This window comes from Cavia porcellus, unplaced genomic scaffold (assembly GCF_034190915.1).
Source record: "Cavia porcellus strain 051 isolate PalLab524CR breed Dunkin Hartley unplaced genomic scaffold, mCavPor4.1 scaffold_9, whole genome shotgun sequence".
Classification (NCBI taxonomy): Eukaryota; Metazoa; Chordata; class Mammalia; order Rodentia; family Caviidae; genus Cavia; species Cavia porcellus.
Genome location: NW_026947492.1, coordinates 76120376 through 76192464, shown reverse-complemented (window position 1 = coordinate 76192464; position 72089 = coordinate 76120376). Strand labels below are relative to the sequence as shown.

Genomic DNA, 72089 nt, shown 5'->3' with positions numbered 1-72089 from the left:
GTCTCCCACACTACGGAAGATCTCAGGTAGTATTCGGGTTCCAGAGGTGCACAGGGTCTCTTCCCAACCCCACACTTCCCATATCCCTGTTATTTGGGGTGGGGGTGGAATTTTGCAGAACACATTTCCCACACATCTGGGAAGCAGGGGGTGGCTCATCCATAAGAATCTGCCAACTACACACACGGTTTCCTTTTACTCATGAAAGGATACATCGAGCCAGGAGACATAGCTGAGGCATTTTACCACATGAAACAGAAGAAATTTCTTAATTAACGTTGTCTAAAGTTTAAAAATGTTTACACATAATCAATTTGTAAATCTTTTGGAGTTTTTAAAGGTATTCCTGGACTTCACAAAATAAAGGCAGGTTAGGTTTGGGGATATACCTCAGTGGCACAGCACCTGCCTGACAAGTGCAAGGTCATGAGTTTGATTCCCCAGTACCAAAAAAGTAAATAAATAAAAGTGGTTTAACATGAACATAAATATGTAGGAAAAAATTTGAAAATATCTAAATCTAAAAAAAAGTAATAAGAGAAATTTTTATTTTGCATATTTGTTGCTTTTAGTTCTTGGTACAATTATACTTCTAAACTGTGCTTATAAATAAAAAGTAATTTTGATGACCTTAACGTTAGGTATTATTAAACAATTATTAAACAATTTTTTTAGATCTCGGATAAAGCAAGCAAAACAGCAAGGCGCATATTGAATCAAAGGAGTCTCAGCACTTACTTAACCAAAAGAGTGCGTTCACGTAACAGCTGACCTTTCCCAAGTGGGGTTCAGAACATAAAAGTTTAGAGACTCCAACCATTTGGTGCATAAAATTGTAACGACAATGAATGAGAAATTAAAATCTAATGTTAACTGACGAGGGTGCTGCACCCTGGAAGCTCCCCCAATCGGATTAGCTGCTTTCCATATTTCAACTCCAGTGAACTAACAACGCTTCCACATGTTAGTGGCTGCATCGGCTAATCCCAGCTGGCATAAGCTTCTAGAAGTATGCAAAAACACGAGGCCAGGCACGCATTAAAATGTGATAATAGCTTTCTTCGGCGAAATGTGAAGCAGGAGGCTTAAATCTGAACGCCTCCGGCACCCACGAAGCATCACTTTCCTGTTTTGATGAGTAATTCTGTTATACCACATTTAGAAGAGGGGAAATCAACTTAATAAATACAAATCTTTCACCTTAACCAAGGTTTCTTAAATGTGAGCAATTTATTTAAATACGATTTTAAATTCCAAGTGGAATGGAAATAATTTAAGGTTCTTAAAATGTGTTGTTTACTTTTGTTAATGCAAGCATAGAAGTCATTACAAATATGATCATGAGGAAAACATTAGGCAGCACGTTGGGAGAAGACATAAGGGTAAAACTGAATTCAGAGAGGAAGAAACCAATGCTAACAATATTCTCACCAACACCCTAAGAAGACCCTGGGGAGGGATTCCTGTGTTACACGTTTTTCAAATAATGGGAAGGTATATCAAAGCATTCTGAAGTCTTCATATGAAAATTCTTAACAAAATGAAAAATGACACGATATTTAGTATAAACATTAAAATAAGTAAGAAAAATATATTGACTTTCTAATCCTTAGCCCAAACAGTGAGTTATAAACAGCAGTGCAGACAGACACAATTACCCTTCCATAACCGTTAGTGAAAGGTGTCAAATCAAGGGAATTGCCTGCTTTTCTACGGTACAAATGAGGAAACTGGAAACAAATGGATGTTTCCAGTGCAGCCATTCCCAGAATCACTACGTGCTTTCCCCAGTATAAGACCTAGCCAGAAAATAATCAGCCTTAAAAACAAGAGATCAGAATGCCAGCCCTGATGGGCCTCTTCTCCCGTACCTGCCACTGGAATTGTTCTGCTCAGTGGCTGCTCTGTAAGGCAGGTTTTTAAAATCTCAATCTGAGCATACAATAGCACAGTTGTAAAATGATGATTATGCATTAATTAATTTTGTTTAGTTATGTTATACAGTTGGGGACAGTACAAGAGTTAAGTCTCTGGCCACAGTGCTCTCTGATCATGTTGGAAACGCTCATACAGCTTCTGAAGGCAAGATAAAGCCACTGTGAGGACATTTGGTTCTCACCCCAATTCCAGGGCAGTAACCACCAACCTAAGAGATAAGATCATTCTCTTAATTAGCAAGATTTACTGCCTAGACTGTCTTTGTTCTAACTTCTCAAGGCCTTGCTCAGTTTTGAGGGTTTTATCTCAAATGTGCCTTCCACTTCCTACACCCCACTGAATATTTAAGGGCCTAATAAATACAGACAGTCCAGATAAGTCACCGTCTTTGCTCCAAGAGAATTCTAACTTTCTGAACCCCCAGAAATCACATTGCATTTTATCTTTTTAAATAATTTTCTATACACACATCTCCAAGATCAGGAACCTGATCAGAACCCAATAATTTACTAAGATTAAAACACCCACCACTTCTTTTTTAAAAATTTAAATTTGTGCCAGGCATGGTGGTGCATGCCTATAATCCCAGCACTCAGAAAGCTGAGGCAGGATGATTATTGAAACTCTGAGGCCAGTATGTGCTGCACAGGGAATTCAAGGCCAGCCTGGACTACATAGTAAGACCCTATCTCTAAAAACCAAAACCATAAAATTAAATAATCAAAACTGTGTTAAAGGAGTCCTAAAACATTAATGCCCTTTGTGTAAGAACACCTTATTCATCCATGTTATATTTAAAGTGTTTCATTATATCTATTTTCCTTTCAAATACTTTCAGTAAAACAAAATTATATAGATGTATTTTAAAAGAGTATCATATAGTCTACAAAATCTTTGCCACTTATCTTTTGAAACATCTTCAATTTTTCTGCTATACAAATCATAAAGATATCTGACTGGTGAATCTTGATTCATTTTTATTGTGCAAGTATCTAAAACCTGCACAGGAAAAAAATCTGTAAATAATTATTATAAGATCTGACTAATTTGAATATGCATTTAAAGACCCTCCTATAGTATGTAGCTAATAAATTATAAAATAAAATTTGATGACGTATAAATGCTTCTAATGTATAAAATCAAAAGAAGTTAAATTTGTTGGCTCCCAGCTGCACTTTACAAAAATACACAAGTATTTATAAGAGAGAGACAGACATACAGTAAGGGAGGATGTATAAAATGGTCCCTGCTATAATCCTGGCCCCTTGGGAGGCCAAAGCAGGAGGGTTGCAACTTCAAAACCAACCTAGGCAACTGGTTTCTGTCCTTCATGAGCTTAAGCCCTCCATTCACTCTATATGCTTTTTAGTAAACCCTAAACCTCTTTCTTCTTCACACTGTGTTTTCTCATAGATAATCTAAAAAGATCCCTCCCTAAAGGCTCATTTCTCATCTGTATCCTGAAAACTCTTAAATAACCATGTCTACCCTGAGGTCCCCCTGTAATATGGCTGTTGTGTAACATCTATGTAATAATTCCATTTACAACAGATTAAAGATCCCTCAAGGTCAATGTGTCAGTGTTGAATCCTGGTCTGCCCCTAGCTTAGTGTGCTTCTAGCAGTCTGTTTTAGGGAAAGGTACCCATCCCTCCAGATGGGCAAACCAGAAACCTCCAGGTTATCATTGACTACTCGAACAAATTGTGACAGCTAATCCTAATGGTCAGTTTGGTCAGCCTGAGAGATGCCTAGGAGAAAGCACACTTTAGGGTGTGCCTGGGGAGGGTAGGAGGGTGTGACTTAAGGGCAGTGTCTGATCCCTAGTCCCTTCTTCTGGGGCTCTTTACTGCTCTATCTCCCAGATACCACAAAGTGAGCAGCTCTGCTCCAGCACAGCCCTTTGCAATGATGTTTCTGCCTTGGAGCCAGCTAGTCATGGACTGAAACCTCTGAAACTACGAGCCAAAATAAACCCATCCTCCCAAAGTGGACTATGTTGAGCATTTTGTCTAAGCAATAGAAAGCCTGATACAGAAAACTGGTACTGACAAACAAGCCCATTACCAGGACTCTACCTAACCATGTGGTTCAAAAGTTCTTAGAACTGATTTTCAGGAGAAACATGGAAAAGTTCAAAGACATAGGATAGAGAATCCTTAAATGCTGTACCCATAGCTTGATGGGTAGAATTTCAGAAGATCACAATGCTGATAGGAATGTGGACAACAAAGACTACATCATGAGGTTTCAGATGGAACAAGGACTCTATTTGGAATTTAACCAAATAGACCACATGGTTTACATTCAGAAAAAGAACCTATGTACATTTTATCCATGTCCTCAGATCTGGCTGAGCTTAAAGGTGATAAGACTAATTGATATAGTGGAGGAAATTTCAAGGCAGCCCAATGTTTAGGCTGTGGCATGGATACTGCTGGCTGCTTTTGGCCAGATTTATAATGAGAATGTGAGCAAAAAGAAGAGCTGAAGGAACTCTCAGTTTGATGAGAAAAAAAAAGCACACATGAAGTTGAGGCTAAAGAAGTTTGAGTAGCTGAAAAGATTAGCACCATAAAGAACAAGCCAAGTACTTTGCACTGACACAAGAAGAGAAAGAACTTCAGGGCATCTCAGAAATCAGTGTGAGACCCCACCCACTGAGGGGGCAACAATGTCAAACTTTTGGGGGGGGTACCAGGGATGGAACACACAAACACGCGCTTGCAAGGCAGGTGCTTATGCCGCTGAGCTAAATCCCCAGCCCCTAACAATGTCAACCTTGAAGAAGAGTCTGTGGACCCCTGCTTAAAAAGGAACACCTAAGAATTTGGCTTCCTGGGATTCATTTCACTCTGCTAGCCATTCGGGCACTCAAAGACTATCACAGCTATGGTCCAAAGGGACCTGGCTACTGCTCAAACTGGCAACATACTATGATACTGTTCATGTGATGCTGGTTTTACAGGCATGCATAGTGCAAGAGTAGTGAGGTCATGAAGGCTTCCTTCCAGATTTCAATGGAAGGCCAGGCAATGTGTGATAGGGTCAGAGTTCTAGCCAGGAGCTCTGACAGGGTGATTCATGGAGCTATGAAAGTGAGCACAAGGCTGTAATTGATGCCAAAGGAATTTGAAGATGCTAGGAACATGGAACATCTGCTAAAGAAAGTCACAGACACTAAGTAAAGCCAGTCTGAGAGAGACTATGTTGACTGCCACCACAGCAAGGCTACACAAGATCTTTAGCACTAATATCAAGCCATCATGTGTCCCAGATGCCAAACATGGAGCTGTAGGATTTCAGGTTTGCCCTGCTGGGTTTCAGCCTTGCTTTGGTCCACATATTTTCTATTCCTTATTCCTTCCCTTTAAGAGAATGCTTACCCTGGGCCATTGTATCTTGGGAGCATGGAACTTGTTTATTGAATTACACAGGGGCTCACAGCTAAGAGTCGGCCTTGGGTCTCAGAAGGGACTCTGGAGTTGGATTTGTGAGCAGTGCTACAATGGCTGAAGCTTTGGGGATAATATACATGCATTTATAGTTGTATTCAGGGAGGTTATATTGTTTTTAGGCAGGATTATGTATGGTATAAGGAGGTTTATTGGATATCAGGTTGGCAAAGGATGGTCTTAGGATGGTCAATCTAGATTGTCAACCTCATTGGCTGGAGAGATAGCACAGGATCAGTAAAGCACACTTTTGGGTGCGTCTGCATGGGCTGTGGAGATGTGACCCTGGGGACAATATCTGGTCCCTGATCCACGTCTCTGGAGCTCTTCCCTTGTTCCCATGTCCACTAAGACAAGGTGAGTGCCTTTCTTGCACCATGGCCATCTGCCATGATGTTTCTGCCTTGCAACCCATCGTTGATTAGGGACTGAACCCATGAGCCAAAATTAATCCTTCCTCAGGTTATTTATGTGACGAATTTTTGTCTCACCAGGGGAAAGGTGACTAATAATACACTGTCCCTTGTTCCATTATCAGGCCCTGTTAGCATCACCTTTGAGAAATCTTACTGTTCTTTCATTCCCCTTACCAGGGAATGGTTTGGAATTCACATAATCCAGTTTAGACCAGTGACACAAGAATGAGCTGTTGGGAGAAGGAAAAGAGAGCTGGTGACTTTTTGTCTCTGGAAATAACCATACATGGCGTGCAGCAGCCAGCTCTTTACCAACATAGGAAAAACTCAAAATCCAGACAACAGCTGGACCCTATGCACTCTGCTTATAGATGCCCTAGCTCTGGGTTTCTTGATTCCTTTGTGCCTAAGTCTGAAACACAATTCTCTGCTGTTTGCAGCTAAAGTCACCCTTTTGTTGGCCCATACTCCTCAAATGATGAAAACTAATTTGGCTAACTCGGTATTTGTACAGCACGTAAATGACAACAGTATCCCCTGTAGCAACCTGGGGAGCAAGCCATTCCATTAGGAACCCAGGGACGCATTTTAAAATAAACTTAGCAAACTGAAAGCTGTGCAAATGAATGCATAATTATGAAATTAATCCTGTGAATTACTAAAAATATTTCACCATTTGAAATTAATTGTACTTATTCTGTAGAAGAAAATTACAATTTATCATGAACCTTTTAAGGAAGGAAATCTGTTTTTACAGAATTTTTTTGCTGACTGAAAGACTGTCAAATAGATTATGAACTTTCAAAGGTTTAAAATGTCATGGCACAAATCTCCGAGGCCAATATTTTAATACAATGTTGAGCCAGGATTGTGATCACTATTGTAATCTAAAAACACCAGGAAATTGAACTGAACTTGTCCCCACCTTATTAGGTAGCTTAGGGGTATTTGCCTGAATAAATCTCTGAAATAAATGTGCTGGCATGTTCTTTATCTTGTTATCATAAAGGAAGGAGATAGAATAAAAATCTAGATCTAGTTTTGCTGTTACTCACTAGTAATGAACATGACTACGACTTGTAAAAGCAATTATTTCCTGTGAATTTGTATCTTAGTATTATATATCAAATGTAAATGAGAGAGAACAAGGCAAGACTGGTCATATACTAACATGCATTCTTTAGATGTTCTGTCCTTAATTGAGCTCTCCTTGAGGATAATCAAATGCTCCAGATTACAATTCTAATAATCCTGCCTTGTTTGTTTGTTTGGAAATCTACTATATTGATGTCTCAGGGACATGAAAGAAACTGCCTATTTTAATTGTGCAGTTTGGTGCTGATAGAAATAGAAAAATGTATACCTGTGCAACTCCAATCATAACCAAGATAGAGTATCAGCATTGCATTACAAAATTCCCCATGCTCCCTTCTGATCATAACTCAGTTCTGCCACTACAGAATGATTTTGCATTTTCCAGTTTCATAGTATCTAATAGTTTCTAACTGGCTTTTACAGTACTGTGTCTAGCTGCTGAAGAGCACCCCTAACATGGGTAAACTCTAATTTATTTGCCAGCTGACGGGCTTTGGGGTTGTTTCCACCTTGGGTTTATTATCACAAAGCCTCCTCAATCAGGGCTGGGAGGTCTTGGTGTTGACACACATCCTGTCTCTTGGTATACACCTGGAAACAGGAATTTCCAGACCGTACAGTCAACCATGTCTCTGACTGTATGTGAAACTGTCAAACTCTTTCACAAAGTGACTGGATCAGCTTAGATTCTCACCAACTAAAATGTGAGATTTCCCACTGTTTCACATTTTGACTGGCACTTGGTAAAGTCAGTCTTTTTAATTTCAGGCATTCTAATAACTCACCATGGATTTAATTTGCATTTCAATAAATAATGATATTGACCACTTTTGCATGTGCTTTAGGCTGCCTTTTGCATCTTCTTTAATAAAGTGTGCTGCTCAAAATCTTTAGATTTTGTTTGTTTTTTAATTGAGGTTTGAAACCAAGACCTTGTACTAACATAGATTCTTAGGCCTTTTAAATTTTTGTTTCTGCTTTGAGACAGGATCTAGCTAATTTCTAAATTGCCCCAGGGTAAGCTCAAACTTTCAATCCTCCTGCCTCACCTCCCAGACTGTTGGGGTTACAGGTGCACATCACCACACCCAGCTTTCTGACCTTTTTGATTGGGTTATTTTACCCTTATTGTCAGAGGTCTTTAAATGCTCTAAAACTAAGGGAGTTTCTTGGTCAGATATGTGTCTTATGGCTTATCTTTTCATTTTATTAACATTACTTGTAGAAAAACAAGTTTTCATTTGGACTAAGTATTTGTAATCATTTTTATTCACTTTCCAAGAAATCTTTGCCATGATTTTCGCTCATGTTTTCTTTGACCCCATTTATGATCAGTTTTAGATTAATTTGTGTGAATTATTTGGAGTAATTTCTTATACAGACATATCTGTTTCTGGAACATGTCTGACAAGTCTGTCCTTTCTACTTTGAATCATTGTATCAAGAGTTTTTCCCTGTAGGCATCTAATTCTTAACTCCATTTTTGTTGTTGTTGTTGTTTGGGGTTTGTTTATTTGAATGGGTTTTTCTTCCTCTTTATGTGTAATCTTAATTACTCCAAAACCATAATCAGTATTGAAAAGAGGATGTAAACAGACACCATTCAGCCTTAAAAGATAAGCCCATGGGCCAGGTGTGGTGGCACACATCTATAATCCCAGCCCTCCGGAGGCTGAGGCAGGAGGATTACTGCCAGTTCAAGGCCAGTATGGGCTACATAGTGAGTTTAAATTCAGCCAGAACTGTGTAGCGCGCGAGATCCTGTCTCAGAAAACAAAAACAAAAAAAAAAAAAGAGAAAGAAGCACATGTGTTGAACTGCCATAGAGGCTGAGGCCCATAATCCCAGGTACTCCAGAGATGAGGCAGAGCCAGCCAAGTCGGAGCTAGCCTTGGCAACATAGCGAGACTGTGTCTCAAAGAAAATTAAAGTAAAGGCTTGGCATATAGCTTAGTGGTACAATTCTTGTTCTGGGCTCAATCCTCTGTACTGCAGAAGAAAGACAGAAAGACAGAGACAGAAAGACAGAAAGAAAAAAAAGAAAGAAAGAAACAGAGAGAGAAAAGGGAAGTAAGGAGGTATGGCGTCATTTGCAAAGGCAGATGAATACCCAGTAACCCAGATGGTATGTGAAATCTACAACGTCAGACTTCTGGAAGCACAGACAGGAGGGTGGTCACCAGGGTTGGGAGCAGGTGGTGCCAGTGATCTGGGGAGACTTTGGTCAAAGGATGTAAAATTTTAGTTAAAAGGAATAGGTCCAGAGAATGTTTAGTGTTATGGTGACTACGGTCAGCACCAAGGCACATGTACTCAGAACTGCTGAGAGTGGATTTCATGTGCTTTTACCACAAAACACGCTAAGTAGAGGAAGTAGCACAGACATATCACCCCACGACGTGTGTATGCTTTGAAACATGGTCACCTACCATAAGTATACACAACCATACTCGTCAGTGTAAAAATCATAATTAATAAAACCTTAAAACAACAATGTCAGAGAATAGAAGGTGGTGACCAGGGCTTGGGGGACTGGGGAAGAGGAGAGGTTGGCAAAGGCTGCTGGACAGCACTGTGACCATTCCCAGCACTGGCCTGTCACATAGTGGGGTGACCACAGATAACAAGTATGGGCCATATATTACAAAAACTAGAAAAAAGGAACCAGAATGCCTTCTGTATACTGAAATTACAAATGTTTGAGACCATATGTTTAACCTCATTTAAACACTGCACAACATATACAACGTGCCAGACATAGCATCACATGAACACGCAGACTTGTTTTAGGTATGAATTAGATGAAGACATTTTTAAAAATATAATTATAGTTAATGAATACCCAAATAAAATTTTAACAAAAGAAATCAGGTGTGCATAATTTGCTCTCCTTTTCTAGATTTTTAGGGGAAGCCTGAGGTCCCTGATGTCTAGCATTTCACCTTTCTAATGTCAGTGCTTTATGAACTGCTGAATGTGGCTTCCTCCTACAAATCTGAGTTTGAAGTCACGACCCTAACTCCCTCCTGTCCTTACGTCTGTGTTCGGCACCTGAGCAGTGACCACTAGCTTGCTGTTTGTGGCTAACTGAATTCTGCTGCCATCAGGAAACACTTGGTGTGGCAGGGGTGGCTCATCAGGCCTCAGCGCCCATTTATTGAAGAGTTACTTATAATATTCCAAAATAACCCAATTTAATATAACCATTAAAATTAACATTAAATAAAGAGATTTTCCTTCTCTCAAGAAATTATATTGTCAAATTCAAGAAATTATATTATCTGATATTTTGAAAAATAATATTTGTATTTTAAATTAGATATTAACCTGTGATCTGAAAAGTCAGACTAAGTTCCAAATAACAATGTCAGTAGAATTTTCTGTATCTTTCTTAAAAAGCTCTACAAGAACTTCCAGCACGCTAACTATGCATGACCTCCCCTGTCGGATTCCATGTCGAACATTCTTCATCAAATTCTGTTACCAACTGCTTCATGTTGAAGCTCCTAAAATGGTCTCTAAATTAATTACCCACAATATTGGGGAACTCTCTGCAGCTACAGTTCCTGATTTACACGTGAACGTTCTACAATGATATTATCATGCTGTGTTTTCTCAACTGAATCAAGCCTTTCTTCAACATGAAAATGTTAAAGAGTTTTTGTTTAGGCTTATTACATTATTGTTTCCAATGAACACAAGATAAAAATGACAAAAGCTGTGCTTTCATCTGGTTCAAAAACCCCTAACAGCCTTTTATTTGCACCTTGACAGTCAAATACACACACACATAGAACTTCTCCAGTACTTGCCTGTCCTTCAGCAGTAACGGGGGATGGTGCCTACTCACAGTATGAAGGTGTCTGCTCTTTTGCAAGCCAGACTTGCACACAGACCAACTACTCCTTTCCTGCAAACTCACAGATATTTCCCATTTCCTGATTTTTAAACTCCATGTATTTAGGGTTTATCCGAATCTAGCAACTAACTGTCTCATTTTGCAAATAAGAAACAGCTCTATGAAAATAGTTTTCATCACAAAGAAATGACAAACGTTTGAGGAAACACATTCATCTAGATTTGAATATTAGACAGCGTATGCAGGTATCAAAACATCACTTGGCACTCCATACATCACATGATTTTATGTATTAATTTTGCAAAACAAAGAAGAAAATTGCCACCAGTCAAAAGCATGTGGTTTTTGAACACAGAAACAAAAGTTCTTCAAGTTTGGTGGGGCAAGGGATCACCAGGAGACACAGAATGAAATTCAGATTCCTAGGCCCGTGCCAAGAAGGTTTAAACTCACCAAGCGGGGGCTGGGGTCTGGAGCATGGGCTCTAAACTCCAAGCCCAGGGAATCTGCACTGCAGACTGCACCGGCCCTGCCTGCAGTAATACCGAACCCCTCAGAGGAATGCAAGGAAGAATTTTCTGCTCATCAAGGAACCAACCTGATGATTTTCACACTAGGGTGCAGGATCCCCAACACACTGGGAAAGACAATCAGCTGTGACAGGAAGAGAGTGTTTTTAATGTTAAAAATCAAAATTTTCAATACTGAAGATGTGCTAAAAAGGAGAGTGAGGTGGGGGAGGAGAGGGAGAAAGAGGAGGAGGAAGATGAAGGAGAAGGAAGAGGAGAAGCAGAAGGGAGGGAAGATAATTAAGTGACAGCTGATTTAGCAGAACAATCAAAACTTAAGCTGCCAGACATCAGGGTGCAGTGCAGTGCTGAACCCCAGAAAGGCTCAGAAATCGAGATAGTGGGTATTTTTGACAGCGGCCTCCAGACAGGGTGACTACTGCCATGAGATGAGGTTAGATGTTCAGAACACATCTTTTTTTTTTTTTTAATCTGTCAATTTTTTTTATTAAAAGAGAAAAACAAAACAAAACAAAACAGTAAAAGGGTATAAGTAATACAGAATTTCAAGAAAAAAATATACTGTAAGAAATCACTAGTTAATAGATTACATATTGTCATCTTAGAAACAGTTGTCCAAATTACAAAATTAAAGCATACAAAGTGGACATTCATACAGTGAGACTGCAGACAGTTCTGTTCAATGATCCAACAAAAACTCAGTAATGTGGTTTTCTATCCTACACACTTAAATATACATGCAGTTATATCCTTTAGATCACTTTCTTTTCCTCTCTTTTTTACAGTAACAATCACACTTTTTGGGTTTTATTACTCCCACAGTTCTTATAACTTTTTTTTTTGAAGAGAAAAAAAAATGTGACAAAGCAAAACAAAGTCAGAACAGAAGGATGGACATAGTACATGATGCAAAGAGATAATATAGAAACCGTTGTTCGTTTTCTGTTACCTGGTTCTAAATACCCTGTAATACTTTCATTCTCTTGAATGGCTTCACACTGTCTTGATATGTTTGATGCTATAATATACGAAGTTATACTCAAATAATTCAAGGAAAGAGACACTATGGTGACTACTATTATGTCAGGTTATCTGGTGGTGAAACACATTGATGCTTAAATTGTTCGGTTCTAACCTGTGTTGTTCTGTTACTATGTCCTCTTTTATCTCAATCTCCCCCTTTTTTCTCCTTTTTTTAAAAAAAAACAATTAATTTATTTTTTCTTATTTTTTTAATTAAGGGAAAACTAAATTTAAAAATAGTGGGATATATTATAGTAACTTTTTTGTTTTCTTATTAACCTGTTTTGAACCCCTGTATTGCTCTCCCCATCTTGTTCTGACTGATTTTACTATATTCTGTTTTGTTTGATAGTATCAAGTTTGAGGGTATAGGCAACCTCTTTGAAGGCAATAAGATTTACTATGATGCCCATTATGATTTGACTATTATCTTCTTTTGAAGTCCTGTAAGGTCTCCAATGTAGGCTATATTGGTCTTGTTCTGTACTGTTTTGTTCAATTCTATTATACCTGATGATATAGGCAACTTTTTAAGATAGCAAGAGGCATAATGGTAACCATTGTTGATCACCTGGTATTCTGTTTTTGCATCAGAACCTGTCTTTCATACCAGCCCGGCTTTTGCCATCAGGAAAGAAGCAAGGAGCTCTGTTCTCTAGAGATTAAGCCAGGGGCCTGGGAAGAGGGACCAGGCAGGCAGAGCCTGAAGAGCTGCTTCTTGAAAAGACGGGAGTGAAAGAACTGGTAGGGTGGCACCATGGGAGGCTGAGGCAGGAGGATCACAAGCTGAAGGCCAGCCTGGGCGACTTCAGGAGACCATGTCTCACTTAACAAGGAAAGTTCCCCAGTACTGCCTGGGTCAACTCTCAGTACACACTGCAAAATAAAAGGGCCCGGGCAAGGGATGTTCACTATTGCAAGAGAAACTCTCACCCTCTTTCTTCACCGCTGACTGGGCTGCAGGATGGGCAGATTCCATCTAGTGAAACCGGTTAACTGGGCACTGATCAGGGTGGCCACTGATCAGGCCCAGGTCCTGCCACCGAGACAAGGCCTGGGCAAAGCGCACTTCAGCAAAAGCCCTCCTGCAAGGGGACAGGCTCACACTCATTGGCCTTTTACATGAGCTTCTTAGTTCCCTTTTTAACTCGGATGGAGGATTAAATTCGTATTTCAAGAAAACCTGCAGCCAAATAAAACCACCAGAACATTCCCAAAGCCTCAAAGGAAAACCAGGTATTTAGAGAAGGCAGACAGTGCACGGAGAATCAGAACAATCCACTGGGCTAAAGGCAGAGGCCAGCAAATTTGCAGTTCCGTTCACAAGAACGGGTCCAGAGAATCAGAGCTGTCAGGACAAAGAGGGAGGACACTGTTACAGAAATAACTCAACCTGCCTCTAAAGAGACAGGTGAGGTGCTCGGGCTGGAAAGGCTCTCTGAGGACCCAGCAATTCAGGAGACAGGAGATTGGAAGAGCTCGCTCTGGGCGACACCTTGAAAGGCTGCCCCCAAAACAGGGTCTGCATCAGACTGGGTCACAGCAACACTGGAGGCCAGATGGATGGGGGAGTCGCTTGCACATATGGAGGGGTAAACATACTTCCGCAGATCTGAAAACATTCACCTCCTGTGTTCCCGCACTAGAGTACATGACAGAGTAAACGACAGCGGAGGAAAATAAGAATCAGGGAGAGAGAGAGAGAGACCAGCACAGCACAAAGCCAAGAGCTCCTAGGATTATGAGACGTAGCAGGGATGGACAGAGTCACCCAGAAGGCGCAGCTCAAGTCAGTAAGGCCACCAAGGCCGTTTCCACCAGCAGCATTTGGTGACAGTATAGAAAAAAAAAGCCACAGGGACAGGATTCTAAACAGCTGCAGGCAGATAGGACTCTCCCAGAAAGAGCTGCTACCCTGGATACTAATGTTTCTTGGACAGTCTATAATTATTTGTAATAACTGGAGGAAAGTAGCACTTATCCCCATGATGCCAACTCTAAAAGGGGCAGGGTCTCAGCCAGGCATGCTGGTGCACGCTGGTAATCCCAGCACTTGGGAGGCTGAGGCAGGAGGATCACAGGGAGCTCCTGGTCAGTCTTGGCTAGGTAGGGGGTTCGAGTCCAGCTTGAACTACTTGGTGAGCTCCTGTCTCAAAAAGCCAAAATCAGAAAAAAAAAAAAAAAAAAAAAAAAAAAAGGTACCTGTAGCTTTTCATTCTCCATTACTGTGGCAACTTATGCCCCAAGGATTTTCCTAAGGCCTTTACACACTCACAGAACATACACACTTAGAGGACAGCCTGGAGCAGCAGATACCATGTGATAATTAAGCCATACTAAGTATTTCTAAAACCAGCAGATTCGAGTTTCAAATGGATTTGCATTAGCGCTGGCATTCTAAAGTTTAGTGACAATAGATATAATTTTGGCCCTCACCTCATACTTCTTAATTAATTAACCTCCTAAAATAAGTGAATGCTTTTCTTTTGATTCCTCATCTATGATTAAAACATGGCCCTCTCCCCTGTCTCCCTGCCAGGCTGCTGGGGACTCGGCTGCTCTGCTTTCTCTATGTCCCTGACTCCAGAGCTCGCCTCTATCCCACTGCAGGGAACACCTCCACCACATCAGGCTCCTCCACAACCCACTCTGCCTTTATAACCAGAAACAGCCAGCATGCTCATATTTTACCGTAAAAGAAAAATAATTTCTGTTTTCTTATCACTGTGCCATCTTTATCACTTATTTGTTATTTAACCTATAAGCAAGGCATTATCTTTTTCATTTTTATCGGTACCAGGGATCGAACTCACAACCGCCTGCTTGCAAGGCAGGCGCTTATGCCGCTGAGCTAAATCCTCAGCCCTGCAGGAGCTTTTCTAACAGTCTTACGTGTCTCTCCACGAATGACTACACTTCAACAAGCCAAGAGCTAGTCCTTCCTCTCTATTTTTCAAAATCTCCAGGGAAGATGCTACAAGATGCCTTGGCAATTTCTCTTGTATATAATGTCCCTTGGCTTAATATGCAAGTGTGTAACATATAAAACCCTGATCTCCCTTGATAAGTGCTCTTAACTGAGTGTGGTTATAGCCACTATAAAGACAACTGGAGGATCAAACAGTTATTTTGGTAAAAATCTCCAATGCGTACTCAATTGTTCACCTGTTTCAACAATTCAGTTTGAAAGTTTGGTCTAACAAAATCATGCCCACCTACATGAGCTCCTCATAACTGCCTCCATTTATAAAAAAGTAACTTTGATTAGATACACATTGGTTCACCCTAAAGATAATTTAAAAAGCACTGGCAATTCTCAGTAGCTAGGCAAGCTTCTTCATGCTTTAGATGCAGCTGAGGTTAGAAAAGTTTCATTTTCCAAGTTTCATAACTAGTGAATCGCAGAACCAGGACTCAAACCTACAGAGCTGGGTTGTTTAACTATCTGTGTAATGCATTCTGCACAAATTTAAGTTACTGTGATTATTACTAGACTGCTTTAAGATTGGTTGAAAGATTCTTATCTATAAAAAATTGAATGTGACTTTTTCCAAATTTTCATTGGTTCCTTTTGTTTGTTTCTTGAGAGGGGCTTTTGATATTTAGTTCAGGCTGGCCTTGAATTCCCTTTGTAGCCCTGGTTGACCTAGATCTTACAGGAATCCTCCAGCCTCAGCCTCCCACGTGCTGGATGACAGGTGTGTCCCACCACACTGAACCCATTAGTTACTTTTAAATATCAAGGATGGTGTGTAAATGACACTCAAAACCTTTGAAGGAACACAGCATATATTAGAGAGGATTCAAACCCTATTTCTTCAGAATGTCATGCAGTTTTCCTCATGCCCACCCCAATATATTTTTAAATGTAAAGGATCGCTTTTAAGTAAAACTATAGTTGTTTCAGACTCTGCTTAGCCTGCGATTATTCTGCCAAGAATTGAGGGTGCTTTCAGGTCTTTTTATTCCCCACGAAAAGAGGCAGATCTAAGATGGGAAGCCAGTCGGCTGGCCTCCATCTAAGCACCTCATTAATACTTAGCCCAGCAGTAAAGCCCTGCCAGCACAGGCGCAGCTTTTTACTAAGTAAACGGTCAGTTACGTTAACCAAAGAAACATCATTGCTTTGCTAAAATAATTGGGTAAGCTTGCAGTAAGCACACTTCCAGACAGGTGGCCTTTTACTCAGGTGTAATGTCTTCCTGCAGATTGGAGCTTATTAGCTGATCCTGCCGTTTGGAGGGGGAGGGGCGTGGCCATTTCTAAAGCCATAAAACCTCTGAGATCTGACTCCTATTCCAGGTTCAACAGGAATTGCCTCCCCTTCCTGCCGCAGCCACTGTGAGCAGCTCAACTCAGACCCGCGTCTTCGGCCCCTGCCCAGCACACACCGCAAGCCTGGCCATCCGGAGGAAGCGGCAGCCGCTCACTATCCGAGGCGCCGTCTTCATCAACGCCAGATGGTCAAACAGTTTTTCCTTGAAGTCCAGTCACTGTCTGGCTTCCGAATGAACACGGACACGCCGGGCCGCCTCCCCGCTCCCCGCCTCGCCCTGGCCAGCCTCCATCCAACGCTGGCTCCTCGGACAGCTCCCGTGACATAAGCTGAAGCAGGCTGTCTGCTCTGATAGCCTGCATAAATCATCATTTCTGAAGGGAACAGATGTTCAGGGTAGGAAAGAGTAATACCACAATTTAGTCCTAATTAAAATTCACCTTAGCACGCCTCTCTCGCTGGTCAGGTGCTCCCAGCTGAAAAGCCCAGGAAAGAATCCAGCGCCCTTCATCACTGTGCAGCCAGGCGGGCTGCGCTTCTGGCTGCTGCGAGCTGGGGACCCTGGGCAGGGTTTCCTCCTCCCCAGGGCCACGTCTTACCCGTGCCCTCCTAGGAGTCACTGCTGTAACTCTTCTGTCGAAATGCGAGGAAGGGCCTGCTAGAGCATCTCTGGCAAGAGCCTCAAACTGCTTCACTGAAAATAAAAAACAGTTTTTCACAGATGTTTTACTTTGACCCACACACTTTCAAAGATGTGTGGAGGGACTGAGGTTTCAGAACTCCCACTAACGACTAAGAGCATGATGACATTACTAGGCAGGCCGCTGCCAATACACAGGCAGAGGCAGGAGGAACCATCCTGTGCGAAGTGGCCATCAGCGTTCCTCTTCAAGAAGTTTCTCTGCATCAGTGAGTGGTCTGCACCTGAGCTGCTCCAGTTATTCACGTCGCGTCACAGTAACTACACGTTAGCAACAAAAGACAAAGACTCCTCCTCATTTGCTCTCACTTGTCCTGAAGAGAGAAACACTGGTATTGACATGTAACTGAGAATAGCTACACTTCTGTGTTTGCAGATTTCCAAATAACCCTTCTGAGTTAGCACTTACAGGAAGAAGCAGGATCTCTTTGACCTAGAAATGGTATTTTATATAAAATCTGCTAATACTGATATGAATAAGCCAGGGGACATTAATACACATGACACTCAGACACTGACACACAAATACATACATGGTGAGCAAAACTATGAGATAAACTTGTAGATTAAGTTAAAGGTAGATTGTAAGGCTATAAATGTGATCCTCCAAAAATCTTTTGCACAAGTAGTTGCTACATTTTTTCACTTTATATATGAAATTGACAAAAATTAGAATTAGGAAGCTGGAGCTACAAGTTGATGAGTTCTTGTGTATCCAAAAGAATCGACAGTGGTCATCGTGTTACACAGATACACAGGTGTGCTCACAGCATCACTGTTCACCACCACCAAAGGTGAAAAAAGAGTGCCCATCAGTGGATAAATGGTAAACAAATTGCAGTATATGCCTAGGGGGAACATTATTCAGCTAAGCAAAGCAATGAAACACCGAAGCCTGCTCAGTGTACATGAACACAAAGATGTTACGCAAAAAAGTAACACTCTGTGATTCTAAGTACATGAACTGTCAACTGTGATGTTGGCCAGTGCCCATCCAGGAAGAGCTAGCCGCTCAGAGGGACAGCAGGGAGAGGAGGCCGGGCCCCCAACAGCAGACCTGAGCCTCGCCAGAGGCTAGCACCACCAGAGCCCACCCTCACCAGGGTCAGCACAGAGGACCAGACTGGACATGAGGAACCCAAACAACAGAGAGCTCTGGTCACTCAAACTGGGGCCCTGGGTGAGAGTTATGCCTCCTGTCCTCCTGCCTCCTCCAAAGCCGCATGCTCACACAGGTGGGGCTTTTGGAGCTGGCTGGACCCAGGACATGCAATACTGGGATGAAGGGTATATGGCACTAGATTACTTCACTGACTGGAATTACACAGTTCTGGGTGTGGGTAAAGGAAGCCCCACTGTGGGCGGGGTGGCACCTACCCGTAGGTTTGTAGCCTGAATATAAAAGGAGAGGGAAGGCAGGATCACTGCTGGTTGTTTCTTGCCATGTCTTGCCTGCCCCACCATGGACTGTTTTTCCTCCATGATGTCCCTCTGTAAAGCCACCCTGTCTTGGAACCAGCGACTATAGACTGAAACCTACAAACTGTGAGCTAAATAAACCTTTCCTCCTTTAACTTGTGCGTATTGGGTATTTTGCTCAGCAATGAGAAAAGACGGAGTCAGGCCAAGGAAGGGAAATTCAAGAAGGTGCACTAGGTCCCTCACACAACCATCAGAGTTAGTACCTCCATACAACTGTCACCTGTGCTGCGCAGCCCTGACCCTGGGCATTGCTGCTCTGCGCAGCACTTCTTAGATTCCACGAACAGTAACACTCATTGCTACCCAGACCCTGTTTCATGTGCCTGACACAGATTACCTCAGTCTTCCCGACTGCTTCATGATGCAGGTGAAGCTATTCGCACTGACTGAAGAGTTTGCTGAGCTCCAGGGTCTACAGAACTGGCCCAAGACCTTATTTTATGGCCAATCCATGGTTGAGCATGGGTAGGAATTCAGCACAAGAAACTGAATGCTTCTGTAGCAGAAACCCCTTCCCACAACCCAGCCAGTATACTTCATTTTTTGTTAGTTGCAAGGTAACAGTTCCAGTTACAGTTCCTGTTCCTTCTGTTTCTTAGAAACAACTGGTCACTGTCCTGCATAGTATAAGAACTAATCAAAGACAATCAAGTACTCTGCTCCTGTATACTTCCCACTTGGAAACTCCATATAGGCCCTAGATCACCTGAGATGAGGGCCTGACATTTTCATAAGGGTTAATTCCTTGTCAGTGCCTGTTGATGTAAATAAATCTGTCTCCAAATTCTGGGTGATGTTTCAGAGTTTCTGTTTGCTGTAACGCTTCCAGGCACATGCCTTACCTCACAGGCACTGCATTGGAGGCAAACCTTCCCTCTTTTTCTGCATATACCCATTTCTCAGTTACCCAAGGAGATCTTGAGTCCTCCATGCCTATTTACTTCTCTCCAGCAACTCCACTATATTCATCAGTGTCCCCTTGTCAAGGCCCCAGTGTGACCACTGTGGAGAAGACACCACAGCTTGTGCAGCTCTTGCCTCTCAGGGACCACCTGACAGTGGAGTCCTCGTTGAGGAGCAGACACCTGGGTAGGGCCTAGGGGAGGAGACATTCCTTGTGAAGAGCTCGGGGAAGAATGTTTCAGGCAGTGAAAACCAAATGTTTTCGTGGGGGCTGCATGGAAGGAATGTACAGCAGAGCAGAATTCACACTGTCCATGCCCACCAGTGCCCCAAAAACCAGCCACTGTGTGTCCCACTGCCACACTACACAGCTGCCAGTGTGCCCAAACAGGAAACCTGCAAGGCCACGTGTCCTCCTCTTGGCTGGGACAGAGCCATGGCAAGGGCAAGGGATGCCTGGGGAAAGCCCATGTTCCAGCTACGGTGTGGGCAGCTCTGCAGGTCCTCCATCCTCAGCCTGGTTGGGACCCTGGCTGAACACAGGGCCCGGCCACTTTGGTCTGTGCTCCTCACCCTCTCGATGTCTCCTCGGCAAGTCCCAGAGATGAAACCCTCACCGCAGTCCCCTCAACATAGGACGACAGGTGGGAAATACAAGCGTGCTCTTGCGGCAAAGGTAAAATGAGTTTTTTAGGACAAGTCGGCTGTGATCGGAGTGGGGAGTGGAGGTGTGAGGGAGCACAGTAGGGCACAGTCTGGAAGCTGGCCAAGAGGCAGAAGCGGCGCTCTGAAGAGTCGCTGTGCCCTTGGGGACCTCTGGACTCCAACCCCCCAGAGCTCTAGTTGAGTCCAGCAGTGAGTCCCTCAGGTCCCACCCCTATCTTGGTAGGAAGATTATGACTGCCTCAATTTCACTGTTAGTAATCAGATTTTCCAGAGCTTTGCTGTCTTCTGGGTTCATCATTTGTCATTGACATGTGCATCAGAATCTGTCCATTTCTTCAAGATTCTCTGAGCTGTTGGAGTGAAAATATAAACAAATTAAAGAGCAAAATAAAAGACAGATGATGGGGATCAGGGAGGTAGAACTTTTGCAGATGGAAAGGGGAGTAAAAAGAATTCAACATGCTGTGCACACGCACCACCCCCCACACACAAGAAGTGTGATCATTATGCACAGCAAATGTGGACTCATAAAAAGCAAAGGCCAGGAAAGAAAACATTTACGAGGTACACACAGCCCAGTCAGGGGTCATCCCCTCACATCTCCGGTTAGGTCCCCTCCAAGTGGTGGGATAAAGCAAACTTGAAAATGTTGCTTGTTATACTGTATTTGTAACACACTGTACTTTTAGGGTTTATTCTACTTTGCATATTTTGGTCAATATTGATAAACATGGAAAAACTACTGGAATTTGGTAGCATTTCTATTTAACGAAAGTTTTTAGACTAGCCCACAAAGGATTCTAACAAAAGCATACTACTGGCCTTCAGCTGACCTTGACTTTGCCTCTTTCCAGCTCTGAAACTTAGGAAAAACCTGTCAAATGTATTTGCTTTAGTTTTGGGAATGGGGGAACAGTAGCAGCACCCTCATCTGTGGCACAAATGGAAGGGGTCTCTCCAGAGGAAACAATGACAGGTGTACACGCAGCTGTAACCTCATCTGTGCATTACACCCTCTTGATTCATTTTTCCCATTGGGGTACCCAGAGATGCCTCCAGACACTGCCAATGTCACCTGGGCCAGCAAGGCTCTACCTGAGCACAGTGAGAAGATAATGTCCTCTGCAGGGGTAGGGAGCCTCCACTTGTGCAGAGCCCTTCTCTACTCCCTTCCTGGGATCTCTCCCTTCTTGCCCCAAACACCAGCGACTGTGTGTCCCAATGCCACACCACACAGCTGCCAGTGTGCCCAAACAGGAAACCTGCAAGGCCACGTGTCCTCCTCTTGGCTGGGACAGAGCCATGACAAGGGCAAGGGATGCCTGGAGGGCCACCTCCTGCAGGATGCTGTCTGACCCATCCATCCTCTGGCCTCCCACACCATGCATCCCTCTTGTCTCTAAACCTCTCCACTTTGTATGTGCGCCTGTTAGACCTTGGGCATCTGAAGGACGTCAAATGTGTCCACCTCTGTGCCTCCAGTATGTAGCACACTGTAACAGGCATATTTCGCCCAGTGCGTACTGAGTTGACCATCCATTTCCAATGTAAGCATTTGTTCCCTGCTGCACAGCTAGTACCAGGCCTCATGCTTGGACACAGCCGCGCTCAACAAATATTTGCAGAATACTCATCAAATGAATCCAATCACAGCAGGACTGTTAATTCATTGGGAACTTATTAGGTTAGACATTGGGTAATATTTTCATTAGACAGATACTAATTTGACTTCTGTTTTCTCTGTATTTGGGGGGACAAATTCATTGTTATACTCATGATTAATTAGCTATTTCATTATGCCCCTTACTAAATTTACTATGAAAAGAAGATATGTTTCACAGAGGATATTGTAGTCAGGGACTGCAAGGAAGACAGTTTAATACAGGGCACAAAAGTACAGAATTATTTCAAAGCAATCACCCAAAGAGTCAAACACAAAAATCGGTCCACACGCTAAAGACCCCAAAAAATCCAGCTGAGGGCCCAAATCCCACAGCAACATCCTTCATGAGCCCAGCTGAAGACCTAGAGCCAACGACAATGTTTCATGCAAGTTTGTTTTATGGATCTGTGCTGGAAGGCCCAAAGGTCAGCAACAGAAGCTAGAAAATCTATGCCAGCGGGGGGAAGGATCTGTGCCAGCAGGCCAAAGTATCTGCACTGAAGCCAAGAAGCAGAGTTCAAAGTAAGGACCAGAGGTCTCCCAAAAAATCACACAGCTACCCTCAGTGACAATGAGGTCCCAAGCTCCTCTAATGATGAGAACAGCCAAATACATACCAGGAAGCTGGTGTGACAGGCTTCTCCTGGAGACTGAGCAGCACACATCTATCCCCTCCAGAGCCAGGAAGCGATGCTCAAAGTAAGGACCAGAGCTCCCCCAAAGTGACCCACAGCCACTCTCAGTGACATCAAGGCCCTGAGCTCCTCTGACAATGAGGACAGCCAAGTTAATAGCAGGAAAAAAGCTCGACAAGCTCCTCCAGGAGAACCCATGGCAAGAGGAGAACCAACGATACTCAGGAAAACCAACAACACCCATTTCCCTCTCCAGTTCTCTTTTTCACACTGTTGGCAATGGTCCTCAAGTGGGCCATCCATACTCAGCACCATGCTAATTCAGTTCAGCTGGCTGTTACAAGTTGACCACCAGTTGCTAACCCACCAGAGGATAACCCAGAAGAAGGGGCAGCAAAACACGGCAGGTTTAGTGCACACGACACACTGGTTTCAGAATCATAAAGCTTTGGGGTTGAAACAAAAGTTAAAATTATTGGCTTAACACACTTGGTCCAATCCATCATCCATTCAATAAACACACACTGAGACCCCTGCCCCATCTTGTAGACACGGCCTGGGGAAGTTGCGAGAGAGGCCTGGCAGGGTCTATCTGGGAAGACACAGCAGAGACCCAGCCCAGCAGGCACTGGCTCAGGGGTGAGAGCTGGACTTGAGGAGCAGAACCGGGAATACTTAGTGCAGCTTGGGGAGGTAAAGAAAGTGTCCTGGGAAGGTCACACAAAGGATCTGAAGAGCACACGGGACAGGCTGTGAATGCAAAGCACAATCAGGAGGGGGACATGGTACAATGCCGAGAAACAACCACACAATAGGCCACAGAGGGGCCTGGTGTGGCCAGAGGCAGGACAAGGAGGGCAGGAAGCAGCAGATCCGCACACTGTACAAAACCCTGAGACCACCTGTACCCTGAAGCAGGCCTTCTAGTTGTCAGGTAGATTGGGACTGCTGGAAAACTTCCTTACGTGATAGCAAAATCCATTTCCCTATACCATAAAGCTCCTGGGACGACTGAGGTAGACGAAGACTCTGGGGAAGCACACAGGCCATGGATGTCCAGAATGGCCCAGTTGGAGAACCGGGGGCTCCCTTCATAGCAACATGGTGACTCCTCTGCACACAGTGGCTCTGGGACCTCCGACTTCCTGTCAAAGGATTTGCATGGGAAGCGGAGGGCCACACAGGCACCCCTGACCCCAGGCAAGGAAGAAGCCTTCCATACTGCCCTGAAGCTACAAGGGGTGCAGAAAGCCCCACCCAGGCTGGCCTCCTGGTGGGAAGAGCAGCATCCAGAGGCTGGCGCTGGGTGGGTAAGCAGTGACCAAAGAGCAAAGGGGCTGCAGAGCACAGGATGGGAGCCAGGCTGAGTAGCTAAACAAGAAGCCTTGTGGCCCCCCAAATCCACCATGAACTTCTAGGAAGCTGTACTTGCGACTGCTAGCCAATGCAGTCTGCATTTCTGTCTTTCCTTAGCTTTCTCAATTCCCAAAGTCCAAAACTTTCAGTTCCCAGGCCCGAGGCAACCTAGTACCTTTGCAGGAACTAGAAAACAGCACCCCCACCCCAGCTGAGAATTGGAAAAGCTCAGCAGGAAGCAGTGACCTTCCTAAAACTCACATGCCTTCCTTTTGCTCACTTTCTCACCTTCAATAACAGCTACAGGCACCTGTTGAATATAAGATCCTACGACAACACAGAGCAAGGTTTAAATGCCTCTGAGACCTCCTATCTTTTACTCCTCTCCCTAGAAAAGGCTGAGGGTAGAAAATAATGACAAACAGCCATTCCTGTGAGGGTGCTGGAAGCTGGACACCTTAGACCCCACACTCTTAGATGTCCCTTGGAGAATCACTGGTGCAATGTCTTACTCTTTACAGCATGTGGGTGACCTCCCTGCAGTGCCACTGTCTTGGGGCTAGCACCAGTGGGGACATTCCAAATGCACTGAGGGCCTGGGGCGAGGGCCTCTGCACCCAGTTCCCAGGACAGTCTGCTCACTGTGTGCTGCGGGGCAGGCCATCCTAGGGGACCTCTCCTCACCCTGGCTCACCACCCTCTGGGATGCACATGGGTTCCCCAACCTACTTGGTTGTATCTTTCATAGATTCATGTCGCAGTGCCTTGCGGCCAGCAAGGAGACGGTGGTTGGGAGCACAGAGGCAGAACACGGGGAATTATATCTCTGATAATTCCAAGCATAACGACCACGAAAGATGATGGCTCTGCCCGCAGGAAACTCAGCGCGGCACCTGGCCAGCATGGTGAGGGGCCCTAGAGCAACAGCGAATCCCTCCAATACCCACTTCCGCGTTCTCCTGCCAAGCTGGAAATTGAACTTCCCGCTCTTCGCGCATGCGCCAACATTCCCCAATCAGCTGTCAATACGTTATTCTGCCCGCCCCTTCAAGTCCCACCCCCTTCAAACCGACTAAAAGCCTGCAGGTTCTTTGCCGGTCTCTGAGGGACTTTGCATGCTTTTGCAGCCCTCCCGTGCCAGCAGAGAAGCCTTTTGTCCTTTTTTTCTTTTTCTGCCCTTGCTTCTGTGCCAAACTAGGAAAAGCCTAACACAAGGAAGGGACACTGCGTATGAGAACGGACAGGTGCAATGCCTGCTGGAGTACTGCTCTCAGCACAGCAGCATCACCTTTGTGCACAGCCCGAATACCAGGAAGGGCTCTCTTCTCATCCCGACTCCCCGACTCCCCCAACAGCTCCTCGTGTTTCTTATCCACGGCTGGTGGCTCCCAGACCAGCTCCCAGACACAGAGCTGACCACTCTGTGTCTTTTGGGGCTTGGAAAATTAAGATTACACGGGGCAAGTGGAGGAGCGGCTGGACCCTGCAGAGATTTTAGGGCTTTGTAAAACCTTGGAAAACGCTTCCCCAAGAGCCATATCCCAGGTTCTAGGGACTGCCTGTCGGAGCACTGTTTCTTTATTTATTTTCCTAAAGCATTCCAAGAGTGCTATGCCCCAACCATGGATTATACTTTATTTTGAAGAATCGACATCCTATGTTAATTTCATTACCATATCAGGAAGAAGATAAAGCACTTTCTAGTCTGCTCCTGTGTTGAAAGGTCCATCTCTAATAATATTTCCTCAGTTTACGTTTTTTAAAAAACCAATGCCAGTCATAAATTAAATAAAATTAAATTATTCTGGGCACTCCCAACAGCATGCATCAGGCTATTATGATTGATACATAATGTCAAGGGTAGATGTTGGTCATTGTGTCAACTTGAGCAGTTTAGTTTAAGTGACTCAGCAGGGGGCCAGGGTCCTCACTTTGTAAACATCCTCAGCCTGTGTAAGAGGGGGGCTCAAAGATGGTGTGGGTGTAAAAGACCCACCATAGGGTGGAAAGCCTACACACAAGAGGAAAAGAGACTTGGTCCCCACCCCCTTTTGCTCTTGCTGCTTTTGTTGGCTTCTGCCCCTTGAACTATTGCCCCTGTGCTATGTGCCACCCTGCCTTGGAGCCAGCTGATTACATTCTGAAACCTCCACAAACTGTGAGCTAAATAAATCTCTCCTTCCTTAATTTTGGGTGTCAGGTATTTTGTCTCAACAATGAGAGAAAAGTAAGACACAGGCCAAAAAAATAAATAAATAAATAAAAATCGCCTCTTATTCTACCATTAGAATAAAAGCAGCAAACTCAACTTCAGATCCAGGGGCTTATTAGAAATCTTATTTTTAAAACTTCATTCTCCCATAGTTGGGCAATAAACCTGAAAACACATTAATGCCTTGCCTGTCAGATAGGCACAGATAATGACATTAAACATGAACAAGCACATCTTTTCGTGAGTGCAAGATGAGTTTATAAAATATAAAGGCTCTGACAGTAAGAAGACATACTGCTATATTCAATTATATCATCCGCCCCAAATACAATCGCTTCTGTGTTTGGTAAACAGATTAAATCCAGGTCACATTCTTGCATTCAGCTGAGTTTCTGGTCGCTCCCACTTCTCTAAATACTTGTGTTCTTTGTTTCCGCGTGTTCTTTTACATGTCATCCTTTATTGCTATAGGCATGATGGCTATATTTAACTAATAATGACAGATTTTAACTCGGTAACACTAGTCTGACATATCATTTGAAGTATGTCTTCAATTTAGATTTGATTAAAATTACAACCATCCCATCTATTGTGCCAATCAAAATGTTGTCACCCTTTCCCTGAACTTTTCTATGAACTTTCTCTAAATAAGTTGTGGCAGCTCAAAGTTAAGGCTAGCCCTGGGTCATGAACATACTTTAAAATCCAGCTCTTGGAACAGAGCAGAGAAAGAGGCCATCTGAGGCTGCTTTATAAAACGCCTTGATTTTTACCTGCACTTCAGACGGAGGTCAGAGCGTCAAACTCAGACTCCCGTAACATGCTGTACCCATCACTACTCCACAGGGATTTTCATTTGTTCCACGTGTCTCAAGATCTCAGAGTCAGCAAACACCATTGGCAGTAATTCAGGTACCTGCGACAACCCGTATGAAAAGTTTGCATAAGCGTACCTGGACATGATAGAACATAGGAAAGGAAATCAGTAAAGAGTGGGTGGACAGACAATGTTTTTTAAGTATGTTGGGTGCCAGAGTTGTACACCCATTATCTTCTCTCTACCTGACAGAAGCTCTGGGAGTTGACACTGCCATGCTCCATTTCTGGATAAGGAAACTCAGGCTTAGAGAGATAAAGTGACTCACGTGGGTTCACACTGGAGTTTGCTTTCCTGGCAGGGATAAAGCAAGCAGGAACTAAATTTCATTGTTGGTGTCTTTTTCCTGCACCCACCCCAGCTATTCTGGAAAGGTAAAGGCAGACAGAGGGTTCTGACTAATAGCTTTGGAGTCTTTGCTATGTTATCGAACTTCTATTCAAACTAGGGATTTATAGGTGTTCTTTTATTTTAAAATAATTTATCTTCATTAGAAAGATAAGACTAAATTTAATAATCATTTATTACGACTTCTGTTTTTGTTTTTGGGGGGGATTTTTGGGTTTTTGTTTTGTTTTTTGGCAGTACCAGGGATCAATCTCACGACCTCACACTTGCCAGGCAGTATGACCTCTGTTTTGCAGATGAGATACTCAAGTTGGGACTGGAATCCCACGAGATGGCTTGACTTTCAAGCCTCGCCTTCTTTCCACTAAATGATGATGCTTGTCTCGCATTTTTCCTAGCAGATGAGTGAGTTTCAAAAATGAGCAGTCTGCAAGATAAAACATTTAGAAGAACTGTGGAATTGAGTTCGATGTTCTAAAGAGACGAATTCTCTGGTAGAGTGACAATTCACAGGAGGCAATTGTCTATTTGATTTAAAAAGTATAGCAAACACCTGTTTGTCCTTTAAATTCCCTCCTCCTCCTGTTTCCCTGATATTATTTGTTCTTGTTAGACCATTTTTACAGTGGCATCTTGGTTCACAAACAATTCTTTCCACAATTCTGGTCGCAAATATAAGTGAGAGAGGTAAACTAGACCGTGAAGGTGAACCTACAGCACGCGTGCCACAGCGGGCACTGAGAGCTGGGAACTCTCAAAGGCTCGCCATCACTGAACTACACCCAAGTCCTGCTAGTGCGTGTACTCGGGGAAACCTCTGCTGCCACCTTGTAGGTGGGTGTTAGGAAGCTTGGTGCTCGCTCTAGGGGGAGAAAGGGGCCTCTGGTGTGGGCAGCACTGTGGCACTGTGTCTTAAGTAACAGCAAAGGTGCGAAGTGATGTGAGGAGCAGGTCACTCCTTGAAACCTGTGCTTTTACATTGAGGAACCAGCAATGCAGGAGATGTGCAGTGGAACAAGATAGAACGCATGAATCCAGGTTCATTAAACTAATGCATTTTTTGAAAAACAAATTATGACAGAACGTTTCATTATTGACGCAGATAAGAGAAAACGTGTTATGCTGCTATTTAGAACATGTCTTGTGTGTCATGGAATTGAAATATTTCCAAATCATCAATAATTAAAATGATGAGAATCCATCATTTCACTGACATTCACTTCTACATGAAGAGATGCCCTGTTTTAAATGTGCTCACACATATTCTTGTCAATCACAGCTGTCATAGCAAATTATTTCATTTTGTGGATCACATAGGAAGCAGAAAATCTCTGGGTTTAAATTTAGATCTTAGATGTAATATCAAGGACTCCTTTCATGGACTTTTCCCTGTGACTGCCTCTTCACAATACAGTATGTAAGTGATGTAAAATCTTATTCATAATACTCAATTTCACTTCTGGATAACAAAACTTAGGACTGAAATGATCACTGTAATGATACCCGAAAGTCAAACCTGTAAATCTTTAGAAAAAGATGCACAGGACAGAGCGGAACTGTAACTTTACAGTTTTAAAGATGATCAGAGTTCCATGTTTTAAAGATGATCAGAGCTCCATGCACAGAACTGAGACCTAGTGAGTTCTGTCTGGACAGTTTTCCTTCCTCGTCTTTTTCAAGGTACCTAAGCAACCATGCTCATAGGCCCTTGCTTCTGCCACATCTGTACAGAGCCGAAACCCTATAAACCACACGAGACTAGGCCAGGAATTTTCACTGTGCCACTGTGAACCAAAGTTTCACAAATTGTGAGTAAAACTATCTAGCTGTAAATCCCTGTGCTTTTAAAATGCCTTTCCTAATCATTCCTTGACTACATCTTCACAACTCCAGAATAATCAATAAATGTCAGAACCTTTAAATGCCAGGATTACAGCACCTACTAAGACATTTTCATCAACAAACTTCACACAAAATAGTTCTACTTTTCTAGTGTTTCCCACCCATCACTAAGCTTTCTGGTTGATAACTGAACTTCAGGATGTAAGGGCTGTTTTATTACATTTCAGCAGAAAATGCCGCCCGCCCTGACCTTGGCCTGACCTCTACACAGAAGCTTTGTGTCTGAGGTGTGTGATGAATAGCTCTCTGGCTTTCTGTTGAATGTGGTACCACCGGTTGTCAACACCGATGCTCAAAAGGAATAGTAACATAGTTTTAAAAATCAGTTTTAAAAATCAAAAATGGTAGTAGGCTTTTTCTATCTTAGCGGATCTAGAGTTACTTTCCAATAACGGACCATTTCACTGTCTACTCTGATTTCCTAAAGCATGAAGAAGCTGATGAGAAATGAAAATATAATTGCCAAAATTCACACTGACATAGTTGACCTTTCTGGAGCAGAAAGTTTTCCTCTAGAGGATCCATTTAATTTACGCTGTAAATAGTACCCTCGATTCAAGGATTTATAACTCATTTACTCAGTTTATGCCCTTGAAGGTCAGGACTTTGGTTCTTTTTCCAGGGCTACACACACAATATATCTGCAATAAAAGTATCTCTCGGTTGAATTTTCACTAAGATGAAATGAAAGACCAGTGGTTAAAAGCTCAGACTGTGAGCCCAGACTCCCACCTGTCTCTGGTCTGACCTGTGAGAGGGCAAACAGCAGGCACCAAGAAATTGCTGCACAAATGAAAACTGGCAAATGAAAGAGAGGACCAAGTATGGATTCAAGGCCTCTCAGCTAATTACATATTAAAATCTTTCCGCTCATTTAGGAAGATGTTTTTGCAAGGCCAAACCTTGTCAACTATTCTTCTATTCTTCTAATTTCTGATAATGCTGCCTTGCTCTGAATTTGTCTACCCTCTTCGAAATCGTTCACATGTCTTTTATTTTTAAAACTCCCTTGTGAAGACAAGTTGGCAAGTGACTGATAAATCTATAAGATGCTCGCTGGAAAGATAATTGTAAATCTTATTTAGATGACTTGAAAAAATATAAATGAATATGTGGGTAATATATAGACATCACCCCCCAATGCATTGTGTGTATTTACATTTATATCCTTAACATTCTGAAAGAAATCATGAAGCTTATCTCTGAGCTTAAGTTGGCTAAGTAGCTTTGCCCCGTTACTTCTCCTGAGTCCTTCTAAGGACATGTGATCCGCCAGTCTGTGTCCAAGCTCACCTACAATTTCTTTCCTCAAAAGACAACACACATCTGCCACCTGCTCCACTCTGTGTCCCGGCAACAACTGTCGAGCAGCATAAAGATTGATTATCAGTCAAAAACCATTGCACAACACCAGATTTTGGTGGGTTAAGCTTGCTGATCCAGCAAGAGATGGTGTGAAATTTTCAGGAGTGTGTGCCAACACTTTGGTGCTGAAAGAACAGCAGTGCATGTCACGGTGAAACACAGCCAAAGACGTGCGGACAAAGCAGACAAGTTCCTTTTTGTTCTGGACGTGGCTCTTAAAGAAGGATAAAAGAGAAAACAAGACGTGGGAGGAAATTAGTTTGTATATTTAAAAATCAGCCACGAAGCTTAGTCATTCTGAGTGATATTATTACTTCGGGTTTACAGGTCCAGATTTTTCTTCCCATCTGAGCTATAAATAATCTTTACATATCTTTTCTGTAATACCATTACTCACATAAAGGGCAAATATTTCTTATTAATAAAAATAACCACAATGATTATGAAACAATCATTACATAAATATCTAAATTTTTTTTAAATGATAGAAAAGTTTCTGCCCACTAAGATTTGTGATTTTATATATTCTAATGATTCAATGAATATAAAATAAAGGCAACTATCTTTTAAAGTTACAGCAGCAAAATCTGGAAAATAGATGAACCACACTGTCACGCAGGGGATTTTCAATGAGTATTATAGCAACAAGTCTCTCTACAAGGAGCAAATTATCTTGAACTTTGTACTGAACTTCAGAAATTACTTATTTTCTGATGATCAAGTATCATCAAAGAGATAGGAATCCTACATCATTTTATACAATAACATTATCACACAAGAGGCTCTGCACCACCCTGTCGGTAATGAGCTCCAGAATTACTCGCCTCTACTTACTGCCTAGACTTGTCTTTGAGCCCCCAGCCTCACAGAAGCTGCAGAAAAACTATTTCTATTTCTCATAAGGTATAAAAAGCACACAGAGGATCGCACTGAGACACATGGCTTCTCATGGCAAGTTCTTATTTCTTATGTTCTTAAATCTGATTATCATATACGGCCCTTGATAACAACCTCTGGGTACAATATGTTGGGAAGAATATTTTTAGATACTGGCATTTTTATTTCTCTTTTAAAATGGATTCTTTTCCACTGAAGAGAGCAAAGTATTTGTTTCATCTTAGAAACTCCTTACATTTCTAAAGTATTAAAATCCATGGACTTTAAAAAAAAACCCTAACCTGAAAAATCTGAGATTATTCATATATTTATATATGTATATTTATTTAAGAGAAAAATTAAGCTGACATGTTTATGTAATGAAAATGCTATTAGGAGAATTACACGTACACAAGAATTATATGTTCATTACTGACCACATTTTCATGATTACATTAATGTCATCTGAAAAAAAAGCTGAAAACCATAAACAAAAAAATGATACTTGAAACTTTGATCTATTTTCTGAGAGAGAAAGTCTAATGAATTATGTCTGTTGAGTGTCACAGAAACTAAACAGCAAATTCAATAACCTCTGATATAGTTTATTATATTTTCACCATTTAACCTCCTGCAGGCTCCCTAATGTCTATTCAGATCTATATTAAATTAAGCACCAATGCTAATGAAGGGCAATAAACGTGGCTGTCAGTGGATTTTTCTTTCATTAAGCACATTATCCTCTTACTGAGCTGTAAATGCGTAAACATTAGTTTTGTTAAACCATGCAAAAAAGACAGGATGAAAATCAAGTTTTAATTGCATCCCTTAAGCAATTGACTGTGTGTAGGGATAGGGTCTTTCTTCCTCCTTTTCCCTTACATTTTTGGAAAGGACCTACAGAGGACTCTCCAGTGGAGATACAAGGGTCGGCTTGATGTCTTGCGTCCTGCTTTCGAGGGCTCCTTGCTGTCTGCCAGGGACCGCACAGTGCAGCAGCGTTCAGATGCAGGCTGGGCATGCACCGCTCAGCTGTGGCAGGAAGCAGAGGTGAGATGGAGCAGTTGGAGCAGACAGGGATGAGTCTCTGCCAGCGGGAGTCCCTGGCCACCCAAAGTCCTGGGCCGAGGTTAGTGACTTAACCACTGAGCTGTGGCTGTTTCCTAGCAATTGGGAGTGTGGAAAGGAAAGGTAAATCACAGCACCCAGAGTATGGAATTCTAGTGAATTTCAATTGCTAAGTGATCTAACAACTCAAAAAACAGAATGAGACTGTATTGGTTGACTCTATGTAGTTAACAATTATACTTGCGTATGACACTGTATTTGAATCTATATAATTAATAATTACACATGTATATTGATTTTTAAAAAAGGAAAAAAGCAAAATGCCTGAGAGATCTATGTATAGTAAGCAATTTTTAGAATCAGATTACCAAAAGGAAATGTTTACACAATTAATATCATCTTTCTCAGCTTTTATGTTATGAAGACAGCAAAGGAGAAGATAAAGCAGGGAAAATTTTGCAACATGAGTTGCAAGGCAGTGGTTGGTGTGGTAACTTTGACAAAGACTGTTCTAGGTCCATTTTCATAGTCTATTATATTAGTCACTCCTGGTTGAAGTTTGCGTCTTTGGAATAATTTTTGCTACTTTTGGGCCAACTGAAATTTTATAGAGAATGCTAACACTCTAAAGCAAAAAAAAAGGGGGAAGAAAATTTGTGTGTGTTAGTTACTAAAAATTTAAAAAATAAAATTTAGCATAGTTTCTCTTAAACAAATGCAAACCCTGAATTTTGACCCATTTCCTCCAAAAAAGCTTTTTAAAGACTGAGTTTATCACTATTTAAATATCCAAAGACATTCTAAACAGTCTGCTTGCCAAAACTGCTCATATAAAACATCTGTTTGGGGATAAATCGTTTTATCAGTTTATCTATAAAAATGTCATAACACTTATTTTAACATCAGATATCTGAAAAATTAGAGAAGTAAATAGAGAACTGTTTTATTTTGAGAGCAAAAAATACTAATGTGGTCTTAATATGAAATAGTGAATGATTTCCCACAAGTTTTCATGTTGATGAATTTCTTTGATTTTTAAAAAATGTTTGAAATTCAAATAGATTATATGTAATTATAATTAAAACTCTGATTCTAAAGTTAACTCTATCATCTGCCTTTCAACTGGGGAAGAAGTAAGAGTTAGGATTTCTAAATTTTCTATTTCAGTCAAAATCAGTTTTACTCTTTTTTTCCCCCAGTCAAACATCAAGGTGACTTGAGTGACAAATTTTTGGATTTCAGAACTCTGAAATCAGGTTAATTCATAGACAGAAAGTCAACATTTTAAAGTAAAAATTTTAGGCCAATTAAAGATCGTAATATATGCACCTATTCAAACACCTAAAAAGTAATAGGAACATCCATGTATTATTTTTATTTCTGTTTTTACTAACATAGTTTTCAATGGTCCATAACCTTTTAGGTTAACCCTTTATGACAGCAATCTCAATACGAAAACACATATAAGAAGGTTTTATAGTCAGTTCATTTCAGTTTGATTGTTTGAACATATTGGTTAAATATCAAAAATACTGTGAGCGAAGATGTCTCCCAGACCAGCCCGCTCCTGCCTCATCTGTCTCTGCAGAGTTCTGCTCCCCCCGTGACCTTCCCTTCTGCTTACCACCTCGTAATTTAGCAACATTCTACTCTGATGCTTTCAGAGGGAAAAACAAAACCAAAAGCAAGAACAGAAACAAAGCCCAGGAGCTGTGTTATCATTTAATGTCTGAAACAGTCGACTGAATCATGGTAGGCCGCCCTCAGAGGACAGCGCTTCTGCAGCTGATTGAAAGGAACAGAGCATGGCTTTGATTCCCCCAGCTGACCGCCAGAGCACTGACAGGTCTGTCTCCTAGATGCTCCTGGAAAACAAGAATTATATCTCCTGTGTGTTTGCGGCGATCTGGGTTTGATATTTCCCGTGCCTGTGATCTGATGCTGTTTGATGTGCAGAACAATCTTCAAGTCCTGACCCTCTGATCCTGCTGCTGGATGAGGGAGTCTGCTGGGGCCAACCTGAGGCTGCGGATCAGCATCAGAGGGTGTAATGACTGCTTTTGCCTGGAATGACACACACAGCCGGAGAGAACCAGAGCACAGCGAACGGGAAGTGATCGCTTCCAACAAGCACTTCAGAAAGAGAGCTGTGGGAAGGGCGTGTGCTGGACCGGAGGCTTCACACTCAGCCTCAGTTTGTGTAGACCTGACACCATCCCGAAAGGGCGCTTAACATCTGATTCCTCATTTTACAGACTTCAGAAATTGAGGCTCAGATAAGTTCGCAAATTTACCTGACAATAGTTATCCAGTGGCAGAGTGGCAGGGGGGGCCTATTCTAAGATGAAACCTGAATCTCTAACCACTAAGCATTACCACCGAATCAAACCAAACAAAGGGAGTTCATGCAGTTTGAAACTACAGAACTAAACATGTCAAATTTTCAGGCTCACTGTGTGAAGTGCTGGCCTGCTATAAAGAGATGCAAATGTTAAGAGAAGTGGGACCCTGGTGTCAAGAAACCTGCAGAGGACCAAGAGATGGAAGGGAGGAGGAAAGAGAGAAAGGAAAAAGAGAATTCAGATGTGTTTTGGGCTCCAACCTGATGCCCCCGAGGAATAGAATCATTATATACAGCAAACATGGACAATAGACATTAAAATTATAAAAAATAAATTATATAATGGGGAAAACAAAAAACCCTGAAACTTGTAAAGTACTTCCAATCCAAAAGATGTGGAAGAAAAACTGCTTGCAGCCACGGTTCTGTGTCAACCTTAAATGCTTGTGCAAAATGCAGTGACCTCAGCTCCATAGACGTCACACATCACGGGAGCACAGGGTCTCGGGCATGAAGAGCAGCATCTGGTGGATCATGGTATGGGAAGAGGGAAAAACCAAACCTAAAGCCGCGTGCACAGCCAGCCAGGAGCATAGGGTATGCAGCCCTGGCCAGACAGGAAGCTGAAGGCGATGTCCATGGTTGGCCTAAGTGTCCAATTGGCACAATGCCCGTACAAACCAAACCTGAGGCCTCTCCACAGCCTAGCTCCTTCATCTGTGCAGACATAGTACAGCTCCTGCACACACAGGCACACAAGATGACAGCTCAACATGTTCAGCACTGGAGCTTAGCGAGGACAGCCCTCAATCAGGCTGGCCACCGTCACGTGTCACGGCCACTTCTGCTGCCTGCCTTCTTTGGGTCTCAGCTATGCAGTGTTCAGTGGTTTCCTCTGAAAAAGCGACAGGAGGGGGTGTGTGAGTGCGTGGGAGACCCCGCAGGTCCATGGGAGCTGGGCTCCCGGGGTCCAGGCAGCTGAGCATTCACAGTGATGTCACCACTAGTCTCTGTCCCAGTGTGCACAGCACAGAGGCAGCAGTTCACGCGTGTTCATGACTGCAGCAGACGATGTCACAAAGAGGCGCCTAGGCCTCCCTTTAACTCCCGTGCCTGTGACCTGGACAGCAGTGGTGAGTGGGGACATGGCCACCATCGTGTGGCCAGGAGCGGCAGTAGTTACCCATCTCCTCCAACTGGACCTGGGCAGGAGCTGGACATCACCAAGGTGAAGGACACTCTTCACTTCAGAGAAGTTTGCATGTAAAAACAATGAAATCCCGAACTTCAGCAGAGCAGGGTCTTTCCTAATGAATGCATTTGGTTCCTGATCAAATATCATAATAAACACATGAACAATTTTAATGCAATAATCTATCACACAGGTTATTTTCTCATACCCCAAGCCTCTAACCATGTTACACCTTCAGTGCCACACGTTGCCTTTTATTTCAGGTCATCATCTAATGGTCATTCACCCTGTCCCGTTAGAGTTCACCGCCGGGGTCCTGCCTCCACCACTCAGCCAGCTCCGCACGCCTGGTGAACCTCTTCCCTCCTTCCACTCACAGACTGCACTGGGGGAAACTCCCCAGCAACGCTGTTTCCCAGTGCCACAGGACGCTGGTGACTCTAGGACGAGGACTTCTGTGCAGTTTCCCTGGTGAGTGGCAGAAACAGTTAAAATATGTGCTTTAGCCCTACATTGTTTTATGATCTGACTTTCTCCAGTGGTTTTTGTCTGAAAAGGGGGAGGAGGGTAGTTTTCCATGGTGGAAAAGCAGGGTGGTCCGCTATCTGTAGTTTAAGATCTAGACTTCGCTACAGCCCTGGTTTACTCAGTTCAAAGAGTTGTGCTGTAGTTTTGTTGACCATTGTCCTTCTTGACTAATTCTGAATTTAGTTTAGGGTTATGGTCACTTTCATACATTGCTTCAACTGTAGACTCCACAGACAGGTAGAGTTCCTTTCCTTATGGTTTCTTAAGCCAGTTGTTTCAGGAAATGTGTCCCTAAAATAAATTTCAGTCATGTGTGGTGGCACACAGCTGTAATCCCAGCATTCGGAGGCTGAGGCAGGATTGCCACAAGCTCAAGGCCAGGCTGGACTATATAGTAAGATCCTATCTCCAAAAAAAAAAAAAAAAAAAAAAAAAAAAAAAAAAAACAAAACTAAACAACACCCCTCAAAAAAATCATCTTTTTCTGAGGCTTTCTATAACATTTAAGACCTGGACTCTTTTATTATTGACACAGACTTTTATTTTACTGATGTTTCTGAGCCAGTCTTAGCAAACTTTTCACTGTATCTGTGAACCATGGGTAAACAGACTCCAAAAGGTTCTTTCTGCAGTAACACTTCTGTGCTCCCTGGCCTAGAAACATACCCCACACACATGTGCATGCAGACACACGCACTCACACACACACACACACACAACCCGCACATCTGCCCTGGTGATCCAACAGCTGGAATCGCATCTCGGTGATGATTTCCTATTAACGAAACTGCCAGCTCCTAATCCTGGCCAAATGTCACAGCTCATCGCCATGGTGTGTACTCTTCTATGTGCCAAGGAACATGGGTTTTGTTTCTTTGTGTTTCTGAAACCTAAATTCTACTGAGATGGACTAACATCACCCACCTCCCTTCATCAAGCTGCCTCCTTTCTAAAACTACGGCCCTGTCTACCTGCTCTTTCTCTGACTCTGTCTCTCTCTGTCTCTCTGTCTCTGTCTCTGTTTTCTATTGCTGTGAAACAGCCACCCCTCCAGCCCCCCCACGTAACCCCTAAGCTCTGCTCTCTCTGTGGTGAGGAGTCCACACAGCAGTGTGACCCCGGCTGCTAAAACCCGGGTGTGAGCAGCCTGCACTCTCAGAGGCCCAGGGGCGTCTTCCAGCTCCACAGTAGCAGCCAAGCTCAACCCCACCCATTGGGGACTCAGGGACCTTGCGCTCCTGGGGGGCAGCAGGGCTGCTCCTCGCTCTGACCCCCTGTTGCTGTGCTCACCAGCTGAGCGCAGAGTGGGCCAGGACCATGTCAATCAGACGGTGGTCTTGCACTGTCTGTGAAATGCAGCGGACTCTTTGTGTCATCACAGCTGGCCTGACCCTCCCCTGCTCTGCCTGCACCACTCCTAAGGCGGGAACCCCGGGGCACACAGGCCAGCACACAGGAACCTTGGGTACCATGGTAAAATTCTGCTTCCTGTAGCAGCTGTGCAATCACCTGTGTTTTATTGCATACTTCTTATTTTTTACTTTTTATGACAAATTGAGATCCAAATAGTTCATTTTCTGGAATATTCAGATACAATTACTCAGGGTCAACCTTTGTCATCATTCAGTACCAAGAGCATTTTGTGGAATGTTCCCAGTTTCTGCCCACAAATACCAAGAGACACTGAGAGAAGGCCACGTCACTGGAATAAGTTTCTCTGAAAGTAAGAACCAGGGGAGGGCATTCACCTGGGCACCCATTCTGTTACTTCTGCATTACAGTGTATGTTATTTTTTAGAAAAATGCTACTTCTACCAACTTGAATCATTCTCTAAAAATCAAGTGATAAGACAGCATAGATATAAATGTCCATATGCACATAAAATGTCAAGACTCAGTCTTACAGCTGTATTATTAGAACTGTCTTGTTTAGAAGTACGAGACTTTAGTAAATCAGTCTTTTAAACAGGAACATGAAATGTTAAAGAATTAAAAGCTGAAAGGTATTTGAGTTTCCGCATTTTCTTAGGTGTCTTTTCGTCTCGTCAATGTTCAATTTTTATGATGTTCAACACCCCAAGCAGAGCCAAGTCTTTGTGCCCGGTTGGCCTCACAGCTCCCTGATGTGCCAGGTTGGTTTTAATTATGCTTCCTCTCTATCAAACTCAATAGTTTTGTTTACAACTAAATCAAGATGAGAAATCTAAAAGGAGAAGGAAATTGCTTTAAAAGGGAGTGTTTAAAAGCAGTTTGAAGACCATGATAAGATCACCTCTGTTTCACATGCACAAAATCCTGATTCAAGCCCAGGGAAAACCTGGTGTGGGTGGTCAGCAATTAGTCAGGTGCAGCCGTACATACCGGTAATCCAGCTGCTTGGAAGGCTGAGGCAGGAGGATCACAAGTTTGAGGCCAGTCTGGGCAGCTTACTGAACTTCAGCCTCAAAACACAAAAAATGCAGGGTGCTGGCTCAGTGTAGAGCACTCACCTGGTGTGCAGAGGCTTTGGGTTCCAAATCCAGTGACACCTAAAGAATAAAGAACTGAGGAGGCAACTCGAGTTCTGACAAAAGCAAGTTTTCTTCTCAGCTGTATTTTTTTAAAAAAGAAATCAATAGCTTACTGTAGCAATTTGAGGGCAATTCCTAATACAGGTGTATTCTTGGTCTCACACTGAAGGGTTTTAACAACCAGCACTGCTCAGTACCCTCTTGGAATATCTCTGCTATCACTGCAATACAGTACTGCCTTATTTTTCTCATTGCTGAAACAAAATACCCAATACCCAAAGTTAAAGGAGGAAAAGCTTATTTAGCTCATTATTTACAGAGCTGCAGCTGGATCCAAGGCGGAGTGGCGTGGCTGAGGGGCACCAACGAGGAGAAATAGTTCGTGGCAGGCAGAAGGTAGCGAAGCAGACTCACATTTTCTAGAACCCTTCGCATAGAAACAATCTCCTGGTGCAAGAGAGAAATAGGAAGCAGACAGACACACGCATGAATTCATAACTGCTGGCGGTGACTGCCTGTGAACAAAAAATCCTGCTTACTGTGGGGAGAAATTCATAGATCAGGAGCTCAAGGGGGCCTCCCCACAGCCACACAAGCTGACAACCCGCTGGTTATCGCTCACCCCAAGCATCCCCAGCCCCTGTGGGATGGATGCACTATTTTGCATACTGCTATTTCTGCCTTACTTATGTTTTCAAATGATGTCAGACCCCAGGCCATAAAAGCAAATTCCTTATTTCACATCTTTTACACTTCCAAAGGAACTCAACCAGGGCTTGATATGCAGAAATTATTCTTTGATAGCTATGACATTGTGCAAAAACATATTACAGGAATGCCATTTGAAAACAAATACAACCTCAGAAATAAAATATAATAGAGCTGAAGCCAAAAGTCATATCACACAACGTCGATTACTTTTCTAGCAGTCATTCCCCCTCTGATTTTGTTTTTTTATGTGAGAGGGAGCCTCAGGGAGATTCTCTCCCTCTGTCTGCCCATAGATGTTTTCCTGTAGTTCACTGTAGTGGCTGAGGCCTCGGTGACCCCAACCCACTGGTGGGAATTCCACCTGCTGGCCCCAGGTAGAGCCAGGGAGGAAAGGTTTTTCCCTAGTGAAAAAGAAATGGAGATGGTCCAAGAGCCATCTTCTTCCCAGCACAGAGTGAATACATGACCCTCATCTGCAAACGGGGTCATAGAAAGGGGCCAAGCCCCTACTGCAGGTGGCCCTGTGGGGGTGGAACTTAGCCGTGTCCCCACAGTCCCCCTCCGGTGACAGATGGAGAGAGGCCGGTACTAGGACTGAACCCAGGGCCTTCATGCTGAGGTCCATTATCTATAGGGCCATTCACTATGTGCTTCCTGTTACTTTTTACTTTTAGTGACCCGCAGGAGACACCTGTGTGGAATGAATGATTAATGCCATGGAATGAACAATCTGGTTTGCGCGTGCTTTGTTTTGAGCGTTATTAAAAATCTTTTCTGATGGTGAATTAATTTCATGATAGGGAAATGTAAACCAGCCTATTGTTGTTTTGTAAGAATTCAACTCTTCATCCAGAACATTTCACCAGGAATTTCAGCATGAGCGGTGTGGAGGTTTTCCCCTGCCCTGCCTCTGACACACAGAGCACCCTTGCAGATTTCTGTGGCATAAATCTGCCTGTGGCTGGCGGTCTCCCCGTCAGGAAGCGGGGCGACCACGCGATAGACTGCGGCTCTGTAGCAGCACACAGAGCTCGGGTATTACAGAGTCTGGGTGTGAATCCAGCAGCAGGATAATGGCAGTTGCCAGGGGTTTGTGCTGGCTGTCACTTCTTCCCAGTGCTGCCTGTCAAAATGTCTCTCTTCCTCATACGAAAGCTGCAGAATTTTTACGGATAGCAATTACTTACAACATGCAGTGAGCTGCATCAAACCTAACAGCCACTCTTCAGCCCGTCATTACTGGTAGACTCTTTGTGGAACGTAGTCAACCATTTTCACCTAAATTATTTATTTATACTTGTATCTGACAAGCATGTTCTCTCTTTATATTCTAATGGCGTTTTAACCTTCCTAAAGAGTTATGCAGGTTTTTTAAATATTATCACTTGGAAAACTTATCTTTATCCTGTTACCATTGTAAAGGCAATTAAATTCTCTAATTGGAATCCTGTATATACAAATAAGAAATTGTAAACACAAAGGCAAATGACCATAAGTATGTTCAATAATAAATCATAAATCATAAATTTAAATTGCTACAATGCAGCCAATAAAAGAAACAATGTCAAATGTGTCTGTAGGTGCAATCTTTTATGGAATCTTGAGTACACAAAGCAGAGGTTACTAAACCTCACCCTGCCAATTCCTCAACTCACTTAAACAAATAACATTCGACAATAACGTGTATCTCTGATAAAATGGGACATAACCTTGTAGAAAGTGATAGTAATAAAGTGAACAATTCCCCATGAGTTTTATTTCCAGTCTAAAAGGAAGTATCATTCTAGTTTTGCTTAACAATATTGGTAAAGGTTTTCCAATCGCAAGGTAATTTCAGGCTACGTTATAGCACATAATATGTGAAATTTTTGCATGCAATTCAATGATTGCATAGAACTGATGCACAGTATTACTGTATATTCAAATTATATGCCACAGAGAAAAAAGTCAATAAATGTTTCTTAAATCAAACTGACTTTCTTTGGAGAAGAAGAAAATTCTAAAAAAGATACTAAAGGATCAGCTGGCATGGTGGTGCTCACCCATGATCCCAGCACTCAGAAGGCTGAGGCAGGAGGATCCCCTCAAGTTCAAGGTCTCCTGGACCATGCAGTGAGTTCAAAGCCAGACCAAACTACAGAGCAAGCATAGAATCAGGGAAATAAACCACTCCACCCAAGAGAAAAAAATGCTTTTGCACATGCGAAACTGCAAAGAAATAAATACAAGGTCCATTTTAAATCTAAAACCGGGAGAAGTTATAGGTATTACACCTGACTTTACAGAACCTATGCCAAGTTCAGATGGGGACAGTGATCTGGCCTCCTGTGACTCTTTGAAGGACAGTATATTAACACTTAGTTCTGCAGAGACAGTTTAAAACATTTGAAAGAAAAATGTGGGGAAAAAACACCACAATTTAAGGAAAGTGTGCTTTCACAGGCCACAGGGATGGTGTGGTTTCCTTAGAGCATTTCCGCTGGCCATCCCACTTCTAGTACCTGTGCCTCTGTCCTGGATGGAAGCATGGATGGCATTGGAACAACAAAGTTACTGGGTGCCATGGCCCTGTGACAGGTGGGAAAAGGCCTGAGATGCCTTCCAATTACAGTACCCAGGAGGAGGAAAAGAGGGTCACAGTGATCAGGAACACATGGGGCACAGCCGGGGGGGGGGTCCCCAGGCTCCACCTTTCAGGAAGCCCTCAGTGGACAGGCTGGACTGAGGTCATCCGCCTGCCCTCCCTGTGACAAGTCAAGGAATGGGAAGATGAAACCGGCTCATCCTCGTTAATTTTGGTTTTCTTATGGGTGGATCCTGTCCCAGTGATTCTCACGCTGTTTCAAACAAATGTAGACAGAGTGATAGCAAAAGGAAAAGACAGAACAGAAGAGAGGAAAAAGTATCAGAAGACAATGTGAGAAAGGAGGCTATGAGTGGGTTTGATGTGCGTGCAGGCACAGTTTGAAAAAGCATAAAGCTTTAGGTAGCGAGAAAACGTAACCTCTGGGAGACGTGCAAAGGCAAGACAACAATTTATTCACAACAATTTGTTCACAAGTGCGTCTCGTGTTTCTCATAAAAAGACCACAGAGACTGGGGCTGGGGACTTAGCTCAGCGGCATAAGCGCCTTCCTTGCAAGTGTGCAGTCGTGAGTTCGGTTCCTGGTACCGATAAAAACGAAAAAGACCAAAAAAAAAAACCACAGAGACGTTGGAGAAGGTGGCAAGGCAGATGTCTGAGAAGGAGACAGGAGAGGCAGGAACCTCACTGGGGAAAGGCTTTCTCCGGAGAAGGCTGCCTTTCCCCGACAGCAGTCAACAGTGAGGGTCTTAGGTATCCCAGCCTTGGTGAACTTGGCCCTGAGGGGGCAGCTTGGCACCTTCTGTTGCTGAAGGCAAAAGACTTGCGGGCCACTGTGTCTCCAAGCCACCCCTGTAGGACATCACGGTCAAGCCTGACGATCACAGGCGCAGCGAAGAAAAGACATGAGAATTCAGACAAAGGAGCAGAGGAAGCGCGTTGAAACAGAAACCAAAACCAGCCAGGAGGACAGTGTCACAGGAGAAGAAAGACTGACACACAATAAAAAGGACAAATGACTCCAGGGTTAGAGACTGAGGAACGAAGAAAGGCAGAAGAAAAGGGAGAGAGAAGCTGAACACTTGAGAGTCGGTTTATCCCTACTGCAAAAACAAGAGCTTTAAAAAGGCACAAAAAGAAGCAAATGAAAAGCAAGTGTAATAGCAGATTCAAGTGGGAAGCTGGAAAACATGAGCAAAAGCAATTAAAATGCGTAACAATAATAGATTTGACTTTTGTAGGAAAGAAAGCTTTAAAATCCTATTTGGAAAAAATCTCATTTTTTTATTGGGAAGAATATTGTCATGAGCAACTTCCTGTCTTTCTTCTCAGTCTCTTCAACTCTGTCCTAGTTATTAGGTGTCAGTCTTTCTTCTTATTTTGTATTACTGAAATATACCATAGTGGGTAAACAACTCTTGAAAATTATCTAGACATAGTGCGTTATACAAAAGATCTTGGACTCTGTTAGTAGGAACTATAACAGAGAAGCCTGAGGCAAAAACCTAGAGACAGCTGAAAATCCAGGTTTCGGTTTTTATTTTACTTACTGACACCAAAAAAAAAAAAAAAAAAAAAAAACCCTAAAAAACAAAAAACAAAAACACCCAGCCACTCAAATTCAAGAAACAAATTAATACAAGAAACAAACATTTCTGTCCTGAGATTGTTATGGCTGTGTCTAGAAGTCTCTGGGAAGCCTCACACACTCATCGGTCAGGCTGTCTGGAAGAGGCTGGACCCAGGGCATGTGATACTGGGATTGAAGGCTGTACAGCTGCGTGGGTTTAGCATAGTTCCAGGTGTGGATGGTGGAAGCCTCACTCTGTGTAAGTGGCACCAATCAGTAGGTTTACAGCTGGATGGACTATAAGGGAGACTTCGAGGGCAGTTGCTGCTGCTGCTTCTGCTTATGCTTCTGCTTCTGCTTCTGCTTCTGCTTCTGCTTCTGCTTCTGCTTCTGCTTCTGCTTCTGCTTCTGCTTCACTGTCTCCTGAGGTTGTACATGGACTGTTTCTCCTCTGCCATGCTACCCTGTCTCAGAGCCAGCCGATGATAGCTGAAACCTCAGCAAAATTTGAGCTAAACTTTGGGTATCAGGTATTTTGTCTCAGCAACGAGAAAAGTAATTAAGACAGAGATTAACGTATAATCTCTAATTTGTGACTCATTTCTGTAGTGATGTGCTTGTATTTAGTTTTCTCTCTACCGTAAGACTATGGGATCACATCAAGCCAGCCAGTGCTTTGCCTAACAGATACACTTTAAAGTCAAAGTTTTTCCTGCTTTATGAGGCAAAACAGAAAAACACCCCTGGTCTCCACAACTTTGCTTGTGCCTCTGATAGGTGCTGTGCAGTCAGGTCCACTTGGTTCCAAACCATGTCTTCTGTACTTATTGGATGTGTGTGACCCTCACTGAGTTAATTACCTCTCGGGCCTTTGTCTCTTCATCAGAAAATTGGAGGTGTTAACCATCTTATCTGCCCATATTCCATCCAGGATTGTTTTGAGAACAAAATTGATAAAATGCAGGTTAAGAGCCACGCGTGCTGACTGGCACAGAGCAGATACATCTTAACTGACGTTGTTATTATCAATACCATTATTATCATTATCCATTCAAGTCAGACCCCAGGATAATTCATACTCACTGCATCTCTGTCTTATTTCTTCCCTTAAAGTAGAAAAAAATTGGAGCCCTCTTGTGATGGTTGCTCTCAATTGCCAGTACGATTGCTATGATGATTTCGGTCTGAGTGTTGCCATTAGCGGAAAACTCGCTGATGAGCTAAAGGTGTGGACGGTTGGTGGGTCTGATGGGAGGAGCTGTAGCACTGGGCTCATTCTCGGGAAGATCTCTCCTCCCTGCCAGGTCCCTCTTGTCTCTGCTTACTGGCTGCCATGAGGTGAGCGGCTTTCCTCCGCCGGGCCCTTCTGCCATCATGTTCCTGCCCCAGAGGAAGCACACCATGGACTGAACCCTCTGACGCCATGAGCCTGTGTCAGGTATTCTGTCCATCAACAGCTCCACCCCTGCCAAGGACAGTCATAGCTCATCACATCCCCATGCTGTTCTGTTATCCCCTCCACAGAATACTGAGTAAGCATTTAAACAGACAGTTTTCTATATGAATATCTATCTTCTTCAGAATTCAGTTGAAGGTGCTGAAATAATACTCTTAACTGGAACATCACTGGAACCATGTTTGTGATCTGGAACCACAGAATACGGCTGTGTGTCACTCTACTGGAACAGAAGCCAGGAAGAGTAGCACACTACAGCGGAGCCTTCGAGTAAGGACTGTGGCCGCAGTCCTGACATGCACTTTGTTCTAAGGATGGCTCCTCACATAGTAAAGAGCGCAGCTGTAGAAGATCAAGTTAGCTGGCTGCTTTCCCAGAGACCTCAGGAGGAAACTCTGTTGCTGAAGCATGCAGTCTCTCCTGCAGTCTCAGGCTGTCACAGGGCCTCGTTGGAGACAAGCTTACTAGTGGGGAGAGGGGAAGAGTGTTGGATTGCTAAGAAAACCACAAAACTGGCCAAAAGCCTTGTAACTGCCCTTGAAATCAAATCTTAAGCCCACTTCATTATTAGCAGGAAAAAGTTTACAAAAACTGCTGTGCTGTAGAAAAGCAAATTCCCACAGCTCATCTCAGAGGCAGAGATAATGTCCAGGGAAGCCCCTTCCCAGAGGACAGATTGGGGTGTCAGATAAACTGATGGAACAGCTCACTCCACCCTCTAGAAAGCAGCCTTTCCCAGCCCCATGAGGCCTTGCAGCACTGGCAGCCACATGGACCAGGGGCTCCGTGTGAGCCCCACCCTCCTGACCTCCAAGCAGACCTGCATTGTGTCTGCTGTGCGGGGGTCAGGTGTGCTGACAGTGATCCCACAGGCTCCAGGCCACCTGGACTTCGTGAAAAGGACTTCTGGTCAACCGACAGCGGGCTTTTGAGCACATTCAAACAAACTAAACCTGGAGGTTTCCACATATAATTAAAGACAGTTACTTGGGTGCCATGAGAGCGGTAGTCCTGTTTTACAGACATGCAGTGTCCTTGCAGGTGTGGCCACAGGACCCTGTAACTAGGTTCCGGTCAGCAAAACATAAGCAGTCGTTGCCTGTGTGACTTCCGGAGATGTAACTAAACATAAGGAGCACAGAGCCTGGCTTGGCCTTCTGCTTTCTCTCCTGGTGTCTGAAATGTGAGCATGGCCAGAAGCTCCAGCAGCCGTGCGTGGCCAGGCACAGACCTTTTGTGACTGTGGAAGAGAAGTCACTCACCATAGACAGCAAGGAGGAAGGGTCCAGACATTTGTAGGAGGAGCAGGAGGCAGATTTCCCCTATTGTCCCTCGACACTAAGGTGACATCCTGTTCTCTTCACTCACTCCTTTAACCACATTGTCACTCGTGCTGTTCCCACACGTCAAAAGATGGGGGGGGTGAGACAGCAGCTGGCTATAATGTAATGGATTCTTTTGGTATCAGAAATCGAACTTGGAACCTTATGCTTGAACTCAGAGTCATGTTGCTGAGCTGTATCCCTGGTCCAGTCAGCTATAATGAAATTGACTTCTTTGTTCAACTTTCCAACATTTGTATTTAAAATCAATGGTTGGTGGAGTTAAATTAAGAAAAATTTTCACACATGCTATGGTGAGAAAGTTCGTGCCCCTTGAAATTCCTATGTGAAAACTAATCCCCCACATGGAGTATTATGAGGCAAAGCTTTGGGGATAGCCTGTGGATGAGGCCCTGATGAATGGGATTAGTGACCTTTTCATGGAGCTTCCAGAGAGTTCCTTCCAAACTCATCAGGACACATCAGAAGGCCCTATCCAGGAAAACCCACGCCATCTCCAGACACTGCCGATGCCTATATCTGGAACTTCCCAGGCTCCCAGAAATAAATTTCTGTACTTTTTAAATTACCTAGACAAGATACTTTGTTGTATAAAGACAGACTAAGGTAGTATGGAAAGAAATATACACATGCATCATATGTGCAATAACTGGTTTCCCTGCCTTATCTGTAAAGTCTGTAACATGGAGGATCTCCCCAAGGGCCTGGTAGTTAAAGTCTCTGCTTTCACAATGCTTAATGCAGTTCCTGGTGCTTAGCAGCTTTTCAGTTTTTGTTAAATAAAGAAAAATGGGAAACTATTTCAGATGCCAAGAACATACAAATCTGTCTCAGGGATGATCCCAGGAGACAGGTTTCTTGCAGGACTACAGTAAAGACATGTGAGCAAAGTTTCAGTGTCATTTCTTTCTTTCCAGACTGATTCAGGAAAATCAAGATGTCCACTCACCCATGCACATATTAGCAGGTACCTAAAAGGTGTCACTCCACACATCTCCATGGCAATGGTCGCACACGTACCCATGAAACCCAGCAAAGATTTAGCTGATTTGATTTAGATTTCTTGTTGGTATTAAGAGAAGGTGCACAAAGTGTCTGTTTTTATCTTAATGGAAAAATGTTTTCCTCTCCAGAACTGATGAACAGTCTCTCCTCATTAGCTCCAACCCCACGAGCAAGTCGTCATCCCTGACCGGGACATCTGGTTTCCCATCACTTGTGTTTGACAGGTGGGCTTTGAGCAGTTTTAAAATCTGGCTCTAAGAAGCCCTCAAGATAAACTGATGGATTTGTAAAGATTAAAAGGATTAGCAAGAACTGGTTTGCAACACATAAACCTACACCAACGAAGCTACGCTTGGGCAGAACAGCTGTGCGTACCTGCCTCTGTGTGTGTGTGTGTTTGCACGTGTGCACACGTGGGTAGGTGTGTGCACATGGGTGTGTGTAGGGAGGGACAGAGAGAGAGAGCCTCATGCCCTACTCACCTCTTAAAGATCTCACTTAATGCTATAAGTGGCAATTACACTTCAACATGATTCTGGAAAGAATAAGAAGTTACAGCCCCAGCCATTGGATCCCATCACATCTATTATCTGACTGGCTGCATTGGTCTACGCTTCCAGAACATCTTTTGGTACCAGCTCAGCTCAGCCTTGTAAGTGGGCTTGGTCTTAGAAAGAGGGCGCATTCGTTAGGATTCTCTGATGTGCATATTTATATACACATGCCTTTCCACTTGTGTGTGTGTGTTCTCTCCGTATTTCTTCTTTCTCTTCCTTCCCTCTTCTTCCTCGTCTTTCTTCCTCCCTCACCCTCTTGCCCACTCTGGTGCCCTGCCCCTCACTCATCTGACACAGATAATGCAGCAAGAAGGTACCTTGGGCCCTTGGACCCCGCCTTCCTGACTCCAGGCCGGAAGACACACCACAGATCCCTGTTCTGCACAAATCCCAGTCTGTGATGCTTTCTGCAGGAGCAGCACCCCAGAAGGTGGCCCATGCCAGGCCATCACCTCCCTGGGCCCTGGGGCCTTCACACTCCCCAACCCAGCTTTTCCATGCAGACATGCCCCAGGACGGCAGCCCCTGTGTCCCTCCCAGCTGAGTCTTTGCTGACCCTGGAAACCTCCGTGAGTGTGCATTGCACCGTGTGGAACAGGGTGAGCCCCACTAGACAGGAAATTGCCGTCTAGAATGGAACCCTGACTGCCCCAACGTGTTTATACCAAATCCAGTAATTAAATATGAAACTGCACCTATCCTAAAACAGCTCTTGTAATGTAACTATAATTTACTTTTTATTTATTCCTGATTACGATTCTAATTTTTGGTGAATCAGGTAATAATTTAGTGATGAGTTGAGGTTTTTTTTCCTGTAGAATAGTTTCATATTCCTGTTAGTGGAATGAGTTATGTAAGTGAGAAATCATTACCATTATAAAATGCAATATTTCTTCTGCACTGTTACCTTAAAAACAGTGTTATCCTCACTAAAAGTTGAATATATTCACAGGTTAAGCAGGATGTGCAGAATACAATAGGGCTTCAGATAACAGCTCTGTACATTACTAATTAACTGAGAACTAATTGTTAATTAGAAATTAAAGAAATAAAAATGTGTTAATTTTAACTTGACCGACACTAACATACTGTGGGATTTTACCAGAGCACAGATACAGGCCTCGCCTCGCATCTTATTAACGCATGCAGAGTTCACCCAGACCCTGAATCCTGCCGTCCGCCTCCCACTGCTTAACAGCTTTACACAAACTTGTGCTCCCTTTTCTCGCCCCGCCCTGAGAACGGCCATTCCTGCTTTTTAAGGGCATCTTAGCATGGGAATGATTTAAGGCTCTGCTGTCAGTGTATGTGTCCTTTTGGACAAGTCATGGGCTGCTGGGTGCCTCAGTTTTTCCACCTGTAAGATGAGACTCAGAATAGAGCACATCACAAAGTCGTGGGCCCCGCATGGGGGAATGGTGTCTTGATGGTCTCCTGGGGGCCCAAGGTACCAGTCCTGGGTTGTGGAGGCTCCCAGCAGCTTCATGCATGGACTCTGAAGGAAGTGGTTCCACTACTGGGCTCCTCATGCCAGTGTCCAGAAGCTTCCCTGCCCGAGGAGCCACCCAGATGCTGGCAGTAGACCACAGTCTTCAGACAGCCTCAGTTTCTCCTTCCTTTTAGGCCCATTGCAGGGACACAAGCCAGCCCAGTACCACCATCCCTTCACCCGAGGCATTTGGGGTGGTCCTCCCCAACGTATGTCACCTGCCCACTTCTTTTTTCGTTTTGTTTTGTTTTGTTTTGTTTTTTGGTACCAGGGATCGAACTCACGACTGCCTGCTTGCAAGGGAGGCGCTTATGCCGCTGAGGTAAATCCCCAGCCCCAACCTTCCCACTTCTTGTATTTCCTTTTCATGTTTCATAAGCATCAGCAGTGGTGGCTGTTGCTCTTAATTATTACAGACTGTTTGTTTTGGTCACTTTCTTGTTGTCAGGACTCAACAACAAATCAAAGGAGTCGAGCTTTATCTGGGCTCATGTTTCAGTCTGTAGAGGCAGATCCCAGGCAGGAAGGCAGGACAGAGGGCCTCCAGAGGACCGTGGCCAACCTCACAGTGGCCAGGAAGTGGGGAGCAGGTCACATCCCAGTGACCTCCTTCTGCTATCAGGCCCCTTTCCAAGAGCATGGTTAGCTGCAGTAGCCCCTGACTCGGTCACCCTCCACAAGCCTCACCCGGAGCACAGGAGGCTTGGGGGGCATCTAGATGTAAACCACAACACTGCTAATAAAAACCCAACCCTGGGGACATTTTCCACTTGCTTTCCTATCAGAGAACATAAAAAAAAAAACTTAGTTGTTACTGCAAAGAACTATGATTTGAACAGCCTGTGAGGGACTTCATAGAACAAAAATATAGCATTCTGTGGAAGAAATGGAATAAAAAATTTAAGGAGCAAAAGGATAGAAAATTTCCAACTGCTAAGAAAAGTGTGTCAATGTTAGTATTTTAAATCACTGTAGCACTTGGGGCCAGGCCTGAAATGCACCGTGGAATGTGCATTGTCAAACCTAAAAGCAGAGAGACCCTTTGCAGCATCTCAAAAGGTCCAGAAAGGGAATTCCACTTGTCAAAACAGGATTCGCTGGCAGTTTAAACAAGCTGTAGAGACTGAAACAGCACACTGGCAAAACCCAACTGTATCTACCAGTGATATAATTAAAGATCTGCCCCTCACCCTGTCATCATTGTCACTGGAGGTTGCTGGGTCACCAACCTGCTGTTCTGGAAAGAAGGTCCTATACTTACTTTGCTTTTTTTTTTTTTTTTTAAATCATCTGCAGCTCAAGGTAAACAAATGAGGAGAAAAATTTCTCCCATCTACAAGAATAAGAGCTAATACATGCAGATGAAATAAAAGAACGAGAAAACCCCACTGCTAAACCCTAATAAAATATTGAATTCTGGGGATATTTGTCACAGTGACATCATCACTCAGTGAAGAAGGACATGTACAGCAGCTGATCCTGGCTGATGTCACCTACACCATTATCCTTATGAATGTCACTAAAATAAGACAACAAAAAATGATTCTCCTTGCATCAAGAATTGCAAACATAGCCCCACTCGTGATGCCTTCTTTACCATAAAACTGAACCTAATCAAGTTTCTTAGTTTAATTTCTGATTTAGGACAAGCATGGGCAGCAGAGAAATAGGACAGGACAGGGAAAGACAGAAGGAACAAATACTACAAAAAATGAAGAGGGACTTAGAGGTCATCTTGGTTTGAACAAACCAACTTTCATTAAGTCACATCTGTTTTAGTCAACACTGGGTGCGACTTAAAATTAGGGAAATTATTTATTATGGATAAATGCTATTGTGATGGCAGATCTCATCTGTTGGAGACACAAACCAAAGTATTCATAGGACATGATTGACATTTGCTTTAAAGTACCACATACAAAAAGAGGAAGAAAAAACAGTTAAGGATGGTAGAAAATTCTGGTCGCGTAACTTGGGTAAACAGCATGAGGGCCAATTTTCTCTCCATATGTATTTGAAACTGTTTATGACAAAATGGTTTTTAAAGCCATATGAATTTTATGTTCTGTTAGGTACATGTTAAAGACTACTGAACAGCTGTACTTTAAAATGTCAAGCACTCGTGGTAAACAGTTATCAGTCAGCTGTCTTACTACTGGACAAAATACTTGCCACTGCAGCTTAAAAGAGGCGTGGCTTCTGCAGTCCACAGGGTGCAGTCCATGGACAGCTCCAAGGCAGAAGGAAACATGGTGTTGGAGCAGAGATCTTAGCTCATGGCCACCAGGACGCAGAGCAGGGGACAGAGTCACTGGGGAAGGAGCAAGGGACCAGACACAGACCCCAAGGCCACATGTCCATGAGCCACCTAGACACAACTAGAAGTGTAGCCTGCCATGCTAAGGGGCTCCAAGCCAATCTAGTTGACAATTATGCACAAGAAACCACATTTTAAATATCAATTAAATATGCAAAAAAGTATATGCTTTTCAAATTCTTCTAGAGGGTACAGGAGAAAAGAACATACATTTGAATGTTGCTGTTCCAGACTACCATACCTGTCTTGATTACTTTTCTCTCATTGCTGGGAAAAAATACCTGACACCCAAAATGAAGGAAGGAAAGATTTATTTTAGCTCACAGTTTGTGGGGTTTCAGTCCATAATCAGCTGGCTCCAAGGCAGGGTGCCATGGCACAGGTCAGCACTTCAAGGTAGCAGCCAGAGCAAAAGGGGGCAGAGCAAGGCTCTTTTCCTTCCTTATTTTGTGCACAGGACACCGCCCCCACAGGACACACTCCAGGGCAGGTGTAGCACTCACAAAATATCTGTGCCCTCTTCTTGCACAGATAAGGGTATGGACAAAGTAAGAGCTCTGGCTCCCTGCCGAGTCTCTCAGTTAAACTTCTAAACTTCTCAAATTGACACAGCATGTCAACCATAACAGTACCTCTGGTCTCAGCTACAAAGAAATAATTCAATGGGGACAGAGATGACATAAACATCCCAAGTAAACTGGGCTCTTTGGTAGCTTCCCTGCGTTCACTTAGAGGAAGGGCTGGCTCATGCTGGAGGTGTAAACTCCGGCACAGGGGGCCGGGTTCCCAAGATCATCAGTGACCACCACCATTGGTACTTTGTAGCCATTCTAAGTTCCCAAACTCAGCGCATTCCTTCCAGATTCCAGGGCATTGGGAGGAAAGGCGTTCAATAGCACCAAATGGACGGTTTCCTGCACATGGTGGCAGGTGCCCACTACCCTACCACTAAGCTAACCAACAGTTGCATGGACCAAGCCAAAACTTGCAATTCATACAATTTATGAAAGATAAAAATAAACACATCAATACTGCAATAAGCAAGGGAAATCAATAAAAGAGGCTGACATCAGTGCTTCAGAAAGGGGTGAGTGGCAGGACGCTGCTAACTGCACCTTGTGTCACAGGACATTCACGTTCCACTCTTCTGCACCGTCAGCCTTCCGGGCATGGTGTCTGAAGACCAGAATGAGTCTTTTCCCAGCAATGAGAGAAGCCAGGTGGCCTAGAAAGAAGTCCCAGGGGTCAAGGGCACATGCTTGACAATGAGACAGACAAAGGCCCAGGTTTATCTGACTGAAGAGCTCTCTTGTCAGCCAGGCACCATGGTGCACACCTGTGGTCTCAGCACCAGGGGAGGCAGAGGCAAGAGGCTTACGAGTTTGAGCCCAGCCCAGGCAACTTAGCAACTTGGCAAGACCGTGTCTCCAAGAATGAAAAAGGGACTGAGGATGTAGTTGTCTGAGACCCTGAATTCGATCTTCACTACCAAAAAAAAAAAAAAAAGAAAAAAAATGCAGTTTATTCACTAGCTCAGTGAAGAAGTGTGGGTTTTATTTGCATAAGCAGCCCTGCTCTGCGTGTCATTAGAAAGTAGAATGACACAGCTGTCAGCCAATGAGTTTCCAGATCATGGTTTGGTCTTTCTATCAAGTGAGCATTTTGCTATTCTGTCATATTATATTACATTCACCTCAGCATGCTTTAGAATAAACTCAGTTACTAGGTATGCATATTTTTAAATTCTTTTAATTGTAAAATCAAAATTATATACATTTATGTGGTACGATATATATACATAAATGCAGTGTGGTATGATTAGATCTAACTAATTTATATATATCTTTCATGTTGTTTACCTATCATTTTTATGGAGAAATATTTGAAGTTAACTCTCTTATTTTCAAATATATAATAGATTATTACTGATGATCACTATACTGCTATGGCAACAGATCTCAAAAACTCTGCTCGCAGTCTACCAGAGACTCCATACATATTCTGAATTGTACCTTTCTTCTTTTTTTAATTTTTTTTTATTATTTTGAAGGTAGTAAAATACAACAGGACAAAATGGAACAAAGCCAAATGAGACAGTGCAGTGAAATTGGTACAGAACATCACAGCAGGTTACCGGGATAACTTAATAGGTACCAGAGTATATCTCATTATCTTCATGATAGTTGTTCTTTCAATCAGGTATAGCAAACTCAAACAAAATACAGAACATATAGAACTTATCAAAACAGAATATTGAATAGAACAATACCATTAATCAGAACAAAGCAAAACAGTGATAACAATATTTGCCTTCAAAGAGATGGTAGAAGGAAATCCCCCTTATTTGCTATATTGCATATGGTCAACCTCCCAAGAGATGCTCAGATCTCTGGCTCCCATTTGCTAACAGGTGTGTGTGTGTGTGTGTGTGAATTGTACCTTTCTCAGATTTCTTCCTTACTTGTTTGTGAACTTAACACACCCTGTGAATTTTTCCTGCGTTTCATAAGCTACTAGCTTCCCTAATATTTATGCTGAAGATTCTTCATGACCTTTAACAGCTCGTTTGTTTCCTTGTCTTCTGTGGAAGAACCAGCGTTCAAACTCTCTTGCAGGGCACAGAGACACCAGCCAGCAGAGGGCCTTGTGCTTGGGAGGGCACAGGACTCGGGAGTGCTTAGCAGCCTTCAGGCCTCCGGTCATATTCTCCAGCTCCTGGTAAGGTGGGAGCCAGGGGTTGCTTCCCAAAGACCAGGGGCCACGCTGCTCTGTGGGCAGGTGGTGCAGCTCAGTGGCACAGCACTTGCCTGGCGTGTACAAGGCCCTGGCTTTGATTCCTGGCATCACCAGAAAGAAGAGCTTCATCATAACAAGTGTAGTGAAAATTTTTTTTATTAACTTTCTTGATTAAAACCAATTTAAATGATGACAACTAAAGAAATGCTTGTAGTAGGATTAGAGAGAAAAATACATAAAGAAATAAAATTTCTTACAATCTCCTATTCTTGGAGTATGCTGCCACTCTAATTTTGGAGTATTTGTTTATAGACGTTAAGTTATGGTTGTATGTAGTCTTTTCTTTAAACTAAGGTATGATTACACTAGACAGTTTGTATATACATTAACCCATCAGTGAGAATACTTCTGTTGCTGTGTTTATTATATACTCAATATTCTGGTTGTTTCAGTTGTTCCTTATTGTAAGTTAAAGCTGTGGTTCTTGTATGCATACCTTTGGCCAAACCACCACTTCCTAGAGAAATTCTAGAAGTTTAATTTCCAGATCAAATACATAAACTATTTTAAGGCTTGTCTTGCTTTTTAAATGAATCAGTAGCTACAGCCACCAGAATATTATATGGAAGTCCAGCCAGCGGCACTTAACATTAATTTCTTCACTTTTCTACTGTTGTAACAACTTTAAAAAAATAATTGATGAAATTTAAATTTTTAAAATTAGCATCGCTCAATTTTAAAAACCATAGCAACATTCAAACAGGAAAACCAAGGGGTAACCAGTGAGATGTTATTGACTCTAAATTATTTTGATTCTATTTAGGAAGCTAATTAAAGGAGGAAATTCCTAATATACAGAATGCATATGTTAAACTTCTAGGTATTTTAAAGACAGTCAAGTTCAAAATCTCTAATTAGCTCAATGTCCCTTTTTCTATACGCTTAGGAGAACACGGCCAATTATCTTGAAAAAGGCAATTAAAATTACTATTAATGATCTTAATACTAAGATGTGTTACAATCCATTTGATAATTACATTTCCCACAAAGATACTGTCAACATAAACTGTGAAGCTGCCGCTCCCTCCTGTTTACGAGTGGTGGAGACAATCTGCTCGGCCTGGCCGCTGGACTCACAGGGCTTTTCTGACGCGGACGGGGCTGGGCCTCCACCCTGCAGCTCCGTTCTGATGTTCAACATGAGAATATTCTGTGTATCACACATGTCAGAAAACGATTTAAAATAAATAATTAAACAAGAAAGAGTAGCAGCCACGCCCTTCCTTTCAAACACAAAACAGCAATCTTTTGTTCCTTGATGTTAAAAGCTACCTTTAATCAGGAACGCAAGCTACTTGCATTTTCAGATTTATGGAGCTGGGATAAAGCGTCTGGCCTAAGTATTCAGGTTTTACATCTTCAGAAATCGTTATGAATCAAAAGATTAAATCACAAGAATAGGAAAAATTGAGAGGCTGCGTTTCAAGATTGATCTGTGCATTTCAAAATTCATTATCTCTTATTTATAAGAAAAAAAAGAATAAATGTAATTATTTTGATTTTTAAAACATATTGCAAGAAAAAGTATCATTTAAGTGAACCTGAAGTTTATATTATTTATTGCTCTTTTTCTTCAGCAATATGCATTAGAATAAATATTTTTCTAAACAGCAAAATAAATACAATACACGGTTCTGGCATATTTATTTCTTTGAAAAGGTGTTCTGCTTCTTAGGCAGCATAAATACTAAGTAGTGCGGTAGTTGCCATAGTAATGAGTGAATAGGAGCATAAAATACATGCAATTTTTCAAATGTATCCTTTTTTCATAAATATGCATATTTTATATGTAACATTATTCGACTCTTGCTTTAGTTCTTTTTTAGCAAGAGAAACGTGTAATTCTTTACAAATCAAAGATAATCAGATAGTAATGGAATAGGCTCAAAAAAGTTTCCAAATGGTACACGGGAAATCTAAGGTTTTTAAAGTCAATTTTCGAAAATGAAGGCAGCAAAAAGCCTCTTTCACTCTGTGTTAGCTTAATGGGCAGAATTCTTTAAGGGTAAAAATCACACCACCTCCTTTTCCCTCTGAGCATGAATCTGCCTTTATCTTGCTTGGGTTTATTGTTTACAGGTGGCTACTCCCCAGGAGCCCCTCCAGCGCCCCCCTCCGCCTTTCCGGGTGCCTCAGGGACACACAGGTAGGGATGAGGTCTGCGGACTGCAAACTCAGGGCGGGGACCACATGATCTTTCGAGGCCGGACGTCAAGCTTAAAATCGCTGGGAAGGGACTGGCACGGGTCAGGGGACGCACTCAGGCCCGGGGACCCCTTTTTCCGAGATGAGTTTAGGAAGCTGGATTCCCACTTGCCCTCGTGGCACCTGCTGGCGTCACGTGTGACCGGTAGGGTCACTGGGTAGACAGTGCGTGGGCTGCGGGCAGCGAGGCCATTTACAATCACGGGTGAGAACCCAAGGGTGCCTATCATGATTTATGTCTGTGTCCCCCAGGCCTCATGAGTTTGAATTGTGCATTTGTTATTCATTCATTGTCTAGTGCCTTGGGTTGATGGTGTTAGTGCTACAACCACTTAGGGGTGGAGCCAGGATGTGATATAATGGCAGGAAGAAGCTGTGTCTTGCTCTTTGCTGGTTCTGGCTTGCTGTTTTGCAGCCACCTGCCTGGGAGCCAACGGAGTGTGGACTGAAACCTCCAAAAACTGTAATAAATAAACCTTTCCTTTCCCAACTTGGGCATCAGGTATTTTGTCTCAGCGGTGAAGTAAAAAGTAACTAAGACAGCACCTGATGCCCTAACCCAGACAGGGACCCCCCATCACCAGTGTCCCAGGTGCTTGGGGCCTCGCTGCGGGTGCTGCGTGCTAGGTGCACTAACACGTGCGACGCCCTTGCATCATAACCCGCATCTGCGTGCGGTAGCTTGAGCATGTGCAGCTTGCGGTGGCAGCGCTGCGTCTGTACTTCTGTCCCACTGCACGGGCTCGGCCACTTCACCGCATGCTTTTTGGTTTTGGCTTAGATTTTTTTTCCCTTTCCTTAAGTGAAGGACTTTTACTTTTTAACTGAAATAACCCAATGGCTTCACTCTGGCACCTCTGAATCACCTGCACTGCCACTTTTGGGCCCTGGGCCGTTCTGAAATAAAATAATGGCCACATGTGGACTCGGCCTGAACAGACTGCCCTGTCCCAAGGCCGACTGTGTCCACCTGGCACAGAGAGCATCGCTCCACTGAGGACAGTGTGCTGTAAACAAACCTCATACACTTTCCTTCTGGAACCTTCCATCTAACGTTTTCAGAACCCAGGCAAGTGAGCTCAGAGATACTTTCAGCATGTATGGCTTCATAATCCAATGCACCATAGCAGTTGGCCTGTAAGGAGAGCATAGTTTCATTTCCTACCTACCATGCACAGCTTACTTGAAACAAATATATCATCTTCTTAAATTAACTGGAGAGATCACAACAATACAATTGGCCCAATAATCTTTGGAGGAATCCCATGTCTACCTACATTCAGATAATTGCATTCAGCTAGCTTTAAGATTCTAAGACAAACATGCAAAATCCATGAAGACCCAACACAAGCCAAAAAGACTGTGCAGTCTCCTGGCAGAGAGGAGGGAAGGGTCCAGCCACAGCCATCAGGACTGGCTCCGTCTTGTGAGTTCTGGTTTGGATTTCACCAGCTGGAGATGGAGGTAGAAGCCGACCTCCCTCACTTCCGTACTTGATAATGTAACTTTCCTTCTGAATTTTCCAACTTGAGTCAGTGCGGCTTAGCCAGTGACGGCTGCCTTCTCCCAGCGTCCACCCTCTTCCCAGGTTCTTCCTGGCTCAGAAACCATCACACTGATTAGAGACCAGTGGTTGGCCAAATTTTCCAACCGAGTGTCCATGGAAAGCAGCCTCACTGTGCCTCCCTGAGGTCTCTGTCAGCGGGGCCCGAAGCAGCTTCCCACTAAAAGGACTTGGAGTATAATGCTTTCACTCATATCTGAAAAGTACTTTCCAATTTACTTGATCAACTATCTGTGTTGATGTTAATATAAAAGGGTCCCAATGGATGGTTTTCCCCTGATGATCGACCAGGCCCCACGCAGGGGATGGACACCAGACAGGCACCCTCCCCGCACGAGTGACAGGGCCTGGATAACATGGCCCCTGCCTCACTGTTCCTCAGGGCTCGGAAATACCATGCTCTGCAAGTACAGGTGATTTCCACAAAATCAAACTGCTTTTTACGGCCTTGGATAAGATTTTTCTTAAATGCCTCATTCTTAAGGATAATTTATAGCTTTAAGGCTAATGTTTGACTTGTAATTATTTTATTGCAATCCTAACACCCACTAGTCAGCGAGCTACAGGCCCAGGCACACCCAGCCTAAGCACAGTGATCTACTGGACCTGCAGTGGACCACTCGAGGTGACCCAAGCTCTGCTGAAGACAGAATAATAGAGAGGAAATAAATTACTCTGTGCAGGACCCAGGACACACAGAAACGGCTACCGTGGAGGGTTTTGGGATTAGACCATCCGTCTCAGATATGAGACTTTAAAAAGCTCAAGAGTGAATTAAAACCCTGGTTGAATACTTATGACCCTAAATTAGCTCACAGGAGCCTTGTGACCGTCACAAAAGAAAAAGCATGGTATTTTTACCCTCTCCCCTCCCACTCTTTTTTTAAACTATTTCATTCTGTTCTCACCATTCTAAAGTGATGGGAAAACACCCCTGAAGACAAAAAAAGAGAAAAGCAAAGGGAAATGGCTTTGGTAGTTAGACAGCTTACTTTAACCTGAGAATGTGCAGGAACAAATTAATCGTTCGTAACGCCACACAAGAACCTGTTGTTTGAAGAGCCCAACTTGCCACATGAACATAGTGTCTTCCGATGGCAGAAGGACAGAACGACACTCTGGTGAGAAGTGGATGGGGTGATTTCAGTGGTGCGGGTTTTTTCCACTCTCTCCCCCAGTTCAGTAGGAAAAATGACTTAGGAAGAAAGGAATCCAAACACCAGCCTTAATGGCAGAGAGAGGGTATTGGGCCACACATCCCCCCTTGGGGCACTCTTTCAGAACTGAGTAGGGTCCTCACTGGGGACCCTGGAGAGACTCTTGGCCTCCTTTAGGTTTTGGACCCATCACAGCAGGTCCTTTCGCTCTCTGAAATTTAAAAGGTGACTTTCTGTTGTTTTCTTTCCCACTTGTTGACCTTTCTCTGACCTGGGGACCTTAAGTGGCTTGATTCCAAGTGGAATTGCAGCGGGACAAGCTGGAAACCAAACTTAGGTAGCAGATGTGAAAGGGAGAGAGAGAATGCTTTGTGGATGGAGTAAAAGGAGCTCCCATGGCTACAGATGGCAGTGCAATGGGACTGAAAATGTAAGTACTCGCGAAAACACTGAAACAGTGAAGGTGTGCAGACTGGCCAGCACCTGTTAGAGTAGAAAGATGACACAGACAGGGTGAGGGAGGGAAGTCCTTCTACCCAAGATGGAAACAGCAGAGGACTCCAGGCTACTGAGGCTGCAGGATGGGAAGGGAGTGAAGCACCGTGTGCACTGGGAGTTTCGGTTTTAGCTTTAGGGCAGACCTGGGGTGCACCATAAACTCTCTTGGATTTGTTTCCCGTCTGACTAAAATAAGCGCACGGGGCACTCTGACGTCCTCTGCTGCTAAGATTTGAGCCCTTTGACTGAGGATCTTTCACACATGGGAGCTCAGGTTAAGTCACAGAAAATAGAAATTTAGAGTCGGCCGAAGTAGGCATGAATATTTCTACTACCCTCCCCCAGTCTTATTTCCTTATCTATATGATAATACAGCTCCTTTACATTCCCCATAGATTATGAATATCTAATGAGTAAACATATAATATGTGACTTTCACATTTTCGTATTTAGATCTGTCGCCTGCATTATCCAAACACATCATTTTTGGACAGAATATATTAGGCAGAATATCTGAGGCAGAATATGCTTATGTCCCAGAGAGTCTTGTGTCAGTGAAGATGCAGCTATTTGCAGTTTAGGACAGTCTCTCTCCTTGGCTGTGGGCTTGAGAACAGTGCCACAGGGGGACATGCAGGTCCCTACAGATTGAGATATGAATAGCTATTTACTGTCATGGAAAAACTGCCATGTTTCCCAGCCCAGTTCCTCTAAGGGAAACGTAGCCACTCTAGCCAAGTCAGGCCGGTCAGTCAGTAGTTGCTATGGCTTCAGCATGGTTTGCTCCTGATTCGTGCATTAAAGTCCGGTCCCAGGGTAGTGGTGTACAGAGGTGTGTGTGTGTGGGGGGGGCTTCCAGAATCTGGCCTGATGGAAGACCTTAGGGAATGGGCAGACCCTCAGCAAGGAGCTTGGTGGCTCTGACAGGACAGCAAGCTGTCCTGGAAGCCCAGCCCAGCCCCAAGTCACCCTCTGGCTTCCCACACACACTCCCCTGCCATCCACATGGTCTTCCTGCAGGTGAGCTGCCACTTTCACTGTACCTTGGACTTTCCAGAACTGTGAACTGAATAAATCTCTTTTAAAGAAAAGTTCCCTATGGGGCTGGGGATTTAGCTCAGCGGCATAAGCGCCTGCCTCGCAAGTAGGCAGTACTGAGTTTGATCCCCGGTACCGATAAAAAGGAAAAAGACAAAAAAAAAAAAAAAAAGAAAAGTTCCCTAGCCTCACATGGGTCATCATAACAAGACACTGATTAATGCAGCGGTAAGTTAGAAGCAGAAGCAAAGAAGGGCTGGCTGTGGGTTTAGACATGATTTTAGGGAGTGCGGGGGCCCAGGGTGCCACAGTCAGTAGCACACCCCTGCCCTGAAGGTAGGACTCTCACATAGGGGACTGGGGCCACCCCACATTTTCCAGTCCCCTGGATATGTTGCTATTTTTCACTTGTGCCACCTTCCAATAAAAACTGTCTATACTGAAAAGAGGTGAGGGAGGGGGGGGAACGATAGAGAGAGGGAGAGAGAGAACAGCAGCAGAATAGAGTTGAAGACACTGGGTTTTAGGGTTTAAAAACTGGTGGTCAACTTAATGCCAGCTGAATTAAATCAGCATGGTGCTGAGCATAGGTGTTCCATCTGAGGAAAGTTGCCAGCCTAGAGACGTGGAGAAGATGAGTGAGGCACTGTGGGTTTCTCTAGGTGTTGCTGTTTGAGCCGTTGGTTCTCCTGGAGGAGCTCCTCATGACTAGTTTCCCCATTGTGGGTTTGACCATTGTCATCAGAGGAGCTCGGGACCTCCTTGGTGAGGGTTCACTTAGGGGGAGCTTTGGTCCTTACACTGAGCATCGCTTCCTGGCTCCAGCGGGGAAGATATGTGTTGTTTAATCCCCAAGAGAAACTTATCACGCTGGCTTTCTGGCATGTACTCAACTGTGCTTATCGTCAGCGAAGCTCGGGGCCTCTGTGTCACTGAGGATGGCTGTGGTGTTTTCCAGGACAGCCCTGATCTTTGTTGTGAGTGTAACTTCTTGACTCAAGTGTAGAAGCCTCAGCCTACCAGCACAGCTCCTTCACTCCGCTGGTATAGACTTTCTGGCATCCACTGCTGATCTTTGGGCCTTCCCAGTGCAGATCCATAAAACATACTGGCCTGAGTCCTTCTCATAGGCTCTAGACCTCTAGTTGGACTCGTGGGAGGCATTGTCATGGGCTCTAGGTCTTCAGCTGGACTCGTCTAGGACATTGCTGTGGGATCCAGGCCCTTGGCTGAATATTCTGGGTCTTTAGTGTTGTGGATTTCCTTCACTTTCTTGGGTTAACTCTGGGTGACCACCATAAAATAATATTGTAAATTCTGTGTCCTGATTCTAATTGTTCTCCACATAAACCCTGACTACAACACTGGGAATCACCATACAGATTCTCTAAGATAGCTGGCCAGCCTATGTTACAGAGGCAGCAGACTCCAGTGAGGTCTTCAGACACAGAGTAAATAACGTGTTTGCAAAGCTTATCCAGTAAAGGGTGATCAAGTCAGGCTAAAAAATGCTAGAGACTCAACCTCTTCCTGACAGCATCCTTTCTCCCAGGACAGTGTCTTTCTTTTCCTCCTGCAAATTTGTAGTGCATTTCATGCAGCTCTTCACGTTTACCCTTACCATATATAAAACGAGAACACATACAACCAGATATGAAACAAACACAACCCTCTCTAGGTAACGTGCTAAAAATCATTTCATTGGTTTAAAATTGTTAACTTACTGATTAAAGCTTTCTTCATAAGCTTTGTCTGTCAGTCAGGTTTCTGCAGTTAATCAAGTGTCTGTAAATCAGCTGTCTGTCTGAAAGTCAGGTGTCTGTAAGTCATGGGATCCCACAAAGTGAGCCACAGCAAATGTATTAAAAAGCCAACACATATTAAGATGCTGCTGCATTAGTGTAAGAAATTCAAGTCAATTCATTACATATCGATCAACAGACACTTACCATCAGAGATACCAAAAGATAAAGCAATGTAGTTGGCAAACTGATTCAAGTACATTTTGAACCACTCAAAAGGCTTCATGCCGGTCCCGTCACCATGCTGAGCACTCTTGCTCCGGGTTGGACAAGGCAGGATTCCCCTGCTTACAGCAAGACGGTGGCAACGGCTGCACCCTCAGCAGAAAGGACTACAAGGGAAGATCCAGAAAAATCGAATCCTGTATTGGTTTCCCTGGTCTCAGGCTGCCTCTTCTTCTCCTGGGGATTACCTAACTTTAACCTAAAACTAAGGTGGGATCAGACTCTGAGGGTACCTTTCTCTGTAGCGAGGTGTCTGAATATAGGTGGATGTGTATAAGCAAGATTCCCAGTCAACCAAATTCACTGATCTCACTTCTAAATTAGATATTTTAAACTCTGAACTTATGTTATGCATGTGGTAATATGGTACATTCTTTTCTTGTATTTAACAAAATGTATTTCGGTTGCTCCAAATATACAGAGAAACAAAAAATAATTAATTTACTATTCAGAGTATGCTGTTGTAAACCAGGATTTATATTACAGACAAAGATTTCTTAAAAACTATGTAATCTTTCAAATTAATATATCTGACTGCCTTTCTTTAGCACTATTGCTTTGCCTGCAGCACATCAGACAAGGTAATAATTTATGATAATCATACGAAAATATACAATTAATATTCATCACCTCTCATTCTTCATCACGTTAGATGATCAGTAATGCAGAGTGAAAATGCTGTCAGATTTCTAATTGCTTTGTAATGGGCTTGAAACAGGGAAATCATTAAAGGCAAACAATCTGTCATTTGTCTGTTACTTTAACTATCTATCACACCAAAAAAACTCATTAAAGAAATTGCTAATAAGCTACAAAAGACTATGCTTGTGGTGGTTCTATAGTAGATTAAAATGCAATACTATAAATTGCTTAAAATAATCTTCTAAATATGATGCTTTTGTGGAAATTCATCAGAAAACATCTATTCTTCAGTATATTTTTTAAACTGTGTGCTTTCATTATTTTGGCATTTAATTCATCAGTGTAGAAATTTGTTTAGCATACAAGCTTTGCTTTTCATCAGTTGCTAAATAATTAAACCAAAAGGCTGCAAAAGAAGCAGAAATGCTAAATGTGTTTATTACTAATACACTGACACAGTAATAAAAAATAGTAACCCGGCGGCTCGTGAAGAATGTATTTTAAGATGCGATGTTTATACTCATCTCTCTTGTGGGTTTGAACTGTGGAAGTCACAGTGCTTCTTTCATCTGAAATAGTGCTGTCATCCTACGGCAATAACACTCAGCTACTGAAATTGAGCAAAATGACATGAAATTCTGCATAATATTTTGAGATACCAACCAATATTAATATACCTCATATTACTTGAAGTAATTTACCAAAAAAAGAATCATTTCTCTAAATGACCATGCACCAAATTTTACATATCTATCAATTCTACCTTCAAGATGAGGTATTGTTTTCAAGAACCTATAATAATGGTAATAATTTGTGTTTAATAACAAGAAGGCATACAAATAAAACCTAGAATGTTTTTGGTGGTTATACAGCACAGATATATCTTTAGAAAACTATATGACTAACAAAGATAATCATATGTTTTGCATTATTTTAATATGAATTAAATTATGAATTTAATTTCCTATGGAAAAAGGTCTCATTAATAAAACCCAACTTCTTCTAAATGTGAATTTATTTATATTCATTAGAATTTACATGAATTTGAAAACCTGAATGTAATAGCATGTTAAGGGTAGGTACCTTGGTTAACTAACTTCAAAGGTTCCCTAACACCCTGGAAACATCTTCATTATACTCTCTAATTGACTTAAACAGACTTCCTATCAACTGTTTAACACATTTTAACCCACAAATTAACACCCCTTGATCATTCAGATTAACCTTTCTTCTGTGAGTCAATTACATGAGAAAATAAACTCTTTTCCCAAAAAAGCCTTCTGGTTTAAAAATTTAAAGTGAAAAAGGAAGAATGCTTTTAAAAAGTCAGTATATAAATGCATTCCATCACATAAATGAAAGAGGAATCACACATGTTAGGTTGCTGCAAAGTATACAGAGAAGCCAAGATGGTCATAAGAACAAAGAAAAGGTGGTGAAGGGGGCAATTAATTATGGGTATTTATGATGATTACTTAAAAGAAATGGATATCTGTATTCAGTATCTTTAATAGATTCATGGAAATATTAAAATATCAGATGTGTAAAAGGAAAATCCTAACAAAAATCTCAGATAAAATAAAGATCTTGGAGGGCGCTGAAACACCAATACAGCTGATGAGAAGCAAACAAGAAAAACAGTAAGAGTGTGGCTCTGCAAAGCCACCTGACCTCTTGGTCTGTGGGTCTCCTGCATTGCCCATGGAGATCAGTGTGCCTACTATTGAGGAGGAGGATGGGTGGAAAACAGGAGGACTTGGACCAAGTTAGGACACCCAGGGAAAAAAGGCAAAACCAGCAACTACGTCTACAAGATGGGGGGGGGGGCTTCTGCAATGAAAACTACAGTACTTGGAAAAAGGAGACCCAGGGGAGCTCAGAACATAGAAAGTGTCCCCTGTACCTGGATAGCCAACACCAATACACTCAGCCTTACCATACTTCCAAAACTGCTACACAGATTTAATTCAATCCTTTTTAAAATACTACCAGGACTCTTCACAGATCTAGAAAAAAAAAATCGTAAAATTTACATGGGACCAGAAGAAACCCAGAATAGCAAAAAACAATCCTGGGTAAAAAGAACAAAGTGAGAGAACTCCCAAACCCAGACTTGAAGTTATGTTACAAAGCTAAAGTGATACAAACAGCATGGTACTGGTATGAAAACAGACATGAGGATCACTGTAACAAACTAGAGGAAGCAAAACCAACAACCCCAGGCACATTCAGTTATCTGATCTTTAACAAAGGGGCCAACAACATACACAGGACGAAAGACAGTCTCTTTAATAAATGGTGCTAGAAAAACTGGCTACCCACATGCAGAAAATTGAATCTAGATCCATATATCTCACCATATACTAAACTAAAATGAAAATGGACCAAAGATCTAAATCTTAAAACAGAAGCAATTTTCTAAAAGGTAAGAAGGTAAAATTCTGGAAGACATAGACATAGGCAAGGACTTTCTGAAGAGAAACCCAGTGGCGTAAGAAATAGCATCAAGAATCAACAAAGGAGATCATTGCAAATTTAAAAGATTCTGTGCAGGAGTCAGTGCCATGCATGGGCTGTGGGAGGAGAACCAGATGTCAGCCCCTTCCAGGTGCAGTTTGGAAGACAAGCAGGGCCAATTCCTCCCAACCCTGTAAGCAGCCACTTTATCTGGAGAAACACGGGCTGCATGGCAGCTACTGAGGTAAATACAACTTAATGTTTGCAGTGTTTAATGTCCCTTTGACTTTGCAGGCCTAAAGCCTGTAGCCTGGTCATCTATTGAGGGGATAACAGTATGCCGTGTAGCATCTATGGAGATCTCCTTCTAAAGGTTGTAGCCATCGTTAATTCCCTATTGCCTTGTTTTAAAGACGTGTATCATTTTCATTGTTTTGTTTTACTCTGTTTTGGCTTGTCTGATTTTATTATATCTGAGACATGGGCAGCTATTTCAAAGGTAACAAGTTATATTATGGTAGTATTTTGAATTTAGTATTTTCTTGTTTTGAAGTCCTGTATGGCATTCATTGTTTTGTTTTTATTGGTTTTATTCTGTTCTGCTTTGTGATTTTCCTATGTCTGATGGTATGGGAGGCTATTTTGAAGACAACAAGAGACATGGTGGTAGCCATTGTTGCCTTTCTATTATCTTGTTTTGAAATCTTGTATTACACTGCTTTGTTTGGATTGGCTTTATACTGTCTTACTTTGCTTGGTTTTATCCTCTTTAAAATAAAAAAATCATATAAAAATGTTTCTGTGCAGCAAGGAAACAACTAAGAGTGAAGAAAGCCTCTAGGATGAAAAAAGGTTTTGCCAGATACTCCTTGGACAGAGGACTAACAGATGGAATAATATAGAAAGGCTCCAAAAATGAGATGCCCTAAATAAAAAGCCATTCAAAAAAATGGGAAACTGGAGTGAACAGATCCTTTTTAGAAGTACAAATGAACAATAAATACAAGAAATTCAACAGCTCTGGCCATTAGAGAAATGCAAATTAAAACAACACTGAGATTCTATTTTATTCAGGAAAGAATGGCTATCACCAGGAAACCAAATAACAACAAATGCTAGTGAGGCTGACAAGAAAAGGAACCCTTCTTTGGATATTGTTGGTGGGAATGCACACTAATTCAATTCCTAAGGAAATTGGTATGACGATGCCTTGAAAAACAAAAACTGGACATTTCATTCAACTCAGCTCTTGCTGTTTAGGAATTTTCCTGAACCCGTTAAATCCATCATAGTACAAAAAACCATACAGCTAAATCTTGGAACCAGCCTATATGTCCCTCAAGAGATGCATGGCATTTACATACAATGGAGCACAGTTCTGTCATAAAGAAGGACAGACTTGAATTATTTGTAGGAAAATAGATGCACCTTGAGACCGTAATGTTAAGTGAAATAAGTCAGACCCACAAGAAACCCAAAGTAGAAGTAAAGAGCAAAATAAATAAGTGGGAGGTAGATCTTCCTCAAATGGATGGGAAATCAAGAGATGGAGGGGAGAAACATTAAAAAATTGAGATGTGTTATATCCATAAGCCAGCTCCCCATGATGAAGGTAATCACTATGTACTATAAATATGTGGTAATAAAAACTGAAAGCTGAAAACAAAGATGAAAAAGGAGATGTGGTAGGAGCGCCGTGTTGCCAGCTTCCTATTGCTGTAACCATGCACAGGGAAGGCTTTCTTTGGCTCACAGCTCTGGAAGGTCCATTCCATGGTCACCTTGGAATGGCACCTGCCTTGGAGTCAGGAGCCAGGCAGTAGTAGTACCTCAAGCCGGCGGGCGATGGGCAAAGGACACTACTTCCCTCCCTTAGACAGGGAGGCAACAGAGACAGCAAGGGCCCAGGTTTCCAGCGGGAAACCTTTGGGTGACCAGCCTTCTCCCCATACTTTAGGTCCCACCCTAGACATACACCACCTCTTGAGAAGCCCCGCGGCTGGAGCCAGGCCGCTAACATGCAGGCCTTGGGCACATTCCAGATCCACACTGTGGCTACTGAAGTCAGAGCTGATTCTCAATACTGTGTATGGTGTGTGATAATCTGCCAAAAACAGAAGTAAGGAAGCGTTTCCAAATGGAGTTGTTCATCTCTTCCTATGTCCAGAACGTGACTTGACAGCTCCGTAATTCCTGGATTGGCTTTCTTGAAACCTGTGAATGCCTGGAAGTGATGGAGGCCACAGCACTTGGTGCTTCCTCGTGCTCAGCACTTACCATTTTGTCAGTTCCCTGTTAAACACTTGCCTACAGCCCAATGCTAAGTTCTGAGAGGGCCATGACTAACTCTGGCTTGTTTCTCCTGTGTATATTCAAGAAATGTCTGGTCAGGTAAGGAGATGGACATATGGCAAAGGTACAGGGCCATCGTGTTTTACTTCAGCATGAGCTGATTCCTGGTGGTTATTCTGTCTTCCCCATGGGTTTAAATTGTCCTCCGGGCAAGCCTCTAATTTCAGAACATCACTACAGCACCTTGCAGTAACCAAAAATAAATAGAGCTTAGTTGATCACTGTGAAAATCCTAAAAATATAGAAAAAGATCAAGCAAGTTAAAGAAGAGCTGGTGGTGGAGCTGCTAGGAGGGGAGAAGTGAATATAATACCAAGAGTGGAAATACTCAGCACAAGCACACTGAAGCTATATTAGATAAGTGTCCCCCCAAACCTCCTGTGCTCAAGACTCATTGCAGGGTGGCATCTTTCAAGGGGGAACCTTCAAGAGCTGAGGCTCGGTGGGAGACCCACAGTTTGCTGGACTATAGAACCTGATCTCTTGCTCCTTCCTACTTTGCTTCCTGGCCACGATAAATGTGCTGTGGCTCCCCCACGCTTTCTACCACTACTGTTGACTCCCCCAACAGGAACCTTACCCTCCCAAACTGTGAGTCAAGTAAATCTCTACTCTTTTTTTTTTTTTTGTCTTTTTCCTTTCTATCGGTACTAGGGATCGAACTCACGACTGCCTGCTTGCACGGCAGGCGCTTATGCCGCTGAGCTAAATCCCCAGCCCTAAATCTCTACTCTTTATGAGTTATTGATCTCAGGCATTTCACTGCAGTGACAGAAATCTGGTGAATACAACTGCACATATTGTAAGTATCATCCATCAATGAGAGGCAGTTTACTAGTATGATATGAGATGAAGATCTTACTATTGTCTGCTGGAGTTAGTGTAGGGGCAGGCTAGTACTAAACTAATAGATTGGATAACCATGATTTTTTGCTAGTATTATAACCAATGGTTTTAAACCTCTGATCTATGCTGCTGTGTTTATAGTATTTTGTTAGTTGCATTGGAATCAAACATTTAATGTATACCTATCTTGCCCATGTTAGATCCTGATGATGCAAATCAAGAAGATGCAGCACCAGCGGTAAAAATCCACAGAACGAGGCGAGACGGCAGATGCTGTTTCTCAGATGTTTCAGCTCTTGGAAAGATGAAGGAACACGCACTTCAAACGGTACACTGTGGATGGGATGGATGCACATGAGTGCATACAGGACTTGTAAGAAACCTGAGGAAGTAATTTTCAAGGCCTGGGTCCTCCTAAAAGGCTTGGTGGAAGATACAGCCTTTAAAAGAGGGATGAAACTATAGGAGGAAGAGAAGAGTGAAGTGTTACAGAAAGGGGAAGCACGAAACAAAATGACAGCTGAAGTGCCTACAAGTATCCAGCTGTTCACACTTGTCCTTTATGTAGGCAACAGGAGATCAGGTTGGAAGGCTGAGGATCACACTGGGAAGGCAAACAACAGGCTCCAGAGCTAGGACACAGTGGTACACATGGCCCTACTCCACGTGGGCACCGCTCTGCACCCAGGCCAGTCTGAGATGCCACATGGGCACTGCTCTGCACCCAAGCCAGCCTGACATGTGGCAATGTGGGGAATACATCACAGCGTTAGACGACTTGGGAGGAAAAAACAACATGAAATGCCCCAGACCCAATTTTAAATGGATTACATTTTGAAATGATAGGATTGTGTATCTACTGAGTTAAACAAAATATTTAAAGTCACATGTGGCTTGCACTTGTGGGCTACATTATATTTCTATTCAACAGTGCTGCTCTAGAAAAATGAAATGAGAGATAAATGAACAAGGATTCATGCAAAAATTGTATTAATTCTAATAGAAACAGACAAATGGATTTAGCTTATACACAGTGGATCTAGTTTTACATAAGCTAATCACAAGAAAGAGCTCAAGGTTGTGTGTGAGGAAGAGGAGCTGCTGCAGTTTCCAAACTATTTAAGAGACAGAATAACTAAATTCAGCGTATACACTTGGTTTGGATACTGATCCAAGGAAACAAAACATAAAAATACATCACAGAAACAACCAGGGATATTCTTTAAAAGACCCAGATATCAGACAACATCAATGAAATACTACTTTGATTGAAAATGACACTGAGATTAAAAATGTTGGTATGTTTTAGGAATGTGAAATATATCGAGATGAAATGACAACACATTTTGGATTTGCTGGAGGTTAAAGTACCTTTCTTACTTTTCAAACCCAAATAATAAAAGAGATAATCCAAAATCTAATGGAATTATTAAAATAAAGCAGTTTTGCTGGACAGACAGGAGTACTTGCGTGTCTGTCTCTATCCAAGGAAGGATAGAGTCCTGGAAAGGGCGTTGATTGGGGTAGGGCTGCCCGGGAAGCACTGCTCTGCTAGTACTGTGCCGAAGGTAGCAGGATACCTAATGCTATTGCTTCAGTATTTTGTAGAGCCATGCATTACCCTGGATCTAGGATTAAAACTAGGTTTGTTGCTCATCAGCATAAAGCTCCTCATGTCTGCCTTAAACATGAAAAATCTCGTGGTGAACGAATTTTTAGATTTTTTGTCCTGCTTGGATCACTCTGTAATTCACAGCATCATTACATGACAATGTTCGAATATTTTACCTATCTAGCTCAAGTTTTCTTGAATGCTTCTTAAACTGAGACTTGGTAGAAGAAGGAGAAAGGAAGTCAATGTAAGCGTTGCAACATCGAAAGCATTCTAACATCTCCAAGGGAAGTTTGTGTCACGCTGCCAAAGCCTCAGACCCCAGGTACCATGCAAAGAAGACAGAGCAGGGTAAACCAGCAGAAGGGAAAGAAGGAAAGAAGGGGAGGGCCCAGGATGGCACCCCCACAACATGCGTGCGCCGGGGGAGTTCTCGCACTGGCTCAAGGAGGGGCACCACTGCGTTTTCCTGAGCCTGGGACTGTGCAGCGCCTGGACTCTGCGGATGCCACCCCTAGCTCTGTGGCCTCATCGTTGATCACCTCGTCGTCTAGGAAGTTGGTGACAACACCTTCCTTACTTGACTCGCTGGGCTGCAGGTAAAGCAAAGCGAAACAGCCAACGCCAAAGAGACGAAAAGTGTTTGTT

At 43.0% G+C, this 72089-nt stretch overlaps 1 long non-coding RNA gene across 1 annotated transcript; it reads right to left on the bottom strand.

Annotated features, from left to right (window-relative positions):
- Nucleotides 1-15884: 15884 nt before the first annotated feature.
- On the bottom strand, nucleotides 15885-24970 carry LOC134477723 (uncharacterized). The gene is made up of 2 exons (XR_010049881.1): nucleotides 24726-24970; nucleotides 15885-20692 (listed from the first exon to the last, which is right to left on the bottom strand). It is a non-coding gene; the product is annotated as an uncharacterized LOC134477723 (long non-coding RNA).
- Between the last annotated feature and the right edge of the window lie 47119 nt (nucleotides 24971-72089).